This window comes from Mauremys mutica, chromosome 10 (assembly GCF_020497125.1).
Source record: "Mauremys mutica isolate MM-2020 ecotype Southern chromosome 10, ASM2049712v1, whole genome shotgun sequence".
In the NCBI taxonomy this organism is placed as follows: Eukaryota; Metazoa; Chordata; order Testudines; family Geoemydidae; genus Mauremys; species Mauremys mutica.
The window spans coordinates 52,543,766-52,615,854 of record NC_059081.1 but is presented as its reverse complement, the minus strand read 5'-3'; the positions used below and the strand labels follow the sequence as shown (position 1 = coordinate 52,615,854).

Here is a 72,089-nt window from a genome sequence, read left to right as displayed (position 1 = left end):
ATCAAATTATGGGTAGTGCTCAGGTTTAATTCTCTTCCCATTGAAGCCAAGGCATTGGTAAAACTCATTGACATCTGTAGTAGCAGAATTAGACCAACACTGAGTGCTTTTTTTAAAATCCCACCCTTAGGGAGAATTTCACCCTTTTGTAGAGAATCTTCACAAAACATATGCATCAATTAAGTCCTTATATAATAGTGAGAGTCAGGTTTTGTGTTTGACCCTTGTGCAGAGGGCTGTATCTCATCAAATATGCTGGGAAAGGGTTACAAATGCAACACAGGCATTAAAACCACATGTATCAGTATCAACAAAAGCAATAGACAGAAATCAAATGAGTCCAATGACAAGAACTACAAACCACAAAGGACTACATTCAACCCAGATGTAATTCTACTAAAACCAAGGAAGTTGATGAATAATGCTGAATTTGGCCCGGTAGAGATCCAAATGTGGAAGACATAAGTCTATATTATAATAATAGAATCTGCCAGTGAAATTCTTTTGAGAAGGAACCTGCAAATTAAACTTGACAATTTTAATAAATGCTTGATTTGTGTGGGTTTAAGGAAAAAGATAAAATCCCTAAAATTTGCTATTTTTCTTGTAAAGTCTTAAGCATAAAATAAATATATTTCCATGAATATTTTGTTTCATAGCTTGGCATCAGTTGTCTGAAATAATGTTGTGTTTCACTTAAGTAAAATACAATTTTTGATTGACAATAGTTAATTCCAGTCTTAACATTGTACATTGTAAAATAAAATCCTCTATGGAAAAAGATGACATTGCGGACAAACAAACAGAATATAAATATTTCAAACTAATTGATTACCGAGAATTGAAGAAAATTTCATGTTTGTTTCTTCCTTTTGTTTCCAAATCCCTGCCAAAATAAAAACAATCCTGGAAGACAAGGATGAAAAATGAATTGGTGCCAGGGATGCTGGAACAATTTGTATAGTGGGGGAACTAAGAGCCATTGAACCAAACTGTAAATCCTGGACGTGATGGAAACCTCTTCAAGCCGGGGGGTGCAGCAGCACCCTTAGTTCTAGCACCTATGATTGGTGCTATCAGGGGCGGCTCTAGACATTTCGCTGCCCTAAGCATGGCGACATGCCGCGGGGGGCGCTCTGCCAGTCGCCAGTCCCGCAGCTCCGGTGGACCTCCGCAGGCGTGCTGCTGAAGGCACCCTGCCTGCCGCCCTAGCGGCGACTGGCAGAGCGCCCCCCGCGGCGACTGGCAGAGCGCCCCCCGCGGCATGCCGCCCCAAGCACGTGCTTGGCGTGCTGGGGCCTGGAGCCGCCCCTGGGTGCTAGACATTGTTAATAGAATCAGAGAAATGTAGAGAAATGTTCTTAAAAACCTCCAGAGACTGGAATTCCACACCCTCCATTGGAAACCTAGTCCAGAGCTTTAATCTCTTTACCAGTAGAATTTTTTTCCTAATATCTAACCTAAATCTCCCTTGTTGCAGATTAAGCTTATTACTTCTTGTCCTATCTCAAGTGACTATGGAAAATAATTGATCACTGCCCTCTGCAGAACTGCCCTTATGTTTGAAGATTGCTATAAATCTGCCTGCCCCCGCCCACTGCCCCACCCCCATTCCCCGTTTTTTTCCCCTCAAGACTAAACAGGCCCAGTTTTTTAACCTTTCCTCATAGGTGTAGATTTTCTAAACTTTTTCTTATTTTTGTTTCTCTCCTCTGGACTCTCCAATTTGTTCACATCTTTCCTAAAGTGTAGTGCCCAGAACTCCAGCTGAGACCACAGTGCTGAGTAGAGCAGGACAATTAGTTCCTATGTCTGACATACAACACTCTTGTTAATACACCCCAAAATTACATTAGCCTTTTTTGCAACCGCATTAGATTGTTGACTCATATTCAATTTGTGATCTGCTATAACCCCCAGATCCTTTTCAGCAGTTCTACCATCTAGCCAGTTGTTCCCCATTTTGAGGTGTGCATTTGATTTTTTTCCTTCCTAAGTAAAGTACTTTGCACTTGGTTTTATTGTATTTCATCCTGTTAATTTCAGACCAATTTGTCAGATGTTTTGTATTGAATTCTAATCCTGTCCGCCACAGTACTTGCAACCCCCACCAGCTGGGGGTCATTTGCAAATTTTATAAGCATATTCTCCACTCCATTATACAAGTAATTAATGAAAACATTTAATAATACTAGACCCACGACTCATCCCTGAGGTACCCCACTAGATACACCCTCCTGGTTTGATAGTTTTAACATTGATAACTGGGAGGCAAACCCACAGGCAAACCAGGTGCTCCTCAATAATAACCCAGAGCCTCAATAGGTGCCCCTCCAATGGAGCTGAAATGAATTACCGCTCCAGCATGCGGCAACAACCCAGCTGCACTACCTAAGCCTTTCACAGAGTCTGCAGTGACTCACCCTTCAGGCATGCAGCAGCAGCCTATCCCTAAGCGGAGCCTGGGTCAGATGTCCCCCAGGCTCAGTTATTTTCCCAACCCTGCCAGAACTGTAGATCAATCTGTGAAACAGCACTACCCAGCCAGGAACCTGGCTGTCGCCTCACTGTGGCTCAGACTCTCTTTATTCCTAGCCTGCTCCAGTTTCTGTTCATGCCCCAGCCTTGCCCAGGCTCTGTTCCAGTCTTGTATTTGCCCTACTCTGACTTTGCTCCAGCCTTGCCTCTGTCTCCTGACCCCCTTGGACTCTGACCACCTGGATTTGGTCTCTGGCCTGCACCTGGACTCCAGCTATGGTGCTATTTGGTTTGCCTGCGGACTTGGCCATGGCCTTTCTCAGGATCTCTGTTCCAGCACCACCTTCACCCCACTCCTGACCTCATGTCTGGCTTTGACCTTTGCTCTGACCACTATGCCTAACTAAGGTAGGCAGTGCCTGACAGTAACTACTTTTTGAGTATGGTCTTTTAACCAGCTGTGCACCCACCTTACAGTAATTTTGTCTAAATCACCATTCCCTAATTTGCTCATGAGAATGTCAAGTGTGACTGTGTCAGAAGCATTTACAACTACTATGTTACCCCTGAGAGAGCTAACCTGTAAACCAGAAGCTTTATATCTTCTGGGCGGAGTTCTGGGAGGGGGGTGTTTTTAAGTACTAGCGAGTTAAGAGGGGGTAGGTGACTAGAAAACAGATTCCAACACCTAGAGGTGTTCATAATTTTGACTGTGTGTAGACATAAAAAAGAACCTGCAACTGCCAGCTATCTAATCAAGTGGATTTAACCAATTGAAGACCAGATTGACAACTCTGACCTTTTTTTTTTATTGCAACAGTATACACATTTAAAATGTCTCTACTGCTGCCTAAATAGAACTTCCTATAGATTTTCTTGTAGCAGTTTCATCTCACCAGCCGATCAAGCAAGAGAATTTCAACGTAGCTTGATGGTACTGCACTTGGACTACATCTTCTCTATATTACTAGCAGTAGTATTATGACAGGTGAAGGCATAGTACTTAGTAAACCCTCTGTCAAGCACCTCATTTTATTTAAAATTATTCTGGGAGCATTTTCAGATTTTCAGCTTGGATCTTAGAGAATACACATGAACATGGGGCAGAGTAGTGGATTCTTCGTGCACACGCATGTGCGGTCAACAATTATGTGAAATTGTCACTGTTGGCTGGCTACCTGCAAATACATAATTAATCACCTGTTCTGGCTATAGATAGCTTTGCAATTACTGATGGAGCAGTGATCTGTATTTGGTACAAACCATGTGTCAGTTGTTTTATTTCCAGTTGGTTGAGAGAGGAATCTATTAAAGAAAATAAAAACTGCAGCTTTTCTTATTATTAAAAATGAAGATGATGCCTGTGCACGACTTCTTTTAAAGTGGGGAGACTGGTGCACAACAGTCACCATGCTACCCTTGATGCTAGAGGACTTGAAACCAATGGCATGGACACCAGGATGATTGGAAATCCTGTATTTGCTACAACCTTCATCCACCTTCACAGCCGTTGTAACATTACATAACAGTTTCACCTCCATTGTGCAGTTATCCTCCATCTGTGTACTGTGCATGGCACCATAAACATATGCCTACATTGCTGAGAATGGGAGGAAGATAAAAAGGATATGTAAGTGTGGGAGTGAAGAATCTTGAGTATGATACAGTAAAAGCTACGAAGTTGAGGAGAGGAGAACATGCCTACAGTACCAGTGATCTGGAGACTGGAGGGGGCAAATGCGAGAGTCATGGAGGTGAGCAAGGAGACAATCATAATACTAAAAGCAAAATGCGACCAAAGTATTTAACTATTATAGGAGTAATAAAGGGCACTGATGTTCAGCCTGTGGTCTGCAAAACCTTAGGGGTCCTCAGACTGTCTAAGCTAAGATTTCCAAAGGGGTTCACACCTCCATCTTACATTTTTTGAGGGTCCACAAATGAAGAAATGGTTGGGAAGTCAAAAAGAAAGAAAAGTAAGAAAAAAGACAGATAAAAGAAGAGAAAATCAATTTAAAGTTCGAGTCACTAATCAGAGGACTGTCCTCAAAGGTGCTCAGCAGCATGAAAGCAGGAACAGAAGTAATGGATTCAAGAGAAGAGCCAGCCCTGGGAATGAGATAGAGCTAAGGTGTCAAAGTAGAAGGAAAGGTACACTACAAATAAAATTAGAAACCAGGTAATTGAGAAATGAGAGTGAGGACAGGGATGTGAGAAAGGGGGCCTGATAGGCTGAGGGCAGAGAGCCTGTGATGTTGAAGGAAAACAGGTGGCAACTTAAGAAAGGGAATTCAAGGACAGAGATCAGAATGAGATCAGTTTTGGGGGAAGCCCATATCAAGACAACGCCAGAGGCAGTGAACCGGAGAACTGGTCAAAAAGTGGACGTTTTTGCAAGAAGAGGGTAGCAAAAGAAATGAAAGGCTGTGGGATCAGATGGACCATTGTTGTGAAAATAGAAGTCAGCTAGGACAATGGAGGGGGTTGAAATCAGGAAAAAAGAGAGTCAGGCAGCTACATCTGGAGGAAATGATGATAAATCACAGGAATAGCAAATAAAGAGGCATTCTAAGAGAGTAGAGCCAGATGGAATAGACATCAGTGGAGGCAATGTAGTGAGAGGACACTAAAACTTTAACAATGGTAGAAAAGGAGCCCCATGCCACTGCCACAGTCCTAAAGCCAGCCACTCAAGTTGAGGGAAGAAAGATTGCCAGGTTTTAGTATGAGATGAGGGCAGCAGGAGATAAAATGCTTGCATAGGAAGGTTGGTTTCTTGGAATTCTAGTGTGGGAATGAAAGAATGGAATGAGGCCTTTGCTCACTTCTGTGTCTTTCTGTGGTTTAAGTTTTAGTCACGTGGCCTGTGTTATACAGGAGGTCAGACAACATGATCACAATGGTTACTTCTGGCCTTAAGGTGTGTGTGAAGTCCCACACAACCCTCTAGTAAGGGCCCAGTTCTCCTCCTCCACTTTGGTTTCCTCCTCTCAGCACTATTTACTCTCATTTTCATTAGTTTTCTTTCAGTTTCTAGTATTCTGGTCTGACCAAACTGGGGAGAAAAATAATGATTCACCTCTTGGGCAGCTTGTCCAAATCATGCTGAACATCTGATCCTTCTTATTACATACTGACAGTTCTACATAGTGTTTCCCTGGGAGTTTCCTTCATCTACTTTCTCCATCTCATTGTTATCCCTCCTCTGTGTGTTCCTGATTTTCTGACACCCACCATACCCCAAACAAGTTGAAACTAGTTCACAGAAAACTGTGGTGAAGAATTGCTTTATTCAAAAATATCCTCAGCTAATGAACAGTATCTTGAATGCCTTCAGTCTCCTTTTTTTTCTACCATTCATTTTAAGTGTCAATTACTCACTATACCTTGACATTTAATCTGAAGCATTTCATCTACCAGAAACACATCTGAGTTTTTAACTTGTGTTCAATTACGAGAACTCTCGCACATGTATTCATTCTTTAGTGTAAGTTCAGCTTTTCTACAGTGTCATGTACAATAGAGTATTTTAAAATCAAGGCTTTTGAAGAGAAATGGTTCCAATTTGTAGTATTTCAACAACAAAAAAATTCTATAGCGAAAACAAGATGCTGAGTTACTGAATTGTCTGCTTTTTGCCTGGTGCCTATTTACTGTATAGGCATTATGTAGACTGCAGGTATTGATAGTCTCCTGCTCAAATGCTGAAGAGAATTGATGGATATTGACAATTAACGATTCAACTTTGTTTGATAGTTATGTAAATCAAATTTAGTAGGTTTTTTTGCAGTGAATTTGTTTATGAAAAGGAGTGATTGAAGTCACTAGAGAACAAAGTTTTCTCTTTATTGACAAGGTACTGCCCTACCAATACTATGATAATGGTAGAATTAGCAATACAGAGAGAGCAAGAGAAAGAGCAGTGTCCCATAAATGCACCTTAAACTTGATTTGGAGATATACTACAGGGCTGAAAACCATGGTCATTCAATCTATCTAAATATCAATTTAATCCCTTTCCTTGTCTACTAGGACTGCCAGTAAGGTTACCAATTAGTTCCATGTGTGGTGGTGTGGTTTGTGATATGCACACTCGTCCCTTGGGTACTGCACTGAAACCAACAAATCATTTCACATATGGCATCCAGCAGGGATCAGGTGGTGAGTGCTCAGAAACTTCACTGATGGGAGTTTTAGAAATAAGTATATAATTTATCACTTTTGGTCATTACAGACATGTGAAGTAGTTGTACCGGTTACTGGTACGAAAGCCTATATCCATTTCCATTCTCCTGGATCATCCATTTCCTTCCTGTTCCATAAGGCAAGATTGAGCAGTGGGGGTATTAATTATGATATACAAGGAAGACTATCAAGTGCATTAATATCCATCTATATATGGTTGAGAGGGGAACTTTCTTAATGCCAGTAGGATGTACCCAAAAGGGATCCTATATATAATAGAATAAGAAGATGCTTAATATCTATCTAAAAGGGTGTTGGTAAAACTCTTCATGCACAGAGGAATTTTATTTAGTCCCTAGTATCTGAATCACTGATTATAGTATTAATGAAACATTCAGCTGCAATGTGAATCAACTTACTGTATTTCATGTTGACTATATTAGTCAGATGTCTCACTGTCAGTGTGACTTGTATGGCGAGCACAAGTCAAGATCAGTAATTTTCTGATGGGAGGTTTTTTGTTTTTGTTTTCTTTGATAGATAAGTCAGAAAGCACACGAGGTCTCAATTTTTTTTAATTTTTAATTAATCCTGTGAGGAAAAACATGGCTCTTCTGATCCTATGTTAAGCAAAAATCAAGCGTCCCTGAAGAAAATAGGGACACTTTGTAAGGAGGGATGCCTTCACTATTTTCACCTCTCTTCTCTCAAGTTTGATTTCTTCATGGCTGGAGCTTGTAAACAATACAGGATTTCATTATAAGCCTTTACTCTGTGAAGCATCATGGAAAGGAGTTTTTGTACCTTTTTTTAATACTGATGAGACAGATTCTTGGTATAAAACTTCGCAAGCCTGTGTCACTGAGCCATAAGTCATTACAAAACCTTGAGTCTTTAAAAGTTTAGTTGACAGAGAAATTACATTAATGATACATTGGGTTTGGGATTAGATGACCTTAGAAGGATCTTAATACGGGGAATGGAAATATGAAATTTAAAAATCTTATACAGAATGCCATGGAGAGGCCATCCAGAAGCCTGCTTTGAGAATGTGTGTGATATTTCATATAGTTGTCTAGTTGTGTTTAATTGAATTCAAACATTCATGTTTAAATCTATATTGATTGTTGTTAATAAAGCTGCAGATATTAATGTCAGCTGCTGTTTCAATGTCTCTGGGAGCACTGAGTCCAATGACCTTCTTGTTGATATCTTATTTTACTGAAGAACTATTTTCTTTTGTTACATTCTGACTTTCAGTAGAGGCCTGCTATTCTAGGTCTGCTATTCTAGCAACTGTCATTGCGGAGATACTTAATTTTATACTGTTTTGTTCACATACTGACAGGCACTACTATGCAGCTATCTTAAAAAAAATTGCACAATTAAAAACTAACATGACTATAAATAGCACCTGTTTTAATCAATTTATATTCCTTGCATCTCATATCTCTAGCATTATTGGTAATTTATTTTAGTCACTTTCATGGAGGCAACATTAATTTTTATAACAATTACTCATAATTTTCCCCCAGATTCAATTAAGCTCTTTTCACCTACTTAATTTCTTAAATCATGTCACTTTCCACCCATCTTATTAACAAGTGAAACCTAGATTACAGACAGTCCCTGAGTCTAAACTAAAGCCTATTAAATTGAATGGGAAGACTTCCATTGACTTCAGGGCTCTGGATTATGAACTATACATTACAGTGGCATTCACTTACATTTACTAAGTCTGGGGTGTCATATTCTCTGCATGTCTCTCCACTCTTTAGATTTAGATGTATACTCACTGACCTACATGGTCTAACTATTAAAGTACTGGGCTAAACTGTATTATAATTCTACATGAAAAGAAAAAGCTTGTGTTAATGTCATGTCATGAAAAATCAAGCATTCAAAGGCCAGGAAAGGCAGAGTTAGGTTGGATAGCAACTGCACGGGAAGTCATATCTGTTCTTCCTATCAAGTACTGATCTCTGGACCTGCAATCTACAGGGGGCACCTAGCAGCATTGCCTTACATTCCCAAAACTCTGTACATACATTACCTCATTTCCCACAATCACCATATGAGATAGAAACCAGAAGTAAAGTAATTTCACCAAGTAACAGGGAAATGGAGGCACAGATAAGTTGAGGAGTAAAGTATGGCTTTAACCTGTGTCCTAATGTGGTATGCCTCCCCAGGAGCATAACTCCTGGTTCCTCCTCTATGTGGTGCAGTGTAGAACTGTGCATGTGTCGGCGCAGTTATGCTGGCTGGAGCACTGTGTGAGTGGCAGGGGATGTGGAGCATTGGATGGGAGAGTCACACCTCTTCCTTTCCATATGTGGAAGCCACTTTCCCTGTGCTATGGATAGCCCATGCAGGATAGTAATGGCATGGATTTCAACCCACTGTTTGGCTGTTCTCAGACGGGCCATGATTTGCTTAAGAGCATACAACTACTCACCATCAGGATGACAACAAGGTTTCAAATCTCCTTAGACTCTCCATTAGAGCTGGTGTGAAAATGTTATCAAAACTATTTTCAAGGGTAAAACAAGGTGAAAAATCTCATATACAAGTTGCTTCCCTTCCCCTCAAGCCCCTAGTTTTCTGACAAATATGTTTAAATCTGTATTGATTGTTGTTAATAGAGTGGCAGCGTTTCTCATCCACTTAACCGCAGTGCTTTCTGGCAAATTGAGTGTCCTCGCTCAATCTCAGTGTGCCTCACTCTTGACCATCTGTAAAATGGAAATAATAATGGCCAAATTCACCACCTCGCAAAGAAAAACTGTTGTAATTTTACAATATCCCAGACTCGCTAGATTCTTTCTAAGGGTTACCAGTCTTTTAAGGTCCTTAGACGTTTGGGTTAGGTTTTTCACAGCACCCAAAAGTTTACAGCTTCTTTGACTCATTCAAAATTACAGTGATGGGTGCTAATAAAAGAGCCTCGATAGGTATTCTGAGAATTAAATAGCACTGAATTATAGTTATCCCCCCCACCCCCACATTCTATTTTCATACATTCACTCATCAAGGGCTCTCTCCTCCCAGCTGCTGGCTTCAATGGGCTTAGCAGATGCTCAGTGCCTGGCAAGATTGAGCCCCAAATAAACTACAGTAGAATTTGATTTTTTTGACTACTGTTTGAAGTGACAATTTAGATAAATTTAGATGGTGGACACTTTCCTTTTGAAAAGCCAGTTCCTCATTGGAACTCCTGTATTTGTCTTCACTTATACTGATCAGTGGCTGTTCAGTTGTAATTATGTGGCTGAAAAGAATCTCTTTGATTTTTCTTTTATGTTTTCCGGAAAGAGTGTTTCACCTAGCTGAATATCAATCAGCTGCAGGTAAAGACTCTGTTAGAGATTGTCAGAATACTAATGAGCATCAATGATGATTTAACTGACCTGCCTGAACACTGCCTATCAGAAAAGTCTGTCGTATTTTGCTTTGATACACATCTGCTTTGAGGTACTTATTGCTTCAAGAATTGGTATTTTGTTAGTTTTTCCACTCTTGCTTGGATTCATTGTTGATGTAAGATGCTGGAGACTGAAGTCATGTGTTTAACCACATACAGTACTATGTGTTGTATGAGCAGAAATATTTCAGATTCCCCTATGCTTTCCCTCCAATGTTCGTGTGAGAGTACTTGTGTCTCCATTCATTCCTTGCTGCCTCTGCTGAGACTGCAAACAAGGGTATCATTCAGTACAATTTGCGTAGAGCTATGTAAATATTTGACTTGGGCTGATTTAAGTACTTTTTCAGTGTATCCGGTAGTCATAAACCTCAGCCGGGGCTTATGATAGCCTGAGGTTCAGTCTTACAGTGGGGTGCTGCAAAACCTGTCTCTCTCTTTCCTCTGCCAAGCCTCCCATCCCCACAAATATATATATAAAGAAGAAGGAGCTGGACAAGGTAGAGCAAGTTGACAGAGCATGAATTTCCAAGTGAACCTACAGGGGTCAGGGCCTTTCTGAGCACTGTGAATGAAAACAGGGGTTTTCTTGCTTTTAGATCTTCACAGTACATCTATGTCAAATTTAAATTTTCTTTTGATCCTACATAGTTGTGTGTGTTTATATGCTGTATTGTGGTTTTACTAAAATTGTCTCCTTAACTAAATTGAATGTTTATTAGTGGGAAACCTCTAAAGCATTTGGGACCAAACTCTGCCCTGAGTTATATGCTATGCAACATAATTGGTTTCAGTGGGGTTGCACAGCATTAAAGTTAGAGCAGAAATTGTTCCTTAATGTTAGGGCATCTTGCCAGGACATTATTACTGGAACCTTTAATATTGTACTGAGTTACATCAAACATCCTGATACAGGGCTACATGAGCATACCATGTTTAAAGAAATATAGGCATGTTGAAAATGTTGGTCTTGTTTACTACTGTTTATTTGTTAACTGAATTTTACCAGTATGCAGGCTAAAATATATTACAATAACCAGCAATACATGGTTCCCAGAATACCGATGTGATATTTCAAATAAATAATTGTAGGTACCACACAAGTATTGTGTATAGAGGTAGAGAAGTACAAGGCCAAACGTTGCCTTAATTCTTCTCCCTTCAGCTCTTTTGGTTATTTTTTGTTCTTTCAGAAATGCTCTGGGATTTTCCAGAATTGTGCATACCAACATACATATGATTCTCTTTAATGAGTACCTAATGTTAACTTGAACTATAGCTACAGTTAAATGCCAGAGATTTAACCTTGGTTGATGAAGACCTTTTAAACTTGCATGGTAAACTTCATGACCTCAGTGTGATTCACTCATTAAAATAGGGATGAAAACCAAATGTGAAAGCCAGTGGGGAAATTACACCCAGAAAAAAACCTCCACTAATGTTATCTGGGGGTATCAGAGGAATGTGATATGAATCATCAATAGAGCTGTCTTGAATAATTTTTTTCTTTAATTTCACAATATTTTTTACAACTTGTTTTCATTATTCAGTCACCTTTTTGATTGTGATATCTAGGTTGAAATCCTGTTTAAATCAATGGAAGTTTTGTCATTGACTTCAAGGGATCCAAGACTTCACCAATAATATTTAGTTTTTGTTGACTAAATTCGTCTCTCTTTCAGTTTCTCTGTGGGCTTTAATAGCACCTGCCTACGTGTTTGAAAGTTTATGGAGACTTCTTAAAAACAAACAGTTCAAAAAAAATTAGGACTTGTTTGCTTTGCAACTTTTCCAAACTCCCTCCACTTCTAACAAACTATTTCCTTTGACCTAAGATAATTGTCATGTCTGCAAGATTCTCTCCTTGATGCTTCAAAACAAATGCTTCTGTAGTCGATGTATAAGAAAATAATTGTTTCTCTATTTCTGGAAACATCCTTTTTGTGCTGTAAGTGCATAGAAACATTTTATTTGAGGTCTTAAAGTGTTTTCCTTTTCAGTAACATGAATACTTCAAAGATCTTATCTCCTACCAATTTACACTAATCATTGTATTAACTTAATTCACTTTGAGGCACAATGACTTTTTCTATGAAAAGCTTGCCTGTTCCAGAAACTATAGAGATTGTGTTAAACATAATGGGCCAAATTGTGCCCTATTTCACACTCATGTAATCTGGCTGATGTCAGTGGAGTTGAATCTATGTAACTCAAGGCAGAACTTGGCTCAATGGATTAAATTGTTTTTGTAGTTCTGCTTAGTGGAGTTAATAGGTACAAGTAGAGTTCATTTCTTTGGTATTTTATCATCATCTGTGGTATGATGGCTCAGGAACTCCCTCAAAAGGAAACAAGGAAAAGCAAAAACTCATCATTTTTAGGTCAGGTTCCAAGACTCACCTCTTCAGCATAGCCTTTCCCAAATCAAGGAGCAGAAAAATAACCCAGCAACATGCTCAAGGGTAGAAGCAGAGAACTAAACCACAGACTAGGATAGATTTGACTGTCACTTTTGAATAGATATCACAATTATCCATACTAATCTATTAACAACTTCATACAACAGCCATACAACAGGGGCTGTAATACTTTGGTCTGATTTCAGTTGCTGGGTTTAGTGTGCAATTGTGAGGTGATGTTGGTGGCCTGTGATGTTGAGAAATCTCTGATAGACTCGTAGAGTTTAAGGCCAGAAGGGATCATCAGATCATGGAGTCTGAGCTCCTGTATATCACAGGCCACCAATATCACCTCACAATTACACACTAAACCCAGCAACTGAAATCAGACCAAAGTATTACAACCACCAGGAGACTCAATTGTTTACCACAGGAAGAGAAGAGGAGGGACTCAAGGTTCCCACAATCACAGGAAAATGATTTAGTAAGATATACCCAGATAACCCTGGCAAGTTACCCTCACCTACACTGTGCAGAGGAAGGCAACCCTCCCCACCTCTGGCCACTGACCTGGGGAAAAATTCTTTCTCACCTCCACATGTGATAATCAATTTAGGCTTTGAGCATATGAGTAAGGATTAGCCAGTCAAGCACCTGAAAGAGAGAGAGAGAGTGAGTGAGTGCCCAATGCCATCTCAGAGCTCTGGCCTTCCCCATCAAATATCTCATCTCCAGTAATGGTGTTGCCTGATGCTTCATAGGAAGTAGATTTTTTTAAAAAGCAAATAGAATACGGTGGGGGTGGAGAATCCATTCTTGTCTCTTGTAGCTGGTCGACTGAAACCTTGAAGCATGAGTTTTAGGAACATAAGACGTAAACTGGAAGTGAGCCCCAGGGTTGCTGAGGCCTGTCCCTCACCATCACAAGCAATCCCATCACACAATTGCATTTCTCCAGCTGTCTCTCAAAATTAAGTTGTTGTCTCCCACAATTATTAGGAGCTATTCCAGAACCTCAGCCCTCTGATGGTTAGAGGCCTTCTAATTTCAGGCCTGTATCTCTTCTTGGCCAGGTTGCATCCATTTATTCTTGTGCCAACAGTGCCCTTTAACTTAAATAGTTCTTCATCCTCCCTCATACTTACTCTTGTAATGAATTCAGACAGGACAATCATATCCCCTTACAGTCTTCTTTTAGCTAAACTAAACAAGATAAGCTTTTCCAGTCTCCTCCCATTCCCATGATCTCCTCTGCACCTGTTCCAGATTAAATTTGAACATGGGTGACCAGCATTGTATACACTGTTCCAAATGAGGTCTTACCACTGCCTCGTACAATGGCCTCTCTCTCTTGGAAATGCATCACCTCTGCCTTTTGCACAGTCGTATTACATTGGTGTATCTAGCCATCCTGTGATCAACCCACAAAACCAGGTTTCTCTCCTCATCTGTTGCTTCTAACTGATGATTAGCCCCTAGTCCCCCACTGTGATAGAGAGATGGCCCCATTTTCAAAGGATGAAGCAACAAATGTGCCCACAAAAATTTCTTTTCACGTATGCAAATGAAAATTTGCACACAGAAATCGGGTATTGGCATTCCAAACTACCTTTCTGTGCACATTATTGACTCATTAGCCTGTGCAATTACCTATTTGAACAGTGATTTTCCGTTAATAAGGAAACATTTATCCATGATTAGCACAAGGCGTCATCCGAGAAAACACAAAATCTCTCCATATTTAGAATAGGAAATAATTGCTGTACCTTAAATGCCACAATGTGGCAAATCTGGGCAAAATATCTTTTTGATTTTGTTCGATGGCAGTGATAGTGATTGCAAATTCCAATGAGGTGGGTACAGATTTGTATTGCCTTTTGGTGATGGAACAGCTTGAGTAAAGAATGCTCTCTTATATCTAGTTCTTCAATAATGGTTTAATTTTCAAATTGAACTTAATGTAACTGTAATGCCTTTACTTGTAACTGAAAAGCATTACTTTAAATAACCACATTGTAGTAACTGAGTAATGTCTTGGCAGAGGGGAAAAAACATGGTTCTTTTGACTTTAAAAAATCTAAAATGCATGTTATATCACATAACAATACTTCAGGACTTCCAATTAAAATTAACAAGAAATACTGAACTTTAGTTTAATGCTAATTATTAAGGCAAAGGGTATGTTATTAGTACTACTTACAAGATATTTTCACTCGTTATCCTCTTTTCTATCACTAGTGTGAAGCCAAATCAAACACCAACCTTTTCCTTTTTATTTTAGTTTTGTCTGATGCACATTTTAAAAAGAATCTATCACGCTCCTGTAAAGTAGGAGCACTCCTGATCGTTTCTGTGATATAAACAGAAAAAACACGAGTTTCCTCTTGAGCCCCATATGTACCCCACTGCCTTCCAACTGATGTCAATGCAAGAAGAAATGAATCATCTGGGTAAAAAAATAAAGACAAGAAAAGCCAGCAGTGCTGGAGCTCAGTTTCTCAAGTGTTCATTTTTGCTGAATCTATTCAGTAAACTGGCAGGTTAAATCAATTGCTTCACAGATCACTGGCAAAACTCCAGTGGGAATGACAGCATGTAAATACTAATGTAACTTCAATAATACCTAAAATAACATTGAAAATAATTTGTATAGTGTATATATATGAAGAAGCACAGAGAGGATGAAAAAAAATCCAGTCTACCAATAATGGGCCAAGGAATGATCATCACATGTTAAGGACTCTGTAGAAGAAAAGCTCTATGGCTCTTTGAGGCCTGCAACTTCTGATATTTGGCTATCCTGCCCAACAATAATGTCTGCTGGTCCACAACAACATTTCCAGCTTTTCCACAGTGCCTTCTCTAGAGAAGTGCTTGTATATAGAGCTGCAGTAATTTATTTTGCATCTTTTCTTTGGTAGTAGATCTTGTACCCTCCAGATTAATTTTCGGATGGAATTTACTCATGTGGCTAGAGATAACACAAAGCTTAGTCACTGCTTAAATTCTATTTCTAGAATTTAAGAGGTACTTAGACCATGTGCAGAGATTAGTTTCTTTCTTAATGTCCATACTAAACCATTTCCCCCAGGCATCTTTTCATAAATTTTAGTTCCTCCTCTAAAGTTCTGGATAACATTTATCTTCTTTTAAAGAAAAAAAAATTAAAACTTTGTTCAGTAGCTCAACTTTTAAACCTCATCAACTTTTTAGTTTTGTTCTAAAACTTTATCTCAGTTTCTGTTAAATCAAATATCTTTTCAAGTCACTTTTTTTCTCCTGTATCTCACTTTTTTTTTTATCATCACTCTGCCCTTCTAAGTCATTATGTACTCTGGTATTCATAAGACTTGTCATCTAGCCTCTTTCCTTCTGTTAGCTTTTGTATTGCACTAAGGGTCTTTATAGTAGTTTGATGTATATCATGCATTCTGGGACCTGCATTCCCCAGGTTCCATCACTTCTGAGGCCTTCTGTATGATCTGATTTAGATCTTTTCTACTTCATTTATATACTTTCCTTTTAGCTGGCTCCACTATCATCTTTATAGTTTTATATAGGTCTTCCACTCCAACACTGGATTTATTTAGTGTGCCCCTGGTATGAGAAGCCTGGGATAGGACTAAAATGGAGATAGAGGTGCCCGACTATGCCTCAGATTTCCTGGTTGAGTTAAACAAGCTAAAGCAGAGTTTGATGTAGAATCGCTGTTGCCCTGGGTAATTTCTGTCTCCGTGCCCTTTTTAGATTAGGTCACAATCTAATGGCTGCCATTGCATAGACTGAGCTCTCCTAGATGGATTCTGATTCAGTGCTAAAAGACTGAGCTACATCCATGTCTTCAAGATCCTGAGTGTATCAACATATAATTAAACTGCAAGCATTTTCTTTTCCATTTGGTTACTGCTTTTGAAAGATGTGCAGTAGGAGCCACCCCTCCCCCCATCTCTCCCGCCCCTTTTGAAGTAACAAAGTTTCTGATAGAGTGAAACTTGCATCCATGGGCACTAATTTTTTCTTCACACTGAAGTATTTAAGACTTTGTATTATTACTGCTATCCATTTCTCGTATGCTTTTTCATGCTCTGGCACCTGAGTGCCTTCTCTTTCCTCCCCTAAAAGCTATCTCAAAGGGTGGTCACAGTTGTCTTTTTTGGTATAAAATTTCTTATGTAAAATGCTAGAACTTTAATATCCTAAAATTTCTTAACAGAAAGGGACTTCTTTGTGCTAAGGAATAGGGTATTAGTCAATGCTGTGCTATAACATGTGGTTCTACACTGAGAATGACTATGCAAAATGGCATTTTCATATTCAGCAGAGTTGTAATCTGTCCTATGTACAGTCCACAGTAACTAAGTTTTTATTGCTTGGGCCTGATTATTGAGGTAAATGGAAAGACTCTCATTGACATGAAAGGACTTCAGATCGAGCTTCTAATTTGAGACTGTTTCTCTTTAATATGAGTTTTCTATGCACACACTTAATTTTATAGCTGCTGTGATACAGCCTGGCCAGAGGGTAGCAGTAGAGGGTTAGAAGGGAGCCTTATTCCCTGTAAGGGGAAGAAAGTTTGCTATAGATTAATTAGAGCACGTGAAGACAATTAGAGCACCTGCAGTCAGTCACATGATAAAAACCCCTGCTTCAATCAGACAGTGTGGGAGTAGGAGCAGAAAGGATTGGTGTTGGAGCAGAAATAATTGGTGTTGGAGCAGAGAACAGTTTGAAGGGAAGCAGAGGACAGTTTGGAGAAGTGCTGCGGTGGGCTAAGAAGTCCTAGACCCTAGGTAGGGGGCACCTGGCTTGTGCAGAGGGAGGGCAGGAAGCCCCCCACAAGCTGAAGGGCAGGAGAGGGAAGTAGCCCAGGGGAAGGAACCGTCAGTTCAAGTGGTTCACCACTATCCTCAGGGCCCCTGGGCTGGGACCTGGAGTAGAGGGTGGGCCCAGGTCCCTCCCTCTCCACTCCCCTCTTCTAGGACACTAGTGGGGCAATTAATATATTAAATTTAGGGGCAAGAAATGGCACCCTGAACCCACCCCCCCAAAGAAGAGAAAGCGCGAGACCCATCATAATAGTGCCGGCAATTTGCCACACTGCTTGTTGTCTTTCAACACGCTGAGGCTCATTCTAGATCTGGTGCACTTTTGATACACAAAGCACCAGAACATGTTTGCATCCATCTATCTCAGTCCTTTTCATGTACATCTCTAGGCATTTTACTTGCATTGTGTAAATATCAATGGCAGACCTTATGCTGATATATTGTCCTGCATTGTGGCTGATAATTCTACATCCTAATCTGTCTTTTATAAGCGACTTTCATAACTTCCTAAATGCAGATGACTTGGAATCCTGCTAATTCAGTTGTAGATTCTTACCTTGTTGCTTATTTAAAACAAACAAACTTTCATGTGCATTCTTGCTTGGCTGCACACCATGATTTCAAATAAACCACCCCATCAGTATTTTTTTTATTGTTGTTTGCTTCTGGATCAAACTCAAAACCTCTTGAAATGTTTCACCTACCAAAGTAGAAATAATGCTGGCCTCAGTCTATCTTCATTATTGGTGGCTCCACTTGCAATATCATAGAGCCAAATATCCTTCTATTCTCTCCAGTCCTCTTCTGCATTGTTCATTAAAGTTTAAATCCTAGAGGTTTCAATTACTTTTCTAACATCATGTGTTTGTGTTACCGATTTTTATACAATTTTGTTGAAAAAAGACAATAGAATTATTATTTATTCTCTGTATTGCAATAGTTCTTAGAGGTCACTACTGAGATCAGAGGCTCATTGTGTTAAGGGGCTAATACAATAATTTGTGTGTAAATACATGGGCTATGTCTTCATTCCAAATAAAGGCATGTGTCATGAGAGAGCTATCTTGACATAAAACCCTTGTGGAGACAAGGCATCATGGTAGTTTTCACCTTAGTGTTAGGATAGTCCAGGTCAACCTTACACTCTCATCTGGAGTTTACCTCAAGAAGGTACATTGAGATAAAAGCAGAGTATTGTTTCCATTAGGATTTTACAAAAACGCACCTTTTTTTGCAGTGTAGACATTGCTTAAATTAAAGAAATAATCCATCCCTCGAAGAGACGAGATGCAAAGCTTGGTAAGGGAAAAATACACACAAGGAGGTGAGGTGATTTGTCCAACATCTTTCAGCGGGTCAGTGGCAGACTGAAGGCTAGAACACAGGTCTCCTGACTCCCACTGCAGTGCCCCATCCACCAGGGCATGCTGCCCCTTAAATGTCTGTTATTTTATCATGCTAACTTTGGAAGCAGTATACAGCAAAATGTGCCTCTGTATTTGTGTCTTTTTACTTTGCAAAGAGACTAGGGAAAAACGGCACCTTCTTACTAAATAGATCTGGGTACATTCAGCATCCTATCTGCCTTATTTCAGTAACAATTTTTTTTTTTTACTCCAGAACCAATACAGGTAAGAGAAAAAGTTAATTGGATTTTATTCCTCTTAGTGCATCATCAGTAAAATTGTTTAGTAAATTCATATTGGTTACAATGGGACTGCACAAGTGTCATTTGGCCTGAAAAATATTTGTTACTGGTGTTGATATGAGAGAAGAAAATAACTTGTATCTGAACCAAACTGAATTTATTGGACTGCTAGTTAAAATATAATTTTTATATTAAAGTCAATGGGAATTTGCTCTTTGAACTAAGACAGTAAGGATCCCAGGATTTGACCCACTAATTTTCCTTAAACAGCAGCTATGCCATCAGGTTGTGGAACAAAGAAATAACAGTGTTCCTATATGATGACAGAAGTAAAAATTCTTCAAATAGGAGACAGCAGTGAATTTAACTGCAGAAACTATAAAACTAATTACAATTGCAAATCCCTCTAGACTATGCAGTTACTGTAATAAACATCTGTCATAGACTTTACTCTGGAAAATGTTAGATTTAAGCTTAATGCCTGTTATTACAGATATATGAAAAGCATGATTCCAAATATTGAAAAGAAAAAAATATCACTGTAAGAATTTCTTGTTAATATATAACATTTTTATAACTCTTTGCATCTTCAGACTTATTTATCAATCCACACAGAGACTCATTTTAAGGTAGGTGAGTATTTTATGCTGCGTTATACATGGAAAAAAGTGACATAAAAAGGATGAGTAACTTGATGAAGGCGAAGTAGTGAGTCAGAGTCAGGATTAGGCCTGAGTAGCTCCAGGTAACAAGCCTCATGCTCAAACTATTAGACTGTTCTGCCTCTTTTTAGCAAACGTTAACCTTTAAACTACTCGGCGCAAACATATTTGCTCTGCAAGTTCTAAGAAAATTCATGCGAGCCACAAACAAATCAACAGGAACCAGAAGAGGCTCCCCACACTGTGTGAGGTGGCAGTTTCACTCTACTAGTCCACTCCCTCCTGACTTAAGTCTACTTATCTGCACAGAGACAGTCTGGTCTTTTTGCCAGTTTTGAAAACCCCTTCAAATTGTTTCCACCATGAAAAAGCAGTTGGGAATTGGTCATTTGGGTCTGAGAGTGCAGTAAGAAGATATACAGAGGAAAGAGGCTATGAGGGAAGCAGCGGGAAGGCCAGGTGGATTATGTCTGCTTTCATGTACGTCTTTATCCAGCTTTCGAACGCGGCATCTAGAAACTTTGTGTTGTCATTCTTTAATGGGCGCACAAAAAATACATGTAAGGGAGGTCCTAGCTCAGGTTGTATATGGGGTTTCATTCTAACCCTCTGATGTAGCTCACTCATAACTCTTTGAATCTTTTACATTTATTTTTAACGTTTGAGGAAAAACAAGTCCAGCCATTGTCAGTATAAGGGAATAAGCACTCCCTCCCTCCCCTTCCTGCCCCCACTGGGCCTCTCTATTGACAGGGTTTAGACAAAGATCTGGAATGACGCTAACAAGTTCTGGAAGGTGAGAGGTTTGGCTTATTTTTTTTTTAAACTAAAATCATCATCATCCACATTTTACAGATGGTGAGCTGAGACAAAGAGAGATAAAATGGCTTGCCCAAGGTCACCCAAAGGAAGCCTGTGTCAGAGGCAGGAACTGAACCCAGCTTCACTAAGTCCTTGATCAGTGTCTTAACCACGCTCCCACTCTCATTTAAGTCTCTTAATTGACACGGAGTCAATTACTTAATGATTAATATTGTTAACACATGTCTCTTATTACTGTGCATGTGCTGAGAGAATTTTGGAATGGTGCATTTTATAAATTCTTGCTCATCAGGGAACAAGGATTGAGAAATGCAGTTGGTACTTGGACTAAGTCCATCTCCTTTGTTTAGAATGATCTATGATTAAACAGAATCCCTTTGGTTGGCTCAGTGTGAGGCAGCATCATTTGGTTTGATTAGGTGGAATGTAATGAAAGCAAAGTCCAGCTAGGAGAAGTTCATCATAATATGACAGCCACGGCAAAGAGGAGACCAACCACTGCTGAAGAAAAGAAACATATTGATTATTTAATAGTGCAACAGGGAAGTATAACTTTAAAAATCAGATGACAGCAAACGGTACAGACTGCTAAAGCAGAAACCCTTTTTTATATGGCTGATTCACAGGTGGAGGAAAGGTAATTTATTTTTAACTTGGATATTCTTCTTAATCATTTATTGGGGAGGGTTACCCCCATCCCTCCCCGGAAACTGCCAGTAACATGTTATTTGGACAGAGCTAGTTTTTTAAATAAATAAGTGGAGGCATAATAAATAGTACTTAGGAGAAAATACTCTTATTAGAAGGAGGATTAGGAGCCCCGTCATAAACAAGGTCCCCTTTGTGACAGACACTGTAGAGAACAAACGGTATGTCTGTTTTAAACTGGACGTGTAGTTTCAGGCTCAAGGAGACATACCTGCACTAGCTCTGAACTAGCTAGCACACTGAAAATAAGTACAAGTAGACTTGAGTAGCAGGAGGGGCTAGTCACTGGAGTATGATCCCATCCAAGTTCCTAGGTATATACTCAGACAGCTGCTCCTCCCACCACTCATGACACGGCAGTTAGATTTCTGTGCTTAGCATGCTCATTCAAACAGAGCTAATTGGGTCTATCTCCTTAAGCTAGAAATTCTCCAACTAACAGAACCCAGAAAGACAGTTCCTGCCCCCAAAAGAGCTTACAGTCTAACTATGAGAACTGAGCTTGTCTTACAGTAGGTCTTGTGATAGGCATGTGTTCGACACATGGAAATTGAAAGGTGTGTTCTGCGGGGTGTTGATCATATTAGCAGTGGAGATATGTATGCAGGTTTTGCACCTGTGCTGGCAGGGTCTGGTACCACTTTGAATTGGTGTGTCCTGGTCTGTGGGGAGTTTGCTTCTCCTGATGAGCTTGGCGAGGTTGGAGGGATAGTTGGAAGGCCAGAACAGGGGACTCAGGAAAGATTTCTTTGAGGATGTGGTCCCCATAGAGTTGTCATTGTTTGATACCCTGTATTGGGTACTAGTATGCATAGGCGCCAACTTCCACTGTTCCCGGTGAGTGCTCGACCCGCCCTTGCACTGCCCTCACCCTGCCCCCGTTCCACCCCCTTCTCCCAAGTCCCTGCCCCTGCCCTGCCTCTTCTCTGCCTCCTCCCCTGAGTATGCCGGATCCCTGCTCCTCCCCACTCCCTCCTGGAAAGTCCTAAGTGCCGCCAAACAGCTGTTTGGTAATGGAAAGTGCTAGAAGGTAGGCAGAGGAATGGGGATGTGGTGTGCTCAAGTGTGGGGGAGGAGCTGAGGTGTGGAAATGGGTGAGAGGGGCTTGTCTTGGTTGCCAGTGGGTGCAGAGCACCCACTAATTGTTCCCCTGGGAGTGCTCCAGCCCCGGAGCACCTGTGGAGTCGACGCCTATGCTAGTATGGGGTGGTAGGTGACAACTAGGGATATGCAGTCATAGGTTGTTTTTTTTTTCTCTACAGAAACAAGTTCTCCCAAAGTATTTTGGTGGGCCATTCCATGATGCAATCTTCTTCTTTGGTTGAGTGTCCGTGTTTGGTGAAAGTGGTTTTAAGTGTGTTAAGGTGTGTATCCTGGACTTTCTCTTTGGAGAATATTCTCTGGTATCTGAGTGCCAGGCTAGCAGATGTCTGCAACGTTTGATGGATCACACTGTGGACATAAATGTGGTGATCGGTAGGTTTCACAGAGGACTTAACTTTCCAGGGCTTTCATTAGTACCACTTTCAAATGCCTTAAATTTTGCTTTACAAACAATCATAGATGGGGAAAACAACAAGACAAACATGGGGAAGGTATAAATGCTCCTTCTTAATTTACTACTCATGCTCATGGAATTTTCATATCAATATGTTGTTCCGATAGCATATTTTACACAATATTACTTGTGCATGGGCGATGGCCTTTTTAGTACTTTGAAATCTAAATCTGCTTTGGAGATGGGTTGATTTATCTTAAGCATTACCAGTGACCTTTTATTGTGGCATATAGTTCCCATATCCAAGAATCAAAAGCATCCATTCCAAGTGAAAGGATTATAAACTCTGTCTGTTCCTCATTTGTGTGTGTGTGTGTGTGTGTGTGTGTGTGTGTGTGTGTGTGTGGAGGGGGTGTTAAGTGGGGTATTCTTGCTATGTCTTCAGAAGATGTCCCATCAGCCATTCTGCAAATATCATCACTAAGGAAAGTCTTGCACATAGATGGCAAGGTGCTTGCTCATCCTTATTTCCAACAGCCAAGGCTGTTCCTTGATAAACTACACGTGAGTTATTTTTTTCCAAAGAAGTGATGGTTAAAATGCACTGAACACTTGCATAATACAGCAATTTGGAGAGGTAATCTGACAATTTACTAAATGCTGAGCTGAATAGATTGTCCCATAGATCTAAATATGTTTCAAAGGCAGCAAATGCATTAATTGGCACAATAAATGAATATGCTCTCAGAGACCTGGAGAGCACAGCATGTTAATGTTAAAGAATATTCATTCTGTTCTTCTCGCTGTGACAACTTTTCAAGAACAGACAGTTGCTTTATTCCCAGAAGTAATATATTTAGACTTCAAGATATGAGAGATCCTACTAGAGCAGTTGTGTTTTTTAAGATCATTTGCCCCATGTATGTCTTTGAAGCTGAATGTTAATTATGGTAGTGTTGAACTGGCTTATTGAGAGATGTAATATTGAGAAACTATATATTTTTAATAAATCATTTCTGAAGACAGTTCTTCATAAGAAGTGTTATGGGAAGCCTTCAATCTTGTATTTGTGAAATTATAATGGGGGGAGGGACAACCAAACAACCTTCCACAGTTACATTAGAAGACCTAGGAACAGATTCGAGAATAGAGAGAAAACGAAAAGGACAAAGTTAATGAATCAGAAGCTAAATTTAAAAATAAAGATTAGATTAAAAGAAAATCTGTCAATCTAAAGAGTGAGAAATTCTACTAGAACTCTGCTGCATTGAAGCCAGAAGCAAAACACTCTGTATAAAAAGGGAAACAAGGGGCAGAATTATTTAAACCTGTTTATTTGCCACAAAGAAAGGGGAAAATGACTGACTGCAGATGAAGATTATAACGTTTCCATCCACTCTATATACTTAAAATGATTTCCAACTATTTTTTTCAATATAGCTATGCACTATACTTCTGGAGAAAGGATGTAAGGCCTGTAACTGAATGATTACTAAGCCGTTATCCTACTGAAAAGCAAGACCGGTGTGCTTATATAGCTATTGTTTGTCACTTATATGGAGAGTTCTTACTGGAGGATAGGTCCATCAATGACTCTAAGCCACGCTGGGCAGGGATGGTGTCCCTAGCCACTGTTTGCCAAAAGCTGGGAATGGGCAATGGGATGGATCGCTTGATGATTACCTGTTCTGTTCATTCCCTCTGAAGCTCCTGGCATTGGCCACTGTAACAAGACAGGATACTGGGGTAGATAGACCATTGGTCTCACCCAATATGGCCGTTCTTATTCACTACCCTAACATAGGATGATCATTCACATAGACAACTGACTGTATTTATTTCACTTTCTACTTAAACAAATGAGGGATGTTATATTACTTTCTTGCCCCCAAAGCCTGTTGTTTTTGTCTCTCTTAATGTCTCTCTGAACCGCTTCTTTGGATTCTTTCTTCAAAATATGAGTGGTTGCAAGGCTTCTTCCCCTGGTTATCAAAATGTCATGAGGTATATTAAAGAACAGAAAGAGGGCCCATATCACAATATGGCTGTTGGTTTACCATTTCAGATTAATCTACTTATGCAAGCACATTGTAATATTGAAAAAGTTATCTGATTTTCCCACTCACTATATGCAGTCGACTGAACTATTACTACTTTTTACTGGAAAGTAAATGCCTCAGTATCTATCTTAGGTACTTATCCAAAACCATCTAGTGTATGTCTATTTCTTCCCAGAGGTTGTTGATTCCCTGTAGTTGCCTTACCACTTTGATGATGTGAATGTGTATTTTGTCTGCTTGACTAGTTCTGTGTATTCTGAAAGCTTAGAAATGAATGAGGACATGCTGTATTCCTGCTGGAGATCTTATAATCTTTGGTGTATAGAGAAGACCCATGAGACAGATGCCCTCTCTAGCATTGATTTTAGGATGGGATATACTAGTCACTTCAGCAGCATTGTGCTAGTTAAGAATTCCCCCTGTCTAAAGGAATCCTTAGGTGGCCAGTTAAGACAACTCCATGGTTAGTTGGTGCTTCTGAACCAGGACAGAGTAGCTGGAGTGGAAGGCATACCCCAAAGACTTTATGGCATAATGCAGCTATAGGTGTGATGAGGAGATGAGTGGGAGTTTCTGAAGTTATTCTACAACTTCATCCACACCCCCACCCCTGAAACGTAAAGTAATCTCCATCATGCCTGACGGATCCAGTTATGTTCCTAGCTCCCTTGCCCTGGTCCCGACAGCCTGTCAAACCTCTCCCAACTCTTCCACAATCAACTCTTTCCAGCCCCAACACATTTTTAAAAGGTAATTAAATTTGTAATTAATATGGTGTACATGTCACAATAAATCATGTTCTGATGTGTCTTGAGTGTGAAAAGGTGTGATGGGACCATGAACCAAAAGTACCACATTACTGATCTCATTGTGAATTACAAGTAAGGATGTCTCAGGTAGGTAGCATTATGCATTTGTGCTGCAGTGAGGATGTATTGGGTATCCTGCCATCATCAGACCTATGTTGTTCTTATTAAACAATTAAATAACATCTCTTGACTGGTCAGATCCTTAACTTCTGCATTGTTTGGGACTTCCTGAAGACTCTCTTCCTTCTGTATTAATACTAATATATCTTTTGGATATATACTGCTAATCCAGTGGTATTAAAATTAAACTAATGGGCCTGACTTTCAAAAACAGTAACCTTCTGCAAATGTAGCAACATAGGAACTCAGGGGTTAATAAAGCTACTTGGGCTAGTAGAACATTCTGATTGACTGAGGTGAATGATCTAAAGGGTAATATTAATCTAAGTGAACCACTCCATACAGCTGAAACTGCAGTTCAGTATTCTGAACTCCAACTCCTTCTTATCCAGAGCAAAATATACTTTTCTTCTCAACAGTAATGAACTCTGTGCCTCATAACGTCTCAAGGGTGTGATTATTTCAGAGAAAACTGCTTCCGCAGTTACATCTTGTTGCATAAATAATCATCTCTTTGATGTGGAGGATAACAGTGGGAATGATGTAAGTTAAATATGTTCTCCAGCAGTCTGACTTGCAAGGGAATAAACAATTTGTTGATACTTAGAGTGCTAAAACCACTTTCTTCAGTTCCCAGAGTGTTCATATATATTGCTCGGAACATTATAGCCATAGTGTGTGTGTGTGTGTGTGTGTGTGAGGGGGAGAGAGAGAACACGTGTATGTATATGTCTTAAATTTTCCAGTAAGGGATTGGATCTTTTTCTCTTCTTGTTGGTTTAAATTAATTGTTTCAGTAGATCTATGGAATCAAAGCATCTGTTCCAGCTGTACACAGGCAACTCAGCAATAACATGAACTCCACAAATATATCTCTGTGGGAAGATAACATAATGAGATGCATGAACCAAAGGTGCAATTCACATCAGTTATTTAACTGAAATAACCATCACAATCTGACTAGATATTTACCAAGATTACAGTTTCATGTTGCTTGATTACATTTGTATAGTTGATAGATTGTTAGGAAGAGGGGAGGAGGAGAGAGATGGTTTCTCTAGAAAAGCCTGATCCAAAGCCTATTAAAGTCAGTTCTAAGACTGACTTTAGTGGGCTTTGGTTTGGCTTTAAAAGGTTTTTCAAACCACATCTATGCCCTCCAGAATAGTTACCACTCTTTCAGATGTTAAGTATATTTCAGCTGACTTGCTACCTCACAGCCCCAATGTATTTCCCATTTCTATGATCTCTGGTTGGTTATATCATCAAATGTACATATACAAACAAATACTTTCTATTCAAGGATTTATTATCATGTGTTAGAATTAAGTTTTTCAGACCAAGGATTCTTCAGAGTGCCACTGCGGCATACCGAGGTACCCACCAGAACTTATTTCTGGGTTCTGCTGGAATTTAAACAGACAGGAAGTTGTTTGGAATTAGTTGGGAGAGAGCTTTAGATCCAGTTGTTTTTTGATCTAGCCCAAAAAATAATATTGGTATTTTTATTTTGTGGTTCAATTAGAGAGCTTCTTAGAAAGTGAAGTGCATTTCCAGACATTCAATGAATTATACAAAGGGAAAGATTAGACCAGAAGGAAAAGTCTGTGTTTTATTAAGAGAAAACTGTACAGTAATGCCTCACTTAACGTTGTAGTTATGTTCCTGAAAAATGCAACTTTATGCAAAACGTTGTTAAAGGAATCCAATTTCCCCATAAGAATTAATGTAAATGAGGGAGGGATGTTTGTTTTTCTTTTGTTTCGCTGATGACTTTCAGTGCACCACTGTAGGGGGCGGTGGCGCGGAGGAGGGGAGGGCTCTGCTGGGAGCGGGCTACATGCTCCGTCTGCCCCAACCAGTGCCAGGTCTGCAGTAAGCCCGGCAGCCCGCATCCTTCCCTCCCCGCCAGCAGACAACTTTCAATTCACCTGCAGGTGGGAGCAGCGCGTAGCCGTCCCAGCAGGCAGCGTGGCGGGAGGGGCCTAGTGGCGAGCGCCCCGGCTGAAGGAAGCCCTGGGCGCCCCCTTCTCTCTCTCTCTCTCTCTCTCCCCCCCCAGCTCACTCCCCCCTGCTAGCCGGGGCGCGCACTCCGCTGCCCAGGGCATGTCTGCAGCGCAGGGAGTCCCGCTAGCCAGAGTGCAGCCGCCACCCACCCAGAGGCTTGCCAGTGCAGCCAGGGGAGGCAGCCGCAAACCGCCAAGTAAGTGGCACCGAAAGTTTGCACCATTTTTTTTTTTTTGGTTCGCCGCTCCGGCCTCCCTGCACCCTTGTTGGTGTCTTGGGGCAGCAAAAAAGCCAGAGCCAGCCCTGGTGGGGGGAGGGCAACCTGAACTCCTGCTCGACAGCTGTGGAGCCACATACCTTACAGGGAATTTAGAGGAGCTGATGAGGGTGGGGGGCTTCTGCCCCTCCTCACCTCAGTTCTAATCCCCACAAGGAGGGGCTCTCTTCCAGGGAATCCTGCATGCTGTGGACAAAGCAGGCAGCTGCTAAAAGACATTATAAGGGATCATTGCGCAACTTTAAACGAGCTTGTTCCCTAATAGATCAGCGACGTAACAACAAAACACTAACCGGGACAACGTTAAGTGAGGAGTCGCTGTATATAAATATGTCTGGTTAAGAATGAGAACCTCATGAAGTTGGGGTTTTTTTAAGTAAACTGCAGAGCCTGGAAAACATGTTCTATAATTTGGGGAAATACTTTCCCTATGTTTTCCTTGAAATGCAGTTCATCCAGACAAACAGATTTGAACTCCAGATACAATATGCACTAATGTACTGTTGATGATACTGATGTCCCAACTTTGGAGAAGTGGTTTATCTTCTGGCAATGAGCAAGTCTGAGTCAGTAATGTAGTACTGCTGTTTGAAACATCTGATTCTGAGTGTCATTCCAAACCTGAAGGTCAGGCCATCTTCACCAAAAAACTTGCTGAGCTTTCATGATCTGGATAAATGCTGGTGTTTGGGTAGATGAAATTGTGTGGATTCTCCCTGAAATCAGGCAAGACTTAGGCCTGGTCTACACTAAGAAGGGGGTTCGAATTAGGGTACGCAAATTCAGCTACGTGAATAGCGTAGCTGAATTCGAAGTACCCTAATTCGAACAACTCACCCGTCCAGACGCGGCGGGGTCGAACTCCGCGGCTCCCCCGTCGACTCCGCCAACTCCTGCCGAGGTGGAGTACCGGAGTCGACCGCGGCGCTTCCGGAGTTCGAACTATCGCGTCTAGATCAGACGCGATAGTTCGAACTCCAAAAAGTCGAACTCTCCGCGTCGAACCGGCAGGTAAGTGTAGACGTACCCTTAGGTTGTTTCAGCTGACTTTTGGACTAATTTGAATCTCAAACTGTAAGTGCATCTCAGGAAGTGAACATTGAAGTGAAACAAAATTGGGCCCAAGGGAAGTTTTGTATATATTACTATGAACTAAATCCACAATTTCACTCTAATTGGTATTCTACTCAAACATAGCTGCTACTCATTTAATTGTTCATCTGTATATGTGATTGTAGCTTACTCTCCATTTTCATCAGCTTCCACAGGACTCAGCAATCTGCTGTCCTGGTGAATGATCTCCATAGCGAGGAAGAGAATGCTTTGAGATGAAGAATTCATTTTCACAAATTATCTCATGAAAGAGAGACCGTAAGTCACATACCATATACTGCACTGTGCAGAGGACCCATACAAGGCACATGCACCCTGCAGAATAGGGTGTAAGGGGTAGGCAGGCCTTGTACTGCTCTCGCTCTGTCCCTTATGAACATATCTGCAAGATCTTTCCAATAGATCCATTCTAGAACTCGAGTTCCCAAGTTGAGAGAAGGAGGTGGTGCCGAAGAGGGAGTTAAGAACCAGAGTACAAATGAACAGGTGTACGTGTGGCACCGTAGAGACTAACACATTTATTTGAGCATAAGCTTTCGTGGGCTACAGCCCACTTCTTCGGATGCATGGAATGGAACATATATTGAGGAGATATATATACACATACAGAGAACATGAAAAGGTGGGAGTTGTCTTACCAACTCTGAGATGCCAATTAAGTAAGAAAAAAACTTTTGAAGTGATAATCAAGATAGCCCAGTACAGTTAGTTTGATAAGAAGTGTGAGAATACTTACAAGGGGAGATAGATTCAATGTTTGTAATGGCTCAGCAATTCCCAGTCCCTATTCAAACCTAAGTTGATTGTATCTCGTTTGCATATCAATTCCAGCTCAGCAGTTTCTCATTGGAGTCTGTTTTTGAAGCTTTTCTGTTGCAAAATTGCCACCCGCAGGTCTGTCATTGAATGATCAGATAGGTTAAAGTGTTCTCCTACTGGTTTTTGAGTGTTATGATTCCTGATGTCAGATTTGTGTCCATTAATTCTTTTGCGTAGAGACTGTCCGGTTTGTCCAATGTATATGGCAGAGGGGCATTGCTGGCACATGATGGCATATATCACGTTGGTAGATGTGTAGGTGAATGAGCCCCTGATGGTGTGGCTGATGTGATTAGGTCCTATGATGATGTCACTTGAATAGATATGTGGACATCGGGCTTTGTTGCAAGGATAGGTTCCTGGGTTAGTGTTTTTGTTCAGTGATGTGTGGTTGCTGGTGAGTATTTGCTTCAGGTTGGGGGGTTGTCTGTGAGCGAGGACAGGTCTGTCCTCCAAGATCTGTGAGAGTGTGGGATCATCTTTCAGCATAGGTTGTAGATCTTTGATGATGCGCTGGAGAGGTTTTAGTTGGGGGCTGAAGGTGACAGCTAGTGGTGTTCTGTTATTTTCTTTGTTGGGCCTATCTTGTAGGAGGTGACTTCTGGGTACTCGTCTGGCTCTGTCAATCTGTTTTTTCACTTCAGTAGGTGGGTATTGTAGTTTTAAGAATGCTTGATAGAGATCTTGTAGGTGCTTGTCTCTGTCTGAGGGATTGGAGCAAATGCGGTTGTATCTTAGAGCTTGGCTGTAGACAATGGATCGTGTGGTGTGTCCTGGATGGAAGCTGGAGGCATGTAGGTAAGTATAGCGGTCAGTAGGTTTCTGGTATAGGGTGGTATTTATATGACCATCGCTTATTAGCACAGTAGTGTCCAGGAAATGGACCGCTTGTGTGGATTGATCTAGGCTGAGGTTGATGATGGGATGGAAATTATTGAAATCATGTACAAATATTTTCTTAGAAGTTATTGAATTAAAATGAACCTAATCTTAATATCTTCAGTTTCTTGGTGATGTTTATAAATTAATATTAGTCGTAAAGCTCAATTACCATTAGCTCAATTACATCTAGTAATAAAAACATGCCCCTGCTAGCTGGTTGTGTCTCTCACCTCTTGGCTCCTTAAGTCTCAGTCCCTGTGTATGGTTTCAAACACTGTTTAACATACAACATTAGAAATTAAAAGAAATTGCTGACCATTCTTAGTGTACTTGCACTGAGCAGATCCTGGTTCTTTCATTTTTGTGATAATGGAAGCAGATAGGACTGGCTCGTGCTGCCCAACATAAGGGTTGCACTTACTCACATGAGCAGTCCCATTATCTTTAAGGCAACTACTGCATGCTAACCAACGTGACTAATGCTGGCACAGTCTAGCCCTTAATATTACTCCTCTGCTCAATTCTAAAAGTGCCTTTCTCATTAAGAGCCTTCTCCAAGATTTCTCTCATATAATTTTATAGTAAAATCAAAGTTGGTTATATCCCTGTAACCCAAATAGAGGTTAAATAATCAACTACATACAGCCATTATTGGAAATGTAACTCAACAGTTTATTCTTAGTGGCTTACATGGAAATAAAACATTGCTGCTTCTATGATAAAATGGTAAAAAGGAATGAATGGCGTAGATAGATTTGTCAATTTATGATGTATCAAAAAAAGCAGCCGATGAACAATATATTGATATCAGTACTGGGGAAAATATTCTGTAACTTGTGTAAGGTTTGTTGAAAATTTCTGGAATGATAGTGACTTTACTGATGCTGCAGTCTATTTTATTTTGGTAAATGACTTCACAGAATAAACATTATATCAATATACCATAGTCGAGTACATTTTCTAATCAACAGCATAAATGAGTTATCAGTAGCATGTGTTAGATTTAAAAAGTAATTCCTCCTGCTGAGAAAATTGTAACAAAACAGTAGAGGGGCATCCCTTCAAAAGCTGAAGTGAAAAGGCAAAGTTCAAGATCCCTTCAGAGCTCTTCAGACAAACATTGACTGTGTATGTTGCTAGGGAAGATTGATGCACAGAGAATGCACGAGCTGCTAGCTTCCAAAAATGATATCTGGGAAGCAAGTAATAAGGCCCACGGACAGTGGAAGAGAATGGAGAAAGTCATATCAGTAGTTAAAAGGAGAGCTTGGAAACATCAGAAAGTACCAGCAGGTCCAAGGATTAATGAGAGAAGATAAATTATCAGATAGAAGGCTAAAATATTATCCAGAAGAGGAAATGGTAGGATATGTAAGAAGGTTTGAAGAGCATTAGAAGAAAGTGGAAGAGGGTTGCAGAACATTGGAAAAGATTGTGCAAAATCTAGGAAGAGACCTGGAACACTAAGGGTATATGGAAAAACAATGGAGTATTGGAGAAATCCAGTCTAGAAGCTGGGAGATCTAGAGACCACTGCAAACAGACTTGGCAGTTTATGCATAGTGGAGAGGGCCAGAGAAGGTGACAAGAGGTCTGCTAATCCCTACAGAGAGTCAAGGGAATATTTAGGAGTGCAAGACAGGCAGATGGAGAGGCTGGAAGAGCAGATGGTAAGGATGGGAAGATCAGTATGAACTACAGATTTGAAACTACAGCCCCAAATTGAATATTTATCTGATATGTTCTTCCTTCCATACATAAAAATGCCAGAAACAGCAAACAATCTTTTCACACTGTGCATACCGCTTGGTGCCAGTAACCTTTTGTTTCAACGTGTTATGACATTATATATAGTTGGCTGCTATCATACTGCGCTTTCTCTGCCCAGTAGGGTGGGAATCATGTGCCCTTCCAAATCCACTGTCCATGAATTAGCTGGAAGAGAGTGCTAAAAGAATATTGGCTGGCTTCCTGCTGCCCGGACAAAATACATTCCCACTGTACTGTGCATGAGCAAGCAACCAAGGCTGAAAGCCTAATAGGTAAAAGAAAGTGAACCTGATCCTTCTATATAGTAGGAGAAACATTGCCTCAGCCCCGTTTATTTGGCTATTTGTGTCTTTTCAGATATAATGTATAATTAAACGGCACAAATAAATATTGAAACTTGGAAGATAGCTTGAATGATCTCAAATACAGAAACAAATTAATATTAGCTACCTCAATTCATCAGACTTGTAAGTAAAGTTGACATTGATTTATTTGTGATAAACTACTTGGTTGTCCATCCCTAAATCCAGAACAATAGCTATTGTACTTGCAATGTGTCTTCAATTTGTACTGATGCCAGCACATCTCTGTCTCTGTGTCTATCTAAGTCTCTCTTTCCCACTGCCTGCCCCCACCCCCATGGCTCATTCTGATGACAACTATATGCATAAATAATTCCTTTGTTATTTTGGAATGATTCAAAAGTCTATTTACAAGTTCATCAATCATGCTATTGAATAATAATAGGCTTATAACATTCCCTCGTGGAGTGCCATTTTCTAGCATAAATTCATTAAAAATACTAGCTTCTTGTCTCACTTTACAGCTGAGATGTCAAACCATTTGGTAATTAGAGGCCACTTAAGAGAACTAAGTAAGCATAAAGTGCCACCAGCTGCTAAAGGTACATAAACATGAAGGGATTCAGGTATGAGGGCTGAAAGCATTTGCATTTTACAGTATTGGCAAGCTAGTCGGTATGTAGTCTTATTAACTTTATTAAAATCATGTCTCCATTAGTGCCATTTGGGTAGTCAAAGGAATACTGAGAGTGGAAGAGACAGGTTAGACATTTCTACTTAGAAGAAATATTGTTTCTAAGTAAATCCCTTTCTTTTTTGTGTAACGATTTTCTGACTATTAATATAGCAGTACAAGTTAAGTTATTTTCTACATTTTTAAACTATAGCTGCCTATTTGTGTCTGCAACCACTAAGTGCTTTCCAGTTTCTGATGCTTCTGTTCATCTGTTTTGTGATATGGAGAAGATTCAGGCAGATCAAATATGCCTCCTTTTAGAAATAAAATAGTTAATTTGTTCTTGAAATATGAATGAATATTCACAACAATTTTCTCTATTTGCCTTTGTCAGCTTTCAGACATTCTTTACAGTATAAAGGATATAGTTATATATTTCAAATACTCATTTTAACCTTTGTCTGAAAATAACTTGCATAATTTAACTTGCTGTGAAATATGTAAGGGAATTTGAATCTATTAATTTCTTTCTAAGTCTTGTTATTTCATCTGTGGCAAGCAAAATATGCTACGAAAAGGGGGCGGCGCAGGGGGATCCTCTAGCCTTTCCAGATAGAAATACATGTCTTCTGACTATATATCTTTTACTATTTGTTTCATATACCATATTATGGGTAATCACATGACTCCATGTTTCAACCAGGATTCTAGTCATGTGCATACAGAATGGCTTATAGTGCCTTCTCCAAATTTTTCCCTCCCTCATCTTGTGTTCTTCCTTCCTAGTTCCATGTAGGTTTTTATGCTATTCTTCAAGTTATATTGAGTAATTATCATTCACCATAGCAAATACCTTTCTTATCATTTTAGTGGTAGACATACATTGTTTAATAAATATCCAGAATATCCCATATGATACAGCAGTTACTACATCTCAAAGAATTTGAAAAGGGGAACAATGTCACTGGAAGCAAAGAAAATGATTGTAACAACCAGATTTTGAATGGACTGGAAGGGAAGTGAGATGAGATGTAGAGAAAACAGGGAGCAGAAGGTTCCTGCAGTTGATGTGTGAGGTGACTAAGGATTGGACAAGAGTTTTGGCACTAGGAATGGGGATAAAGATGGACTTGTAGAGACAGATTATGAAAAATTATTGTATTTTTTATTTTACTATTGAAGTGAGCAGATATGGATGTCATATGTTGCTTGTTTTCCATTTATTCCTCTCATCTTAAGACCTTAGGATTTAAAACCTTAACTATGAGAGAACATTTTCTGCCTTGGAATGAAAAATTAAGAGAAGTCCCACTTTTTGTTTTCAGAGGCTACATATAACTATTTTGGAAAGCTCTAGAGAGTTGGAAGGGATGGGGGACTAAAGTACTTACAAGCTGTCTTGCTGCTTTTCAGATAGGTGAGATAAACAAGCACACAAAAGATACAAGTATTTACATTTCTATTTCTTTTCTTGCCTGTACACCTGGCTCTATTTAGACTGACTTTTGTTGAGCTAAGATTAGATGTGCTTTCATGCTGTTTTTTCTTATAATTATACCTATGTGACCGTATTGTTTGGGAGATACATGCGGACTGTTCCAGCAGAGTCAAACAAACCTTTGGCCTCTAAGTAGAGGTAATGAAAGTGACTGACTGGATTAAATGTACAGAATATTGAGCAGATGATAGTGTGTATCTCACAAGGAATTCACTGCGAGAACTGCAGTCAGCATGCTACATAGGGAACATGTTGGGCTACGTCTATGTTATGAACTAGTGGTGTGATACCCCTGCTAGTGTACACATACTCCTCTAACTCTCATCGACCTAGCACGAGTATAAATAGCAGCATAGCCATGGTAGCATATTTAGTTGTGATGGAGGCGTGGCTTAGCCACTTAGTATTTACCAACTAGTTTCAAGCGGGTTTGTACTCAAGATGGCTAAGCCCCAGTATGTGGTGTTCCCTGTGCTACTCAATAACAGCTAGCCCCAGTATGTGTACATGAGCAGGGGAATCATATACCTAGATTGTAGTATAGATATAGCCTAAGGGTTATGAGTGTGAACTTGCTTAAGGTACATATTATTCAAGGGTTTGGCGTAATTATTATAAGTCATAACATTTCTTAATACCAACTACTCCCGAATAGTAGATTTTAAGGCCACAAGGGACTGTTATGATGATCCTAGTCTGACTTCCTGCATAACACAGGCCATAGAACTTCATCCAATAATTTCTACATCATGCCCATCACTTTTGTTTGCACTATAGCATATCTCTTAGGGATGTTTTGGAAATCCTTCTATGTACATTGTTCCAAAGGTTAATTACCCATTCTGTTACAAAAATTACACTTTATTTCTAGTCTGAATTTGTTTAGCTTCAGCTTCTGACAATTGGATCCCTTTATTAGAGCAGAGCAAGTACCTGGTTTTGGTTAAGTCTTTTTGTTTTCGTGGTGTGTGTGTGTGTGTGTGTGTGTGTGTGTGTGTGTGTGTGTGTGTTCAGGGAGCCAACCAAAAAATCTGGGCTGAAAAAAATTGTTTCGTTGAGAACCAAAACTGAATGATTTATTCTCCTCCCCTTTCCCCCCCCCCCCAACAAAACCAACTGCGGGGAGGGAGAGAAGCAATCAAATGTAATGGCTATTTCTAAATGGAATGCCTAAAACTCATTGTCAAAATGGGATGGTTCGGGTTTTTCAAAATTTTTGTTTTCAGGTGTTTTTTGGACAAAACCATTTGCTGAACTTGACCTAAATTTGCAAATAGTTTTGGTGCCCAGAAAAATGCATTTTTCAGTAAATTTACTGTTCATTGGGGGGAAAAATTGCCCAGCAATACTCATTCTGACCATTTTTGCTAGATTAAAGTGCTGAATCCCTCAAATCACTTTTAGCTCTTTTCTGCCCCCTTTCAATTTTTCAACATCCTTTGTGAAGTGTTAACACCAGAACTGGGCACAGTATTCCAGTAATGGTTTCACTGATGCCAAATACAAAGGTAATACCACCTTGCTGCTTGTGTGTGTGTGATAATCCTATGCTTATACATCCAAAGATTGCCTTTGCCATAGTCAGTACAGCATTGCATTGAGAGTTCAATTAATTATTTACCATAGGGGCAATTCCTGAGCAGGGGAAAGTCAACATAGATCCACCAGCACACCCACAACTTAGCTCCTTAGCAGGACTTCACTGGTGCTGTACTGTATGCCATGGATGAATTAACCCTGGATAAGATGACTTGTTGCACAAGAATATCTACCATGGATCAGGCTGACATATTAAAACTATTCAACTTAGTTACATCTCTGGTGTTAAAGGCTATTATATTAACCTCTAAACATTTTTAGATGTATATCATTTAAGTTTGACTACCCTTGCAAAAAGAATTATAACCATTAAAATATCCCCCATGAGAAAACACTGGGTCTGCATTTATACTAATCACATTTAATAGAGGAGAAAATTAGGCTTCACATCATGTATGCTAGTGAAATAATTATGAGAGCACACAACAGTCAAACCATAGGAAAATTAAGCTTTCAAAAAGGCATAAAAGGCAAGAAATGATACAAAGCAAGTCTAAACAGAATCTATTTTGAAGTTGGAAAAAGTTATTTTTCATTCTATTTTTTATTTATATTTATGTGTGTTTCTGTATTTCCTGGTTGTCGCAATAATAGGAAATACTAAGATCAGGTAAGAGAGGTATTCTCACAAAAATTTTCCTCGCACAGCCCAACCTAGAAAATAATGGAGAAAGTTCTATACTGTGGTATTTACAAATGGGAAAAATTCAGATAATTGATGATGCTTTAGCCAAGCTTTTGGATGCTAATATGAATTGAGCTGCATCTACGATATTAGTAGGGCTGATGATTATGGCCCTACTTTAGCAAGGTAAGAACATAAGAACGGCCGTACCGGGTCAGACCAAAGGTCCATCTAGCCCAGTATCTGTCTACCGACAGTGGCCAATGCCAGGTGCCCCATGGGGAGTGAACCTAACAGGCAATGATCAAGTGATCTCTCTCCTGCCATCCATCTCCATCCTCTGACAAACAGAGGCTATGGACACCATTCCTTACCCATTCTGGCTAATAGCCATTTATGGACTTAACCACCATGGATTTATCCAGTTCTCTTTTAAACGCTGTTATAGTCCTAGCCTTCATAACCTCCTCAGGTAAGGAGTTCCACAAGTTGACTGTGTGCTGCTTGAAGAAGAACTTCCTTTTATTTGTTTTAAACCTGATGCCTATTAATTTCATTTGGTGACCCCTGGTTCTTGTATTATGGGAATAAGTAAATAACTTTTCCTTATCCACTTTCTCCACATCACTCATGATTTTATATACCTCTATCATATCCCCCCCTTAGTCTCCTCTTTTCCAAGCTGAAGAGTTCTAGCCTCTTTAATCTTTCCTCATATGGGACCCTCTCCAAACCCCTAATCATTTTAGTTGCCCTTCTCTGAACCTTTTCTAGTGCCAGTATAAGGTATTGATGCATGTGCCAATTTTAATTATGAGAGTAGTTCTGCTGAAGCCAATGAAACTTTTAATGTGCTTAAGGTTAGGACCATGCTTATGTACTTTGCTGAACCAGGGCTCATCATTGCTTTGTGCTGTTCAGATGGTGGATTAACTGTAGTGTATTGAAAACTGTGTTTAATTGTAGGCTACTATTTGAAATTCACAGGGGTTTTCTTGATCCTGCTTACAGACTAGGAGGCTCTGTAGGAAAGCAGGCAATCTGAGTCTAGCAGCAATCAGCCTGCAAAGAGTTAGCCTAGAGTAGTGGTCCCCAACGCGGTGCCCGCAGGCAACCTGGCACCCGCCGGGGCATTTATGTGCGCCCACCTAGTGCCCAGCAGGGGAGAGCTGCCATGGCCCCGGCCTTCCGGGGACAGAGAACTCTGGGGCTGCAGGCTTCATTCGATGTTAAAGTAAGAATAATAAATAAAACATATTTGGACCAGCAGTTCAACAATGTTTAACTTTTTAAAAATAAATAAGATGAAAACTGTTTACGATATTTATTTTGTAAAAATGTCTTAATTTTTCTTACAGGTAGATAAAAAAGAGCAAATTCACATGGCAAGGTGAAAGAGTAATTGGCAAATAATTTATTAATACCTTTTACATGTAAAATTACCCTTTTTATCTTATGGATTCATATATTATGTATATTAAATATGGGTTTTTTGTATTATTTAATGTGCAAATACAAAATAAGCCTTGAAAAATTATTGGCGCCCGCCACACTCCTCTGAAACCATGAATTTGCTACTGGCCACAAAAAGGTTGGGGACCAGTGGTCTAGAGCAAGGTGAGGTGAGTTGTGCCTCACTGCCTGATATTTCTCTGTTTTTGGCTCCTGTGTTAAGATTCTGGAATTTAAGGAATAAGATAATGTTACGTTGCAATGTTCCACAAAGAGTGAGTGTCTGTCTGTCTGTCTGTCTTTTAATTTAACTTCTGTGTCTGGATGCCATGAGCATAACATAAACCATTAAAGGTTTGGAAATTCAGTTTTGATTGGTCAGCAAAGCATCCAGTCTCTGACCTATACTATAAACATCCTGCTTAAGTAGTGGTTAGGCCTGACCAAAGAAACCAAGTTGAAACCATGTCAGTACCTTTTTGGAAATATATATATTTTAAAAGGCTCTGGCTTAGTCAGTTTCCAGTAGTATAAAAAGGGCCTAAATGTTCAGCCAGTAGACAGGAGTCATACCAAATGGAGGATGAACATAGGATATTACCAAACATGGAGCTAAATCCAATGTCTTTGAATTCAGTGGAATGGCTCCCATTGATTTCCATGGGCATTGGATCATCCCTGCTGGGCCAGCATAATTAGTCATTGAACTCAGTGGAGCAGAGCGTGCCATTAATGAAAAGTCCTAAAGAATTTAATAGAAATGCTAGACTTTTGGTATTTTTAAGGGTTTTTCTTTCTTTTAGAACTAAATAGACAATGTTATCCCTGCTCTAGAATTCTATAGGAATGGTCAATAAACCCACATATTAGCCACTATTCTTTATTATATTCTGTATGTTTTAATATAATGTCTATAGGACCCTGTTTCATTTCTACAGAAAATTGCTAGGGCTGTCCCTATTAAATTCTATAAAACATTGCCATACTCTCTTGTTGTGTATTTGGTTGTCATGGGTTTTGTTACTATGGCAACTGAGTTAGACTATTAAGGGATAGCTCAGCCGGTTTCAACCGGCTGAGTGAGCTCTCTGTATCTGTAAATAAAATGGAGGTTTTGGTTAGCTGTCTGCTCTCTGGCCTCAAGTGATTGCTTCCTACACCGGCTGCCCCAAGGATATAACATCTCTGTCCTAGCAGCCCCAGGACCATGAGACATCTCAAAGGGGGCCAGGAGGTTAGGGGCACAAGGTGGGTCCATCTTCCCAGCTCATTCGGGTCCAAAGAGGAGAGTAATGTGCACCATTTTTGGAGAATGCATGTGCTGCATTATCAGGCTGAAATCTTATGAATTGTATGAGGGATTATGCTGAGATTCTGTACCAGGCTCAATATGACCTTGTTATTATGCACAATCAGGCAGTATACGTGTAATTATCACGTATACTATATAAAAAAAACCCAAACCCTTAATCTATCACATGCCTCTGCAGTCAAGCTTTTTTTTCCCCCCTAAATGGGGCGTGTGTGAGCATGCCACATATTATACCACTTAAATGATGGTGGAGCACGATTTGCATGTTCCCTTTGAAAATAAGGTTCAGCCACTGATTTTTTTTTTCAAAGCAAGATAAGTTTTGTGGCACCTAAGGTGTTTTGTGATCTGGTCTAGGTCAATGTTTTCCTGTGTTTTGACAGACTAATAATTAAAACAGAACCTTGGATAAAGCTCCACATCTTTTCAAATAGAGGAAAATTAAGATTCATCTTATTCCACTGGTTACTTACAAATTATCTCACAATCCCACATCTGTTTTCTAAACAAATCAAGGAGTTCTTCGCTAGCTTTTTATGGAATGTGAAGCCGGAAAGATTTAGGTTGCAATATTCATTCACTCATAATAAATAGCAATGTATAGTACGGTCAACTTAAATTCCTATCTGCCTTTATCTTCTGGGGGAAGGTAATATTAGTTCTGGTAGTGTTTTCTCAAGAGTATTGACCTCATGAGAAATTCTCAGCAAACTCAGTGGCATTGTGTTAATAATACTGTACAGAACACTCATGATGTATTGTTCACAGAATCGCATATAACTAATTATACCTGGACTTGCTTGTTTCCATTCTATTTGATTGTATAGCTCCAAAAGTAATGAAGAGACAGGAGTAAGTCACTAGGCTAGGATTCAGGAGACCTAGGGGGAAATCACTTAAGTTCAGTTCCTCAAAAGTACTTTGGCTTTGCTTCACTTAGCATTGCAATAACCAACCCATCGGCAGCCCACCGCCTAGTAGGATAATCAGTCTAGAGCTTCGTGCCTAGGCTCCTCATACATGTGGGGAGAGTTAGGAGCCTAGGAAAGGTATCCTCAGAAGCCAGCAAAGTGAGTAGGGGTCCACCCTAAGCTACCTGGAAATGAAATGCTGAACAAGGGTCAGGGAGAGGAAAGAATCCTCAGCCATGAACCCTCTCCTGGAGTTAGGCACCTAAACCAGGTCAGCTCATCACGTAGCCCATTCTCTAGCAGCCAAACCACCTCTCTCTCTCTCTCTCTCTCTCTCTCTCTCTCTCTCATGACCGTACTCGATACCTCTCTCATCCTCACTTTATGTTTCCCTGTGCCCCCAGCTGTCCCTGCCCCTCCTTCTGTCAGTTGCCTGCATCTGAGCCTCCTGCTGCAGGGTCTTTCAGGTATCAGGTCTTAGGCATGTTCTGAGCACACCTACAGGATTGGGCCCCGTTTTGAGATAGGCATTGCCCCACCTAGTTTTGGAATCCTGCTTCAGGACCTCTGGGACTTTGGCTTTAGCAAGGGCAGGAGTTTTGAAAATGTCAGTAGCCCCAAAAGAGACAAATAAGCACCAAAATATATCTTGAGGCTGTGGAAGGGAAGTTCTCAGTACCTCTCTTCCCCTCCTGTAAAATGGGGATAATGCTATCTTCGTCTCTTATCTGGTTCAATTGTAAGGTCTTCAGGAAAGGGACTGTCTCTTACTGTGGGTGTCCATAAGTGCCTAGCACAAGACTGCCCTGATCTCAGTTGGGAACTCTAAGTGCTGGTACCTGCAAAACATAAAACGTAGCCTTCTCAGACTACTCAAGAGCTGCTTGTAGACAAACTGCAGTGGTGTTATGATGTTAACATACTGAGCCCCTGACCAGGTCAAAGCACTTTGCTCTTATTTGTTTTTATATAGTGGCTGAATAACCAACTAAAAATAATCATGTACACTGGGAAATTTGAAATACTACTTTATTTATGTAGTGATCTGGGTGAAGAAAAAATTTTCCAATGTGAAGTGATGTAAAATGCATGTTCAATTACTGTACATTGACATTGTTATTTTCCCATACTTTTTTTTCCATGTTGTGGGTCTTTTTATGACCCTAGAATCTGCAATAATAAAAGCTGAGAGCTTTTTTTCCATCCTTCCATTTATCCATTTTTATCATGTACAGCATGACTCTTACAGACTGGACTAAATCCATGTTTCAAACTCCTAGGCAGAGAGTACGTGCCCACTTTCCTAATAATAATAATAAATAATGCCTTTTCTGGCTGCCAGAAAATCAGCTGCCAGCTACCATACCATTTCCTACTAGCTGGATGAAGGTTTATGGTTTTATGGCTTTTCTCAGTTCACTAAGTAGAGTTTCTTAGTGAACTGAGAAAAGCCACTTTAAATCAGCAGTTTACACATTTATTGTTCTTCACACTTCTGTAGTGAAACCTTTATAAACACACCACATTAAACAATTATACAATAATGTGACATCAGCATTAGGCCTCTCTCTCAATGTGTTTATATTATTACATGAATTACAGCAGTGCCGAGGATCCCATCTGTGGTCAGACCCTCAGTGTAAGGCAGTGCACAAACATAGTGAGGTTCAGGCCCCAAAGAGCCTATAATCTAAATAGACAAGACAGACACAGGCTGGGAGGAGAGACAAAGGCACAGAGAGATGATATGACTTACTCAGGGTCACATAGGCAGGTAAAGACAGAGATCAAGGTCAAAGGCAGTGCCAGTTGTAGAACCCTGACGTCATAAATCCTAGACCTATATCTAGCCACTACACTATTTTCTACACAAAACTCACTGCCTTTATTCATATGTAGGGCCAAGTTTTCAGAGGCTTGACTGAGCTCAGCCACCACATTTATGTGATCTCCTGTACACTTTCTTTTGATGTCCATATTTTGATGCATATGAAATTTGTGCTTGAGCAAACTTCATAGGAGTTTAGGACACTGAGCACTTCACTGTAGAATCTCTGTACCTGACAGGATTAGGTCCTACCAGCAGCAAATGGGGGTGAACTTTAAGACTTAATTAGGTTTTAATCTTGCTTTGAGATCTTTTAGCAGGCACCCATACATTAATAAATACCGACATAGGGTCCCATAGATTGCACGTCTATCTCAGGGATGTTTATGCAAAATATGTAGCTCCCAAAATTTAAGGACTTGGAGCTTCAGTGCAAAATTTTAGGAGTCTGTAGATTAGGAAGTCATTTATAAAATTACCTGGAAACTTTTGATGTGAACATATTTTCTCTGTTTTCATTTTTAAAAAGGTAGACGTGAAATAACTTTACTCCATCAGTTTTCAGTTCCACAATAATTTGAAAAATGTCCATAAAGCACATGAATAATTATTGATTCTATTAAGCATTCTGTGCTGCACCAGTGGCACAAAATACATTCATTGCAAATGTACTTTCTTTGCAAATTCATACATTATTATTTATAGCCCTTTTTACTAAGTCACTGTTAGCTTCTCTAATCTTTGTTGTTGTTTTTCTTATGTTCTTCATCTTCCCTGTAAGAATACAAAAGAGTCTGAATATGCAGATAAAAGGCTTTTTTATATAGGGACAATAGGTAAAAACCCACTGATGAAATGTGATATTCTCCATCTTGGTTTGACACTGGTGACAACTCCAAATTCTCTAGGGTTTTCCTGAGTGTTTAAAACTTGTTGCATAACTTTAACATGAAGAAGCAAAGAAAATCATTTCAAAACCAGAGGAATAGCTGTGCAGAGACTTTTTTCCTTCTCACACCTTCTGACTGATTTGTAACTTGTAACATAGGAATCGCCAAGTTCCCAGAAAAATCAGAGCCATCCATTGATTTGTATGGGCACCCAATACAATGGACATTGAAACTCAATACCTTTGCATATCCAGTCAATCTATTTCTTTACACTAGAATGGGTGAACTCATTGCTGTATGACAAGTTTTCATACAAGTCAGAACCCATCGGAAACCAGACTACATTCAGTTTTTGTAACTCTCATGAACTTTAATCAAAGGTCAGTAAAATCCTTGGGCAATGTACCAATATTATGGCGGTGTCTCTGGAGCTAGTTCAGTAAAGAGCTGTCTAGCAATAGGAGCAGGATTGTGTTACAATTCACACTGCCACATGCTGGGCTAAGGGTGGCAGGTGCTTCTTACTCTATGAGACAAACCTCTTTTTTTCTCATAGGCCTGGTCTACATTACACGTTTAAACTGATTTTAGGACCGTTAAACCGATTTAACGCCGCACCCGTCCACACTAAGAGGCCCTTTATATCGATATAAAGGGCTCTTTAAACCGGTTTCTGTACTCCTCCCTAACGAGAGGAGTAGCGCTAATATCGGTATTACCATATCGGATTAGGGTTAGTGTGGCCGCAAATCGATGGTATTGGCCTCCGGGCGGTATCCCACAGTGCACCACTGTGACCGCTCTGGACAGCAATCTGAACTCGGATGCAGTGGCCAGGTAGACAGGAAAAGCCCCATGAACTTTTGAATATCATTTCCTGTTTGCCCAGCGTGGAGCTCCGATCAGCACAGGTGGCGATGCAGTCCGAAATCCAGATCCAAAAAGAGCTCCAGCATGGACCGTACGGATGTAATCACTGTATGGGCAGACAAATCTGTTCTATCAGAGCTCCGTTACAGAAGACGAAATTCCAAAGCATTTTTAAAAAATCTCCAGACAGAGGCCACAGCAGGGACTCAGCACACTGCTGCGTGACAAGCGTTAACGGAAAGCGAAAGAATCAAATGGACACTCATGGAGCGAGGGAGCGGGGACTGAGGACTCCAGCTATCCCACAGTTCCTGCAGTCTCCGAAAAGCATTTGCATTCTTGGCTGAGCTCCCAATGCCTGTAGGGTCAAACACATTGTCCGCGGTGGTTCAGGGCATAGCTCGTCAATTTACCCCCCACCCCACTCCCAGAAGGTAAAGGGAAAAAAATCATCTCTTGACTCTTTTAAATGTCACCCTATCTCTACTGAATGCTGCTGGTAGACGCGATGCTGCAGCAGTAAACTGCAGCATCCTTGCCCCCCCTCCTTGGTGGCTGATGGTACAATATGACTGATATCCATCGTCATCATCAGCCTTGTGGCAGATGGTACAGTACAGAAGGACTGGTATCCATCCTCATCTTCAGCCCATGAGTGCTCCTGGCTGGCCTCCTGGTCATTCCCAGTAGATGGTACAGAAGGCTGGTAACCGTCTTCATCTTAGCAACAGGGGGCTGAGCTCCATCAGCCCCCGCCCTTCATGTGTAAAGAAAAGATTCTGTACTGCCTGGACTATCATAGCAGTGGCATGCTGGGCTCCTCTCCCCCACACTGCTTAATGTCCTGTCTGGACTATCATAGCAGCTGGAGGCTGCCTTCCCCTCATTTTATCTCACTAACAAGTCACTATTTCTTATTCCTGCATTCTTTATTACTTCATCACACAAATGGGGGGACACTGCAACAGTAGCCCAGGAAGGCTGGGGGAGGAGGGAATCAACAGGTGGGGTTGTTGCAGGGGGACCCCCTGTGAATGGCATGCAGCTCATCATTTCTGCAGGATCTGACACGGAGCGGCTGTGCTCTCTGGTTCTCTGATACACTGGTTCTCTAGTACACTTGCCCCATATTCTAGGCAGGACTGATTCTATTTTTAAATACCAAAAAGGAGGGATTGACTCGGGGAGTCATTCCCATTTTTGTCTTTTGCGCCCCCGGCCGACCTCAGCCAGGGGCACCCATGACAGCAGCAGAGAGTACAGTACAGAAGGACTGGTAACCATCATCTCATTTTCAATTTACAATGGAAGCAGATGGTACAGAACGGCTGATAACCATCTCTGCTATCATGCAAAGCAAATGAATGCTGCTGTGTAGCGCTGCTGAATCGCCTCTGTCAGCGGCATCTAGTACACATATGGTGACAGTGACAAAAGGCAAAACAGGCTCCACAGTTGCCATGCTATGGCGTCTGCCAGGGCAATCCAGGGGAAAAGGGCGTGAAATGATTGTCTGCTGTTGCTTTCCCAGAGGAAGGAGTGACTAACGACATTTACCCAGAACCACCCGCGACAATGATTTTTGCCCCATCAGGCACTGGGATCTCAACCCAGAATTCCAAGAGGCGGGGGAGACTGCAGGAACTATGGGATAGCTACGGAATAGCTACCCACAGTGCAACACTCCAGAAATCGATGCTAGCCTCGGACCGTGGATGCACACCACCGAATTAATGTGCTTAGTGTGGCCGCGTGCACTCGACTTTATACAATCTTTTTTACTAAATCGGTTTATGTAAAATTGGAATAATCCCGTAGTGTAGACATACCCATATTTTCATCTACTCTTATTCTTTTCCTGTCATAGATTTCCCTCATACCCCCTCACCTTCCTCTTAACCTACTGAGCATCAGGGCATATGTTTCTGATTTTACATATAGAAGAGACTACTGCATAGGAGAATAGAATTTATAGGACATCAAAAGTCATTGGGTCTGATTCTCTACTCCTTACATCAGTTTTATGCTGGTGTAACTCTATTGAAGTCAGTGGGTGTGCACATTTGTATTATATCAGTGCAATAGAATGGAGAATCAGACCCCAATAAGTGCATATATTCACGGGCAAATTTTTCTTAAGATAATATTATAGTCAGCCATTATTCTCATAATTCAACATATTGTAAATACAATTTAATTTTTCTATATAAAATGCTGTATTGTTACAGCCAATTAAACACATTCACTTTCATCCCTTATTTGTATTATTATTGGATGTATAATCAATAAGCGATGGCCGGGCGCAATTTTTTTCTCTTTTCAGTGATACTGATCATAACAACCATAAACAAAATGATGCACAAAAATGCTGTAAAACTGCTACATGTCTCACTGTTTGTTAATAATTTCAGTTGTTTCACTGAAGACTGAACATCTTTGCCTGAATATTTTCACACTTAAAATCTGTTTAATTTTTTTCCCTGATAAAATATTTTCATGGAACAGAAATATAGTGTAAAAATAACAAACATATGTTGGCATTAAAAATAACAAGTTCAAAAGTATTTCTTGGTATTCATTTTGGTTCCTAGGTAGGCTATCACAATGTTAATTTTAGAAACTCTAGCCCAGCAACAGACACTTAAGAACAAAATGATGTACAACAAGCAGTAACATTTTAACTGTAGATGATAGGTTTATGGTCTTATTTATAGCTCCCTTATTAGGTTTTAGGAAATGTTTATTCCTTTGGGGTTTCCCTGTGTATATGCTATTTTAACCCTTGGACCTAGATTTTAGGCTGTATCCTGTCAGTTTTCCTCAAATATTTAATTTATGAAAAGACAAAACATAAAACTATGTATATGTAGATTTAAAATGTCTGACAAATGAAATGATTATAACTAATTATCATTACATTTAACTTCCAGCAATGTTGGCTTCTTTTTCTAAATAAATATACAATTTTTTTTTTTAGTATTAAGCTTGAAGCAAATACAAGGAATCATTAATACTTATGTTAGAGGTTATAGGGAAACAAAAACCCAAAGTTTAAAGATTTATTAATATTACACATTTTAATAAGTAAAATCTAATAATGTTGATTTGTTTTGTACCAATAGAAATTAAACATAGAATGCCTAATTCTTAGCCGGTATAAATTAGCATAAGTCTGCTGAACTCAATCAGCAATGCAGGTGCAGATTTACACCCATACTTAAATTTAAATTTAATTCTGCAATATAGTTGTGCTTCAGTTTTTACTTTTCATACCCCCTTTTGCAAACTCATCCACTCTTTACTTAAAACTAGACCTAGCTGGAAAATGCTGCTTCGTCAAAATCAAACCTTTTTTCAGGAAAAGATTAGTTTTCGACAATTTTGTTGACTAAAAATTGATTTTAAAAATTCAAAATTGTTGAAATGTTTCATTTTGACACTCTTTTTAAAAATTAAGTTCTGGTTTTTGGATTTGAAATGACTTTTTGTTTAGAAACCTTTTGATTGACCTGAACTAATTTTTTTGCATATTTTCAGTTCATGAAAAATTGAGATTTCAATTTTTCATTCTGATTTGTGAAGGAAAATCTTTTTTGATACATCAGACATTATTTGTAGTTTGGAAATACTGCTTCCTGCCCAGCTCTATTTAAAACACTGATTCCAAGAGCTATGTTTTGTCAGAAAATCATACTGGCAGGAAAAATTATGAATATAAATGGTATTCCTCTGAACAACTGTGAAAAGCTGTCAACTCCAACAATGCATTGTGTTTAGAGTACAATAAAAGTATAAACTTAAACTATTTCCAGGTGGCTTTTTATTTGAGTGGACTCTTAAAGTGAAGAGTCCTGTCATTGACTTATTGTTACTTAGTGTAATGATCAAGTAGGCAAGAACAAAAAGAGAATGTTTTCCCCTTTTAAACTACTTCATATGTAGCCTTCTTGGTTTCCTGACTCATTTTCTTCATGATGTCCTTAATTCTGTATTGCTTTCACTGCTATTATTATTATTAATAACTTTTCCCATATATGATGTGCTAAATCATTTTAATACAGCTAATTGGGTAGTGTGAAATGTAAATCCCAATAACATGTTGAAAAGAGAAATATGTCAAAGTCCTTTTGTCTTGCTGACAGGTTATAAACCCAGACTGGTTCAATCTAATAAGGTTTAAATTTTAATGAAATAAGCAAAACTCAGGCTCAAGTAGATAGCTTTCAGTTATTACTTCAGATCACTCAGCTACAAGGAAGAAGTACATCATCATTTATTTATTGATCGCATTGTTTGAGCTATTTTGCTCTTAACAGCTGTTCTGAAAAAAGTATTTTAAATGATTAACAATGTTTCAACAGGAATGTCACAGTTACAAGGCTAACTGAATCTCTGTCCCCTCTTCTGGTCTCACTGTGTGCACCCCTTCTCATGTTAGGTCTTCTGCCTTCACCTCTTCTTAGGTGGAATCCTATGATTCTACCACTCTTAGACCAAGCCTCTGGATTACAGCACTCTGCATATTAACTGTGTTTACACTGTAGGTCTGAATGGATTCAGCACCTGCAAGTCTTCCCTTTGGAAACTTGTGACCAGTGATTAATGCTGTGACCGGACAGCTTTCTTAAACAAAGTATAACATAAAATAGAGGATTTAAACCAATAAAAGGGTTACACACACATCCATTTTACCCTAAGCCCTACCATCATGTGATAGTGAGACAGGCAGGTTTTGCTTCTTCAGACCCTCCAATCTGTCTGTCAGTCTGTTCCCCACAAACAGGCCCTTGAGAACTGCTTCTAGGAAGTGCCTTTTATCTGTTTAGTGCCTTTTGACTTTTTCAATCCACACTTGGCAAAACAAGTCTTGTAAGTTTGGCTGAAGCCTGGAAGTAGCATCTTCCCAGCTAATAGTATAGTGTTTCAGGACCAGGAGGCTGCTTATCTGGAGCTATTGTGTTGCTTTCTGCATAGTTTCCTAACATGAAATTGTTATTAAACTAAAACAACATATGCATACAATAAGCATCATCATAACCCATTATAACCTGGCTGTAACTATCCCAATAATTAGATCACCTACATTAAGTTAATGCAGGGCTGCATGGACAGCCCTGGAGGGTAGAGAGGTTCTTCATCCATTGAACAAGTACAGCACAGGCAATGGCAGGCCAGGCTTCCTCACACTGTTAAAATATCGTGTCTCCTTCCAGGTTCAAAAGAGGACAACAATGTCAGATTGTCAACAAAGGGAAAACTTGTGGTTTTAGTTATAAGTATGGATCCTTCAATTGACGCTACCATTTCATTTCATTTAAGTAACTATCAAATGATAGCAACTTTTGGTAACTCTTTCACTTGATTTCATAGCAGAGTCTTAGAGTTTAAAGGCTCTTTATCCTGTTGTCAGTCTCCTGAACCACCTAATACTTGGACATTTAACATCACTAAGCCCTACCACCTGCTGAGTCAGAGCCACTGAAGTAAAAATAATAGTAATTTTCTATTTATGTACAAATGATACTGGTAAGCAGCCTCAGCAAGTGTATTACTTATGTACAGCTTTCATCCAGCTCTTTAAGCGAAAGACATCATGGACTGAACAGATATCTCATATTCGATTGCTGCTTTCTATAACAAAACATCAGACGAGTCCCTTGAGTTCTTTATGACCAGCCTTATGAATTAAGTATTAATTCAGTTGTCTGTCTGCTTTCTGTACACAGCCACCAATCAGTGTTACATTGCCTGCACTGTGAGGCCAACAGGAAAAGGTGGAAAATGTGGACCCTCTCCTGTATTCTGGGGAAGGAGTGTATTTTTTCCAGGTGTAGGGGACTAGTTGACTAGTTCATTTAGGGAGGGATCTAAGCAGCAATGTTCACATCTTGATCAAGATCCACATTTTTACAAACCTCAGGAGCATTCATATGGGTCAGCAGCAGAGTTTGGCTCCAGATAAAACTTATAAGAGTTCAGGAGATTTTTGTATTTTGGGTTTTAGTTCAAGTTCTCTCCTAAAGAGATGTGTCTCCTAGAGCTGTCACAGTCAAAGTGTGCTTGAGGATAAGCTCTCATTTCCTAGAAAAGGCCTCAAGTGGGCAGCATAACATATAGCCTCTGACAGCTAAACTCCGACCACTTGCTTTTTTTTGTGGTGGAGGTTTTATTAACTGAAAGGGGGTAAGAGGAGTGTGAAAAGTGGGTGTCTGGCATCTTGTACCCATATTGCTCCAGGCAGATGGGGCTCATTAGCTGTGGTAGGCAGTCTTCCTAGGAGAAGGGTCTCTGTTTTCCAGTTTGTGTGGAAAAAGGCTAGTTGGGACAAAAGGCCAGCTGTAAAACAAAAGATAAAGTGGGGAGGCTCACAGATAGGGAAGTCAGTCTGAGATTTACGGATGACCAAACCAACCATGATGATAGCAGAGAGATTTGGGGGGAAATATCCAACACATTACAGAAAGAATACAAGCTGCTTGTGGCCAAACAAAAGGAGAAAAATTTCAAGGAAAGGAGATGTGGTGGTGGTCCAGTGATGTGCAGAAGGCAGTAAAGAATAAGAAAAGATTTAAGTGGTTGGCAGAAAGTAAGAATGTGGGGAAGTTATAGGTGCTAGGGGTGCTTCTACACCCCCTGGTTTGAAGTGGTTTCCATCATATACAGGATTTACAGTTTGGTTCAATGGCTCTCAGCACCCCTACTATACAAATTGCACCAGCACTCCTAAACAGATTACCCAAGGTGAGACAAAATAGGACTTGGGACCTGTGATGTGTGTCAAAGATGAAATCAGAAGTGTCCTGGTGAAATACAGTGAAATCAGGACGTGTCTGCAGATTTATGAGAAACTGCTTAATGAAAAGAATGCAAAGGAATCATTGAGGGGAGTATGTACAAGCAACCTCGCAAGACATCACCTTGGTGGAGACTCAGACAGCCCAAAAGATGATGAATGTAGGATGGAATTCTTAATTCTCTGTACTGGAAAAATTCCCAACAAGTGGTTCAAGAGCACAGTGGTCCATATCTTTAAGCATAAAGGAGATGACAAGAATGTAATTACTGACCCATCATTTTAATGTCACCTGATGATGTTTGAAAAGAATGATCAAGAAAAGACTTTCAAACGAGCTGGAGCATCAAGGAAGTGACAATTAATTCAGGTTTATTCCAGGAAGGTCAACAATGGATTCAGTGTTTGCAGCACAAGAAATGCAGGAGAAGTATAAGGAATTTGCTGTGTGTGTGTGTGTGTGTGTGTGTGTGGCTGTAAAGAAGGTTTGACAGAGTTCCTAGAGAATAATTATGGTGTGCCTTGGTAGCACAATATGCTGGAGACGTGATCAGATAATCATGGACATGCATGGGTGTAGCACCACAGTAGTGAGAAACAGCTGAGGCTACAGTGAGCTACTGTTGATGGTAGGTTTACATCAAGGATCATTAAGCTCATCCCTATTTGTGACTGTAATGAACACCTTGATGCAGGAGATTAGTGAAAAGCATGCTCTCTTAATGACATGTTGTGCCATGAAGAGAAATATGGACTGAAAAGGGACCTAGAGCTATGGAAGGCTGCATTAAACAAAAATGGCTTATGAATCAGCTGACAAAAGATGGAATACATGCATTGCTTCACTGAGAGGGACAATGAGAAGCCAGCACAACTAGACAGTACAGAGTTTAAGTATGTGCAACAATTTAAATACCTCAGTTCAGTCATAATGGGAATGTGGATGCAGTGAAAAAGAGCACTTGGTGTAAATCAAGGGAATTTTTCTGAGATAAGAACAAGCCAAATAAATAAGAGGAAACCACATGAGATCATGATTGGGCCAGCTATGACATCGGGTCAGAATGGTGGCCAATGAGGAAAAGACGAGAACAGCTATTTCATATTGCTGAAATGAAAATGTTCATGTGGATGCTGGGTAAGATGAGAGCTAATATTAATGAAATGGTATGAGCCAGGATGCATGTAGCCCCCATCATGGAAAAGAGGGAGTATCAGCTGAGATGGCTGGGTCATGTGAGATGTACACTGCAGCTCCATGCCAGGCATCTGGACACATAAGCCCCAGAGAAATTCATAAACTGCAGAAAGATAGGCATTTGCCTACTTAAATTGCCTGCAAGGCCTGACCAGTAAAGATGCTCTGAGTTGCCTAGCAGGATTGGGCCCTTATAGATGAGCTTGCACAATACAGTCAATGAGTGAGAGTGGTGGAGGACCTCCCTCATCACTTTTAGCCCAGTGGTCAGAATACTCACCAGGGGGCCCCTGGTTCAAGTCCCTCCTCTGCCTAAGGGAGAGAGAGGATTTGAATTGGAATCTTCCACTTCTCAGGTGAGTGGCCTGAACAGTAGGCTATAGAATATTTTGATGTGTAGCTCCCTTCATATCTCCTGTTGAAGCCATTCTAGAGTAGACTAAATAATGGAAGAATCAGCAGGCAAGAGAGAGAGAGAATGCACATGAGAATAACTGCATACCTGGCTTTTTAGAGCACTCGTGTAAGAGACCCAGGATCCAGTCTCCTTGCTCCAGTGACTCTTTAATTAACTCAAGTGAGTACCCTAAACACAGGACTAAAAGCTATGAAGTCTTCTTTGCCCTCTCCCCTGTCCCGCTTCGGCTTCTTGACAAAATGGCATAGATGCCTAATTCCAATAAAGGGTATGCAATGAGAATTCCAAGCTCAGAGAGGTGACTCCCTGTGAACCAGATTTTGCTGCCTATCTCTGAGAGAAGGGTGAGGCTTAGCACACCCTTCCCAACCTGGCATCTCCCATGGACTAGTTTAGGTGGGAAGCTGTCTAGCACACTGGCTTTTGTGAATCCCATTCAGAGGTGCCCATTTCTCTGCATTCATTGTATACAGTGCCTAACCTAGGTTTGTGAATTCCAGTGATTTTTCTAGACACATAAAAGTTAGGTGTGGCAATGCCTGTTGTCACCATGCTTACGTTCCTTTCTGAATCTAGCCCAAAATGTATAATGGGTAGGACAATTTAGGAGCTTAAACTGTCTGTAGATGGGACTGGTAAATAATTACTGAGGAGTGAGATGTTGCACAAAACTTTTGGAATAGAAGAGTATTTCATACCCTGCTTAAAAAGCATGGTTGGGATAGCAGCTGAGCATTGGTTGCTGTTTTGTTTGATTCTCTTTTTTTTTTAAATTGGTTGTATACATCAGTGAAGGGTCTTGGTTTCTAATGGAATGACCACTTTATTCAATAAAGTAGAATACCACCGTGAGGTATTTCTATTTCTAAATAGGAGCTGCAATTGTAAGAATACTTGGAAGTTTGTTGTAAATGAAAAGGCAGCTGGAAGATTATATAATTTGTTCTTGTTTTGTGTAGGAGCTGGAAATTAAACAAGGAGGGGGTGATGCAGTGTCCTTTTCAACATATTGAAAGGGGGCTGAATGTGTGTGTGTATTTGTTTTTCTGCAGAAACAACATCACACAGCACTGAGGCCTGCTTATCAAGCGGTGGTGAGTCAGATTTATCCTAAACAAAGAATAAATCTATGCAAAAAAACAAGTGACAGGCACATCTGACATGTTAGAAAAGATATTCTTAAAAATGTAGATATCTTTAATTATCTACTAAGCTAGTTTTTCCCAAACAGAAGACTATAGCTGGATTGTGTGGCTGGCATGGAGAGGCAGCCGTGGGGATGGGGGTTGGAGAGGGAACCCATTCTACTCTCATCAACAGTGGATTCTCCTGTCCTGCAGGGCTGGACCCAGCTCCCTACTCTGGGCGTTGTGTCCTAGCTCTTGGGGTCATGGTGCCACTCAGGACCAAACCTGAATAGCACTGCGACCCATGTGCCAGGTCATAATGCCTGGGTGGGGAGCTGGTCCCAGTCCAGCAGGACAGGAGTCACCACTGTGGGATGAGTGTGGGACCAGCTTGCTCTGCGTCCTGTCTCCTCCCAGCACCTCCCCTCTGCACTGGGCCAGGATTATGGTAACAGTGCCAATGCATAGGGAGCTGCTGCGAGTGGTCGGTGCCCCCTTGGTGCGGGGAGGAGAATATTGCTGGCCTTTGACTTTGGGCCCCTTCCTGGATCCTGAATGGGTTGCAAAAGAAGCAAAATGCAGTTGGTGGGTCACCTTAGAAAAAGTTTGGGAACCGCTGTTCAAAGCAGCGGTGTTGAATTAATACGTAGGATTCAGAGTCTGGACCCCCTGAATCTGCAAAATTGGGATGGAAGCCTTATGAAAAGAGTCAGATCTGTTAAGCATTCTCTGTTTCCCCAGGACACTCTGACTTTTGAGCACATTCTCATAGAGCCCTTTGGATTTTCTGCACAGGCAGTTGCAAAAGTGAGCCTGTGCAACAGAGTGTGTGCCCTTAGAGATCCACAGAGGAAAAGGGTATGGAGAGAGTAGCCTCCGTGTGGTCTCTACAATAAGAAAGAGCCAGAGACCTGCAGGGAGCAAGATGGTGAGAATGGGTCATGGCACCTCGGTAAATTCAAGTGGATCAGTTAGGTAGCAGGGAATGCTGTGCTGTGTGGGGTGGGGGATAAGAGGACAAAGGAGGTTGTTCTCTGTGGAGCAGGAGGCATGGCAAACCATAATTACAGTGCTTTGTGAGGAGATAGGATGCAATTAACCTTCAACTGTAGGGGGCAATTTTAAGTGAAGGTTGAATTACCCAAGTTGACCAGGACATCTGGATTCATTCCCTATTTCTTGGACAGGAGACATTAAACGCCCCATGAAATCTTTAACTTCCCAACATTCACACCACATAGCACACTGGTTTCATGTTTCATAAGAAAGAAAACAAATATTTCATTTATTTATTTTGTATCGTATGTAAAATTTTGATCCGGATTTGTTACAATTTGCTCAAGCTACGATTCCGATACAAGTAATGTCCAGGTGCCCTCTCTGGGCACCAGCTGCTTCCTCTCCATTTTCAAGTCACTCCTTTGGTCTCCTTCTCTTGCAAGATCCCAGAGAGCTAATGATTCAGGTGGTGAGAGAGAGTGAGAAAGAGATGGATAAAGTTAGAGAGTGAGTGGTGGGTTCTAGACTCTGGTGTGTTGTGCCCAGTTACCTTCTGCCATTTATGTAAATGAGGACTATCATGGTCAAATATATAAATTAGGGCAATGGGTTATTTGCATAAAGCATCTGAAATTCTGGATCTTCAGATTTAACAAGTTTAGAAAGTCTCTGATACTAAGATATCTCTTCACACCTGCTAGGTGGGAAATACTATGAGAACAGACACTTAATCTTTATCTTGGCATTTGAGCTCTTCCGAATCTGGTTTTGGTGAGGACTTGAAAGTGAAGAGGTGAAGAGTGCACAAATTAAAAATAATTTATGGGGAAGTTAAGCTTTTTCACACCTCCAAAACGTCTGATTCAGGATCCGTTTGAGTTTTGAGTCATGGGTACAGGAATTTCTTAATTTACCTTAACTATTTCACCCATCTCTCTTCATTACAGAACACACCTAATTTAATTACATGAGGAGATGAGGGTTTGTAGATTTTGTGTGAAAACAACAAGAGCATCTTAGAAACAGATCTGAATTCCAAATGTTAAAAATAGGGGGTGATGTTGGCATAATTTTCCTCTTTCTGTTAAATGAATACCAACAATTCTGTAGCACACAGTGTAATTTACAAATATGGAATGGTGTTTTGCATTTTAAATATGACTGAGAGATGTTTGTTCTCATGTGAGCAGAATGAATAATATATATATGCATAGGGGTGAATTTCATCTTACAAATCCACCAAGAACTAGACTGCCATCTATCTGTGTGTGCTCTCCTCCCATTTATGTTTGTATGTTTGTATGTGTTGAGTTACTAGACTGGGTGATTCATAGCAATACCAAGATTACATTTATAAATGGCAGCTCCACCACAGTTCAAGCAAAAGTACTGTGTATAGATTTAAAACTGCATCTACTGTCATTTCTGAATTACCTAGAAGTTTCGTCTATCAATTTATTTCTTTGAGCTTCACTTTATTAATTAACACATATTTAATATTATCATTCTTAAGGTACTGTATATCTAGCTTCTGTAAGAACTAGAACATGTCAAATACTGAACAATTGGGAGTTTTCCAAATGCTGATGTGATTAGAAAAGTCTTCTCTAATAAAATAATACAGACAAATAAAGAGCAGATATAATGTGTCATCTCTACTGGCTTTGCCATAAACTTTTCTCCCTAGAGATTGTATGACATTATCATCTTTTCAGGCTGCTCTGACCCAGTCATAGAGACAAATAAGTTTCTCCACACAGATGGGGGAAAATGACCACTGAAGGAGGCTATAAATAATTGCTAGTGAAGAAAAGTATAATTAATGTTAGTCCTAGCTGATGATTTGCTCCTGATAAGGAGATCAATACAAATATTTTCTCTAACAGGTCAAATCACAGAGCTCTTACTAAACTTAATTTATTGTGTCAATTCCAAAGGCTGACCAATTCCATTTCATATTTATTCTTTTCTTTGTATAGATTAATTGGAGATCTTTGAGGCTGATTCTGAGCAAGTGCCCTTGGAATTCTCTGAGCACATAATTTTAAAAGAAGAGACTTGGGATTAATTTGTTTTCACCAGTTTAAAGTATGACTCCACACTAAAAGGAGTCTGTGTAGAAATAGCACTGAAGGATTCCCTAGTCACCTGCTTTATTGGTTTCAATTTCATGTGTACTCAGTTGGCAAGGTATGATGGGCCCTTTCTGTGGGGTGCACAAGGGAAATGAGTCTTTATATGCAATCATTACACATCCTTTTAAATGTGCTCCCACATAAAAGCCATTCATGATTTGGTCCATCATGACAATTATGATATCTCCATGATGATTCAGCTATTTCTGAATACCTGAAATGCTGTGCAGTCCCTCCTAATGGAAGCCTTTTAACAAGGGTGATGTCAGGTTTCCTGCTATCACCCCACAAGTACTGCCTTGGAAGTGTCTGTCCCTTACATTAAATATCATTATTTGCAGTGTTATTGTAGCTGGGTTGTTCCTAGGATACGAGAGAAACAAGGTGGGTGAGGTAATCTCTCTTATTGGACCAACTTTGGTTGGTGGAAAGGATGATCTTTCAAATTTCACAGAGCTCTTTTTCAGGTCTGGAGGAGGAAACTATAGAGTGTCCAAGCTAAATACAAGGTGGGACACATTAAGTGTGAGGGGTTACACATGTTGTAGGAGACCACTTAAAGAAGGTGGGCAACTAACTCCTCTGCAGCTGTAGGACAATGGAGGGTTACTAGGCAGCAGGGGGTGGTACAAGTTGTTGTAATGAGCCATAACCAGAGACAGTATCTGCACCTACATGGTTATTAAGGCGATTGTATGGGTTAAGCTCCGTGTTTTGCCCGGGGTGGAGACTCTCAGAGAAGCCAGTTTCTGTAGGTATTGTTTATAGTCAAACCTGTCTGAGGATTCATATTGTAGTTAAGAAAGAGGAGGTTTTAAAATCTTCCCCTTAACTAGCCCATGTTCTGTATTGAGGACAAGAAGGGTCATGTGTCTTTAGAATCAGGGGTTTCTCCTCCATTCACAAAGCATAAATTCCTGCATGCAATCCTAATTTCAAAGGTGATCAGATCTTTGCCTGCCTCATTTGATTTGTCATGACTCAGGAGTTGGGAAAATCAGTCTCCAGGGCCATATCAAGCAGGGTATGTTCCCATATAACATATACCACCTCTGTTGCAAATACTGTAACAGTAATGCGTAACATTTTATTTACCATGAGAATTCATGCAAAGAAAACTTCATTACATCAGTGGAAAGCAAACGCAAAAGGGGCACAAGCACATCTGAAGCAAATTCTTTTTTATATTTGTGTGAATACTCGAAAAAATTTTGTTCCAGCTTTCTCACAGTTATAGCAGAATTATCTAAGTCAATAAAATGTTAATGGTGTTTTAGTTTGCTTAATTTTGCAAGTCTGATACTCTGACCTCTAGGGCTTTGCAGGAGAAGAAAATGTCTATATAATAAAAAGTACTTGCTGTTTGTAAATATTATACCATTTCATTCATAGAGACATAACTGCAATTTAACTACTTCCTGGGACCAGCTGTTTGCAAGAACTATGTTGAAGCAGTCTTCAGGGCAAACATATCATAGGCATGTATTCAGTCCCCAGAGGAGATGATCTATGCTTGTTTGTCTGTACAAAATAGGATAATAGAATCATTTTTCTTTGTGGTTTAGCCAAGTGGCTGTTCATTTCCTTTGCAGGGAGCAAGGTTTGAAAATCTTTCACCCAGACTTCATTTGCATAATAAAAAGTAGGTAGTCTTCTGAAGGGGACATGATTATATAAACTAATTATGATTTGTATGTTGTACCATTTGAAGCTTAGAGGGTTCTATTATGTTTTCTTTTTCTGTAAAAGAAACTAATCTTGGCAGTCTAAAGTATATATGCATCATCAAGAATGTAGAAATGATTTTTTTTATAAAAGGGAACAGTAATTAAATATTGCATGATGCTATTCTGGAGGTTTTTCACAATGGTATGAATTAAGAGTGGAGTGTCTGCTGTAAATATGAATTTTCTCCTTTTTGACTGCATGACAGCCGTTGAGTTTTGCATCTTTGGGGGTTTTCCTTTTTTCTGTTAAATGTGATCTGAGACTAGGACAAATTGGGTCTCGGGCTATATACATATCCTATACACATTGTGATCATTTTTATGCTTTTATATACATAATGCATATATACACCTCTACCCCGATATAACGCGACCCAATATAATATGAATTCGGATATAATGCGGTAAAGCGGAGGGGCGGGGCTGCGCACTTCGGCGGATCAAAGCAAGTTCGATATAACGCGGTTTCACCTATAACACGGTAAGATTTTTTGGCTCCCAAGGACAACGTTATATCGGGGTAGAGGGAGGTGTGTGTGTGTGAATGTGTGTGTATATATATGTATAAATAAATAAAAGAGGTAGCTCCCATGTAACCACTTCCTGGGACTAGCTGTTTACCACAACTGGCCAGAACAGAAACTGCAGAGTAGACACTTCAGCCAATATTTGAGGCTACAGGTGTGGGAAAGTATAATCTCTTGCTAGCAGTTTTTCTGCACTGCTGGTATATTGTGCCTTCTGGGATTACAAGAATTGCTAATGCCCAAAGCAATACACTTCAGCAGAGATTCTGTTGTACCTTCCTGTGGTGTCCAATTCTGTCATGTGATTCCTGGAGTCACATAGCAAGGGGACAGCACACCTATGTATGTAAGCGCTCCAATTTAAATTGATTTTTGGTGGCTTCCAACAAAGGACTAGGCCCTGTTAATAGTTTTGTAGTAGGCAATATTTATTTGTGTTTGATCTGCATAAGAGTGAAGTAGTCCTTCTAGAACACATAGGCCTGATCGTGCTTTCCTTGGGGATGGGGGTGGGGAGGAACAATGGGAGCAGGCTAATGGGGGGGAAATGTTACCTGAATTGTTCTATCTGGAGAAGATTATGATTTGCCCCCAATGGAACAGCCCCTAAGTCCAGGGTATCAGCAGGGGCCAGCGGCATCTGCCTCTGTACCAGATCTATATTCCCAGTGCAATTTCACACTCCCTGCTAGCCTTATTGGAGCTAGGCTGTCAGGGCTTCCACAACCACTGGCAGCTCCCAGGACTTTCCTTAATGGACATTCTCTTCTTTAGGAGGTGGGAGACGTGGAAAATTAGTATAGCTTCTGACTTGGCTCCATGAGCTTTGTTGACTGTGGAGTGGAGTGAGAGGATGGAAACTGTCCTGTGTTGTTAGCACTCTGCCTGCTCGCTCCACCCATGAGGATCCCCTGGCTGGTGGGAAACTTTCTACAGGATGTGGGAGAAGAGGAATGCTGCTATAAAGGCACTCTTCCTGTGTAGGCAATCTATGCACTGAGGGTCCCATCCCTGTAAAGCTCTCAGGGGCACAACCAGACCCCATAATATTTACCTAACACTGGGTCACTGCACTGGCTCCTAGGAAGCTGCCATTTTGTATTGTGCAGTTACACACTTAGGCATGTAATAAAAATCTTTAACATTGGCAAGGCTATTCAGCTGCCTCCATTCACAGCATTTATGCCCAGGGTTTAATGTTTTCCCAACAGGATATTAAAATCCATTGAAACCTTTTCTTAGCTTTGCCAATGTCTTTTTAAACTCCAAATGCAACTTGTTTTGAAACTTGTTAATGCTTCAGTAATTAAAACCTAAATAATTTTACAAAGAAATTTGGTTTAAGTGTTTGCTCCCAGCTATAGACTTGGTGTACCTCATTTTTCCACACACCATACTGTAGGTCTGAAGAATAAACATTGAAAATAGAGGAGAGAGGAAGTAATGGAATGGGTTTAGGAAGAAAATTAGCCATACATTTCCTAATTTACAAAGAGTGACCTCATGATATTTTCTCAGCTTCTCTGTACCCGTTGTTTCCCTCAATAAGCATTTGTGTTAAACCTTGACCTTTGTGTGACTGGGGAGAAGAAAATGCATTTAGGCCTCAGTTCAGCAAAGTGCTTAAGCATGTGCTTCTTTTTGGAAGTAAATGGGAGTCAAGCATACGCTTAAGCACTTTGCTGAATAGGGACAGATTTAGGCCCATACTTAATAATTTTCAACTGGGCCATCAGGGCCTGATCCAGAGCCCACTAATGGCAATGGAAGTCTCTTCATTGTCTTCACTAGGAGATGGCTCAAGCCCTTATACAGGTGGTTCTAGCTCCATAAGAAACGTTAGCAGGACCTGTAAGTTTTGATCGGTGGCACAACCTTGAAAAAAGCTGGCAACAGATGAGTTGTAAAAGAACAGCCTGCCAGTCATTCCCTGTACTGTCAATTTTTGGTGCCTGATGTCTTTGCTATTCAAAGTCTATAAAAATTATGGGTGTTTTAATGTTATTTAAAAACACTAGTTTTAGTGCTGTCACTGCAAAAAATAAATGTACTCATTAGCAAGAGCTAAAACCCTTTTACAGCCCCAGTATTTAATTTTATCCTCAGCAGTACCTTTCCAAGATGTGTCATGTGCTGATACAAGCAAGAGTTAGGGACAGTCCTCCCGGGACTAAAGTACTCTAGACAGGATATTGGTTGTCTTTGTAAGTAATGAAGACAAAGGAACACAATGCCTAATCAAGCATTTACTCAGAATTTCTAATAGGTTTTCAACATAATTAAAAACCACTTTTTATCAGCATTTCCTTTTAAGGGGCTTAACTATAGATAACCATGATAATATGGCCTCAAATTACTGCTGGACAAATGTACAGGACCTAGAGGGCATATTTAAGGATTAGAAGTGCTCCAGCAGCAGAGAGGTTAAATCTGAAAGAGTTCAGAGATGCAGTGTAGAGCCCACATCATAAAATCACTCAATCCTAGCATCTCAGGGACTTGTCATTATTCACTGACTCTCTAAAAAGCCCAGGCTTAGCTGCTTTAATTGTATTGTGGATAAACAGGGGGGTTCAAGTAAGGATTACTCTTTGGAACAGCATATTTCTTTGACATGAAGCAGACTAAGGTTTCATAGTATCTGAGACTCTTTGTAGCACATCACAGAGGTGACCTGTGCAACACACGGATCAATTTATACCAATTTTAGAACACTCAGCCCAGGGGCCTGGCTACAATATGTGTAGACACTTACAGAGCTTTATTCTTTAGAGCTGAAGTTAAAGGTAAATGTAGTCATTAGCAATAGGAAACAGGATGGGAAACAAACACACACCCTAAAAATGCCACTATGGCCCAATACTGCACACCTAACTCAGACAAAACTTTCATTCTTGTCACTGGGGATTTGGTGTATGGAAGGACTGAAAGATTAGTCCCCATAACAGGAATTTACATCTATCAAAGGATGGAATAATATGAATTCCATCCAGTTCAACTCCTATGTTCCCTCACATACTGAACTGAAACCATCCTAACTACAATTTATATGACAAACTATTCAACAATATTTTAGTGCGTTATGTTAATATTGCATTTATTTTCTGTAAAGTGTAAATACATATTTACTGACATAACTTACTAAAATTGTATTTTTGATTACATTTCTTTCTTCATTAGTTTTACTAAAATTGCATATTATATTTAGGTAGATTGGAATATACTATTTCTGTATAGGCTGGAATTGTTATGCATATTTTAACAAATGTGTACATATTATTACCTATGGATTAGAACAGATTCACGGGAGCCTTTCAGACAGGGGCGGCTCTAGAAATTACACCGCCCCAAGTAGGGCGGCGCGCTCGCCGCCCTTCCCCGGTCCCGCAGCCGGGGCAGAAGCGTCTGCGGCGGGTGCGTTGGTTTGCGGCTCCGGTGGAGCAATCGCAGGCATGCCTGCGGGAGGTCCGTCCGAGCCGCGGGACCAGCGCACCCGCCGCAGTCATGCCTGCGGCAGGTCCGCTCATCCCGGGGCTCCGGTGGACCTCCCGCAGGTATGCCTGCGGAAGGTACGCCGGAGCCAAATGCCGCCCTGCCGGCAAAATGCTGCCCCACGCGCCTGCTTGGCGCGCTGGGGTCTGGAGCCGGCCCTGCTTTCAGATCTATCGGGTACATAATACCCTTTGGAAATAGCTGTCTTATTATTATTCCAGTTTCTGATTCATAATCATCTGATTGATAAAAAAGAAACACAAGTTTGTTCTTTCTTTCACACATACAAACATCTAGATTGAAATAACATTAAGCTGTTACATAAACTGACAGAAGTCAGACAATGCAAATTTAACGATGACACTTCTGGCTGCCTGCTTAACTCATACTGTTATCTAGATTTTTCTTTTCTTTTGTAATTGAAAAGGTCTCAGTTAAGGCGGGAGGCCTACACCCTCAAAGTATTCAGGTGCCCTAACTCCATTTGCTTTCACCAGGAGCAAGGCACCAAAATAGCTTAGAGGATCTGACCAAAATTAACTCTAAATCTCCTTGCTTTTGCACGATTTATCACCTTGTTAACATTTGCGTACTTGTATGTTAAAATAGATTATACCAATTTAAAACTGAATTTTAATAAAACCTTTGCTTAACATTTTTTTGCTCATGGATAATACAGTAGCCCAGACAAGGAAAAGGAGGATTAAATAAATTCTGCCATGATGTAAATGGTAATACAATATCAAGTGTAAGTTGATCATACATAGGGGTAAGATGTAATTTAGTGTGACTTGGTATCGTTTTCTAGGAGCAGCAGTATAGTAGTGTGCACATTATATATGGTATGCAATATCTTGACACATCCAAGTACAGTGAGAAAGTTCCTGACTCAAAGAACTTGCAACCTAAGAAGACAAGGGACAAACAATGTGGGGAGAGGATAAGTATCTTTTTTGGGTAAGTCCAGGCAAACACACAAAGGATAATGTTGTTCAGGCAGAACTCCAGCACTGTACTCCACACACACTAACAGCTTGTGCTCCAAACTAACTTCCAGTAGTCCTGGGATTCTTAAATTACAATAGTTGCTAACCTCAACTGGTCCTCTTCCAAAGCCATACAGAACTATTTAATTTGTTGTAGGCATCAGGGTAGGAATGACTCTTGGGTAAAGATTGGGAAGAAAGTGATCGTGACTTTATGGTGGGCATCCCACAAATGAGGGGCAGTGTGGAAGAAAGCACAAAACTGGTTGTGGGAGAGGTGGACAATTAGTCAAGGCTATCATTACCAGCAAAGCAAAGGGTTGGGAAATCACATAGTCAAAGATAAAAGAAAATAAGTAGAGAGTGTCAAAGTTATGAAAGGCTTTGAAAGTGAGGTCAAAAAGCTCTAACCTGAGGCAATTGGGAGAATTCAGAGAGGGGATGTCATGTTCTGGTACCAGATCTCGACTGGCTACAGAGCTTGCCTGTATACACCAGATGAGTTCATCATAAGATCCTTTAATGCACTGCAAGGTATGGCTGAGATTAGCTTAAATAAGGTATTTTATATACAGCATCACCTAGAGACTGAACTTTATAATGCAGTTTAGCATGCCATTACAGGGGATGAGAGCAATGCACAAGAAAGATTATTTTAATTCCTGAATTGCAAAGATTGGTGTGTGTGTGGCAGGGGGGGGGGGCGGTAATGTGTGGATGTTATGCAGGCTATAATGTGTTATAGAGGATGCTGCAGTTACCACAGTGAGAGATCTGGAAGGCCTAAATAGAGTGGACAGAAAAACAGTCTGGAATTTACAAGTGCTATGGAGGAAGAAGTGGGAAGATTTCAAGATGTTCTGGATGTGTGAGGCAAGTTTGAGAATGAAGTTTATGATGACACCAAAATTATGGACCTGAATTGGTAGAGGGGGGATTATGGTGTTGTCTACAGTAACAGAGAATGGGAAAGGCTTGATATGAAAGATAAGTGCTCTTTTGGCCATGTTAAGCTTAAACTGACAATGAAACTTCATGGGGCTGATTCCAGAGATAGGCCAAGATATGGGATTTGAGGGAACCAGGTCAGGAATGGAGAAGGAATTGTACAACTCATCTCCATAAACTTGGTAGCTGAAGCTGCGTGAGCAGATGAATTACCCCAAAAATGGTTGTAGAAAGAGGATTTGACCATGGAGCACTCTAGAGAGCAAGAGAGGAGAGAATTTGCTATTCAGTGCATTAGCAAAATAACTAATTTACATACTGCTGTGACAGAAGGTAGTGTAATAAACAAAACGACTAAAAGGAGAGTGTAAGATAAAATGAGATACGTAGATGCTTCTGCAGAAACTGTCTAGTGAGCTGTGTGGAAAAATAAAATGCAGTGACACAGCTGGTAAATGACTTTTCATGTGACGTTGGATGTTTTCTTCGAAAATGGGATACTGAATTCAGCTGTAATGTTCAAGCAAAGACTATTTTTCTGCGCACAATGAAGCAAGTGTATTTAGTCACCCAAAAATTCAGAAGTTTCATATAATTTCCTTTTTTACTTCAGTATTGCTGCTGCTGTTAGGATCCATTGTAAAACAATCTGAGTGACTCCTGGCGATGGTGTGGGGGGGGAAGGAGAAGTGAGCTGGGGCACAATAGTGGTGTGAGTGGGAGAGTGTTCAGTTGCTGGTGACTATGGTGGGGGCCTGAGTGGGAAGTGATTGCTGGGCACACTATAGAGTACTGGAGGTCTGATGGGAAGGTGTTTGGTGGTGACTGAATAGTGGTGGGGCTGAGGCTGCAGTGGGAGACTGATGGCTGGAGCAGTGCTGTGAGGGTTTGCTGGGGGAGTGAGGTTTTTATTAAAGCCGGCAGTTAGTTAAAGAACAATCTCTGGTTACCTCATTGTAGTTTTCATTATATTCTATTGATAAAATATTTAGAAATAAAGGGGTTTGTCCGCATAGCTCAGTCCTGCCAGTGGTGGTGTAAATGACTCATCCACTGACATTCAGAGAATGTCAGAACATACTGTAATTAAGCCATGTGCCGCTGACTGAGTCGTGTGCTGTACAAACTCCACACAAACCAGCCGAGACTAAAACCCTGATCCTTCAGTTCCAAAACCACAGGTCTCTAACACTGAGCTAAAGGAGAACTAATATAGTTGCCACTCGTGGTAGTGGTCCCAATCCAACTTCCACTACAAGCAATGATTGCAAATGGAGTTGCACCAGAGCCATAGTCAGTACATTACAATGTAGTACCGTGTACATTAAGTAGTATGGATTTGCCAAGCATACATGGTGCATGTTAGGGCCTGCAGCAGAAGTCAGGGCCTACCTAAAAACACTTACTAAAACCATCAAACCTCTCCTCTACTGGCTATTTCTACAAAGTGTGGATATCCCAGATCCAGCACTGAGGAAGGTTTTGTTCAGAGCAGGGAATGTGCAGTATTGTTGTAGAGTTCCAAGAAGGGTTGCAGCTGGTAGTGAGGATAGCTTGGGTCACTGAGGAAAGAAGCCTGCAATACATAAAATAAGAACACGGAAGACATCATGTAAGACAAAATGGCTGACTCACAGCCTGGCTAAGCACGCTATCCATTTGGGCTTGAACAGCCTAACGAATGCTGATAGGCCCTAAAATTTTGTACCTCATGCCAACATTGGTTAGCTCTGGTACTAGAGTAAAGTGCTGCATTGGGAACAGCACAGAGATCAAAGAGTGGCAGTGTTTTCATTCTTTTTTCATAGAGCCAACTCTGCTGCAGCTATCTCTTCAGTCCTCCTCTTTTTCACGATTCTCCACCCCGACTGCTGCCTTGGAGTACATCAAGAGTGTAAAAATAATTAAAAATAAAAAGATTCTGTGCTCTGCCATAGACTTTCCGTGTGACCTTCAGCAAGTCACTTAATCTCTCCGTAAAATGGAGATAATAGCACTTCTCTATTTCTTGGGGTGTAATGAAAATAAGTACAGCAAAGATGGTGATACTCTGATAATGGAAGCATATAAGTACCTAAGAGAGACTTTAAAAAAAGAAGCAGCAGAAGCAGTGAGGGTAAAGAATATAAGTGTTTCCATCTTCTCTAGAGAAACAAAATTATTTTTTACAAGAATATCTCAGTTACAGGCAGCCTTACATAGCTGTAACCAACTTTGCATTTTTCTTGCTGCCCTCATTTATTACTATTTTAAAATTATTTTAATACCTCCTTTGGCTTTTGCCAAGCTCTCCCTGCACCTGACAGTTTGCTTCAAAGTAACATCCTACTGATATACTGTTGACCTGAGAGAAAAATCTCCTTAGGAAATGTATAATCTGCTTTTTACAGAGCAAGAAGGTGGCTGAAATTATTTGCCTGATGGGCAGGTAATATTTTAGTGGTAAAGTAAAATTGACCATCAGTAAAAGTAGATTTTGCAAACTATTTTAATTGCAATTGCATATTTCACAAAAAGGCTATAGGGGGCGTTTTATTGTCAAGTTAATGTTCCAGGAAGGCTGTTGTAGTTTCTCCTCATAACTTTTTACAATGTTCTTAGTTTGTTTTAATGTCAATAATGTAGCTATTAAATCAGTCCCTTGGCAAAGTTTTGCTGATTGTTTTCCTGTACTAAATCATTAATCGATTGTATTTAGAATATATTGCCTCTGTTTTAAGTCTACAGTTATAAAGCCAAATTTGTCTCTGATTTTCTGGCTGCAGTTTTGTATGTGCAATCACTTGTAGGTTCAGTATTGGGGGTGAAATCAATGGAAGGTGACATTTTGCAGACACAATCAACAATAGATACAAATTACGGAATTCAGACATCAGTCTGTCTATAAATCTCAGAGAGACATGTACATTCTGTGGTTTGTGCCCACAAGTAATTGCACCCACAAAATTGCAGGTGCTAAGTTAGAGGTCATTTTAAAAACTTTGATCCAAAAAGTAACACTCAGCCTACTATTGTTGCCTACTGTGGTTATTTAAAAGGTGTTTGAATCCTTGTGGTGTCATACAAGATTTTACAATGTTTCTTGAACAAGGTAGATATTTAACATAATGAGTGATGCAGTGTTGTATAAATTCTGTAGGTGCCTCTCAAGAGTTGACCCTATATAGCATTTGTTTCCCCTTGAATTCTGTTGCCCTTCGTATTCTCTAAATGTTCACTGATCGTTGAGGGCCAAGCTTTGGTTAATCCATTGTACAAAAAGAAAGGATGATGGGAACGAAATTAAAGTTGGTCACAAATGCCCTGTGCCCTCTATTAGAAGAGGTATATGCCCTGTTTCAGTGTGACAGGAAGAAAGGAAGCTGAAAGGGCCCAGAAAATAAATATATAAATAATGGTTCCTCCCCTCCCCAACATCTAAGAGTGTCGCTGAGATCAGGAATACTATTTATGTAAGGCTAATAGGTATTGTACATTTCTTTTGATCCTTTTAGGTAGCATAAGCAGCAGTCATCACCAGCTTAGAGAACAATGCACGTCAAATAAGATTTTATTATAAAGTTTTCAACAAAAGAATCAAGGATTTTCATTCTCTGTGGTAAGGAAATTGCATGTTTCCAAAGAAACATTGCAAAGTGACTTAAGATATCTGAGCATTCTTTCCACCTCTTTTCCTGGTACAGACATGACATCTAATTGAAGAAAAAGAAAGGAAGACTGAATTTGTGATCTAGATCTCAAGCCAAACCACTGGAAGCCATATTCAGCCTTCATTGTACACCCTTGCATTCAGTGGTGTAACTGGAGGCAGAATCTGGCCCTAATCTTGTTTCTGCCCAATTTAATACAAAGCAGCCCACCACATTTGGGAGCTGATGGCCTCCTGTGAGATACTGAGCCCTTCAACTTGTAATGATGTCAATACAAATTGAGGGGGCTCAGTACCTCACAGAATCAGGTCCAAGATTATTAGGCTTGATTGGCAAATGTACTACATACCTGCAGTATGACATGAGAACTGATAAGCATCTGCTGAAGTGGTCGTATCTCAACCTTTGGCCAAGCTCTGCAGCAACTTTACATCCCACTTTAGAAGGAAAGATGCCATTTTGAATCCAGCACATCCAGAAGATCATCATATAATTGAGTCATAATAGTTTTTAATTGTCTTCATAATGTGAATTTTATGCTGAGTTCCTCATAGTCAGAAGACATTATTTATAATTTGTATTACAGCAGCAGCCTGTCATGGACCAGGACCCTCATGTGTTAGGCACTGTACAAACACACAACAGAAAGACGGTCCCTGCCCCAAAGAGCTTAGACATTGTTTCAAGAGTTCAAATAAACAGGTTAGAGCAAAATACTTGCCGTCCTAAACAGTGTGGACGACTGGCCATAAATCTGATTGGTTAGAAGCTGGTACTTCACATCTAGTAAGTAACATGGTATAGTTGTTAGAGCACAAGATGTTCCTAATTCCTGTATCTCATTGTTTGACACTGGGGAAGTCAGTTAAGCACGTCAGTTTTCCTACTGTGTTTAGGTGGGATAATACTGGGAGTACCTATCCACTGCATGAGGGTGTTGTGAAGCTGTCATCAGCGGCTATCGGTGTGGTGCTCTGCTCTTGTTCAATGATGATAACAGTTGGCTGTGTGCGTGTTCCCTCTGTGTGCTGCCCCGGCTTTGCGCAGATAGCTGACAGCAAACCCCGAGAGAACCCCCAAAGACCACAGACTCTAGTAAGGTACAAAGGAACCCAGCCAGGTTTATTGTCAAACGAAGCACAGTAATAGCTTCCTATAGACTCTACAGGACATACTACGAATATGTGCCTCCTGGCAATGGACACAGCTCAGTCAGTGGTGGGACACTCCACTGCCCCCTAGGCTGGACAAAGATGTGCACTCCAGGACCTACTTTTATACAGTTACAGGACAGATTACTCATCCCTACTGCCATATTGAGGTACAGCCCCTTGACTCATTAGGGTGCTGTCTCCCCCTTTGATCATATTGTTTCAAACAGATCTAGCCATCATGCTGTCCTTTTGACCCTGTCTTTAAGATGTACCTGCCTGTTCCTTGTTATGTCTGTGGAGTGTTCTGAAGCCATCTTGGCACAAATTCCTCTTATTAGCACTTGTGTAGATGAACCTGCTTCTAGCAACCATATTCTCGCCAACTTCTGTGAGTGGGGCCTGCCGCTGGCTCACAGCCCAGCTTTTGGTTAGCAGTGCCTGGAAGTACTTTGGTTCAGGATTCAGGCCTCAGACTGAGCCTCTGACACAAGAGTTTATGTTTCAGGGCCTCATCTTACTACAGAAGCTTATTCACTTACAGCGTGTTTCTGAGTTTGCACCAGTGTCAATCAATAATGGCACCACTGAAGCCCAAGCAGTTATACTTGCCTTCACCTGGTGCTGCTGAAATAAGAATCAGCTCCTTATTGTTTCTGAAGTGCTTGGAGATGGAAGGAACTGTGAAAGTGCTAAGTAGTGTTAGTTTAGTTTATATCTAGGCACCATTTCTGTACTGGAAAATCCATATGAAATTTTAAGAGACAAGGGGCGTGGATGTTTCAGTACTTTCAACCTGTAGATAGCTTGGTGGTTTAAGCATTGGCCTGCTAAACCCAGGGTTGTGAGTTCAATTTTTGAGGGGGCCATTTGGGGATTGGTCCTGCTTTGAGCAGGGGGTTGGACTAGATGATTTCCTGAGATCCCTTCCAACGCTAATAATCTATGATTCTATGAATTAGTAGCATTATGGCAGGCATGTATCTAAAATCATGGTTCTCTCACAAGCACTGTTGCACTGTACCAGTTTACCACTAATACACATTGGCTTCTGACCAGACCGATGCCAAATCTATGTGGCAGTGAGCTGAATTACAACAGGCATCTGTTACTTTTCCCAGTAAGGCCTTCCACCGAGCTGCTGCTCTGTCTAGGAATTCTGCTTAGAGTCACCATATTTCTGTTTGGCAAAAATGTACAGAACTTTGTGTACCATTATTATTTGAAGTTTTTAGGATTGTGAGGGGCCAATGGAAAAAAAAGCGATAGAATTATCTTGCGGGAAGACTGAATTAAATTAACCCAATTGAGACCTGTCCCCATTTTAACAATGCAATACATGTTATAGGCGGTTATATTAAAATTCAATTTGCTTTTCTGCAGATGACTATGAAAGCGAATGTCTCTCAGCTAACCTGCACTCCACAAGGGGCAATTTTTCCTGAGGCCAACAAATCCAATACCTGCTTCATTTTCAGTTATTTGATGATAATTAGGTTGGTGTAGCCAATAACAATGCCAGACATATTTAACTTGCACTTGAACATCATGAGTTTATAGATATGTTCATCAATAACTCTGATAAATGTGTAAAATTATATTTTAGGCTCCATGTAATGAATTGTTTATTCAATTTTCCAGTTAATGAAATGCACCCATTATCTCTGGGTAAATGTGCAGTAAATGACTTACAAACCAAAACACTTCCAATAATTCTTCCCTAGTTATATATCATTCTTTCACCCCTCTGTCAAGAGCCTGCAAACCTAGATGGGACTTGAATCCTTTCCTAAACCTAGACAAACTCCGGCTCTGTGGAATCAAGAGCTCTCTGATAATATTACAGGTTGTGGGACCTGACAGTTATACCTGGGACTGTTAGCTGTAGTACTTCATCTACACTCAGCTCTCAGTGGTTTGTAATGAGGTAAGCAGTCTCTCGGGTAGTCAGAAACCAAGCCATACAGAGCTTTACCGAGACTTCTCTACACACTGAATTTTGTATATACTTAGAGTGTTAACACTTTGAATCTCATCCAGAAATAATAGAAAGCCAGTGACACCGGTGAAGAAGTGGCATAAAATGTTTCCTGTCAGTAATATTACCAGGCAAGGAGCCAACTGTCAAATGCACTAGCTGAATCTTCAGGGGCATCTCCATGAGGATCATATTTCAATAATCAATTTTGGAGATACCAAAGACAGAATAAAGAGTTGTAGAAGCCCATTTTGAAAGTGACAGCTGTAAATACTAACCCAGGCATGTATAGAAAAAGGCATTCATGCCCACCAATACCACCTGAGATCTCAAGGGAGTTGTGGCCTTAAAAGCACTCCCAAATTGCAAAGTTCTTGATCAAAGAGACTCAACAATAGGGAGGAGAGTCCAACTCCACTATTTCTTCAGGATCCTTCTTACCCTACTAGCACTACCTTCATTTCTCTTGGATTAAACTTGACTTTTATTA

The 72,089-nt window shown here is 40.3% G+C and overlaps 1 long non-coding RNA gene across 1 annotated transcript; it reads left to right on the top strand.

Moving 5' to 3' along the window:
* Window positions 1-29,180: 29,180 nt before the first annotated feature.
* Window positions 29,181-68,934, top strand: LOC123378855. Its single transcript, XR_006582766.1, has 3 exons — window positions 29,181-29,294; window positions 68,315-68,418; window positions 68,504-68,934. It is a non-coding gene; the product is annotated as an uncharacterized LOC123378855 (long non-coding RNA).
* Window positions 68,935-72,089: the final 3,155 nt, after the last annotated feature.